At 34.2% G+C, this 72089-nt stretch overlaps 5 protein-coding genes across 7 annotated transcripts; 3 read left to right on the forward strand and 2 right to left on the reverse strand.

Annotated features, from left to right (window-relative positions):
* Positions 1 to 16030: 16030 nt before the first annotated feature.
* pit (pitchoune) lies at positions 16031 to 22647 on the forward strand. Its single transcript, XM_053749300.1, has 11 exons — positions 16031 to 16222; positions 16308 to 16370; positions 16549 to 16689; positions 16877 to 17137; positions 17536 to 17685; positions 18005 to 18169; positions 18814 to 18955; positions 19436 to 19595; positions 19963 to 20115; positions 20909 to 21079; positions 21328 to 22647. The coding sequence occupies exons 1-11, from the start codon at positions 16129 to 16131 to the stop codon at positions 21655 to 21657; spliced, it is 1830 nt and encodes a 609-aa protein (XP_053605275.1). The 5' UTR covers positions 16031 to 16128; the 3' UTR covers positions 21658 to 22647.
* Positions 22479 to 27265, reverse strand: LOC128672269 (ATP-dependent RNA helicase DDX18-like). Of its 3 annotated transcripts, none has more exons than XM_053749303.1 (10): positions 27119 to 27265; positions 26681 to 26954; positions 26352 to 26501; positions 25943 to 26107; positions 25480 to 25618; positions 24954 to 25116; positions 24206 to 24358; positions 23491 to 23658; positions 22929 to 23106; positions 22479 to 22647 (listed from the first exon to the last, which is right to left on the reverse strand). In XM_053749303.1, exons 2-10 carry the CDS (start codon positions 26928 to 26930, stop codon positions 22628 to 22630), a joined length of 1386 nt encoding a protein of 461 aa, XP_053605278.1. In that variant the 5' UTR covers positions 26931 to 26954; positions 27119 to 27265; the 3' UTR covers positions 22479 to 22627. The 3 variants fall into 3 exon arrangements, with proteins under 3 accessions (XP_053605278.1, XP_053605279.1, XP_053605280.1); XM_053749304.2 differs by having other exon boundaries at positions 26681 to 26884; positions 27119 to 27243; XM_053749305.2 differs by having other exon boundaries at positions 26681 to 26884; positions 27018 to 27220.
* Positions 27266 to 28076: 811 nt separating this feature from the next.
* On the reverse strand, positions 28077 to 30373 carry GCS2beta (Glucosidase 2 beta subunit). Its single transcript, XM_053749301.1, has one exon. The coding sequence runs from the start codon at positions 30229 to 30231 to the stop codon at positions 28633 to 28635; it is 1599 nt and encodes a 532-aa protein (XP_053605276.1). The 5' UTR covers positions 30232 to 30373; the 3' UTR covers positions 28077 to 28632.
* An 893-nt stretch (positions 30374 to 31266) lies between these two features.
* On the forward strand, positions 31267 to 37224 carry noi (noisette). Its single transcript, XM_053749302.2, has 11 exons — positions 31267 to 31589; positions 32096 to 32143; positions 32625 to 32783; positions 32932 to 33004; positions 33240 to 33331; positions 33836 to 34057; positions 34421 to 34581; positions 34994 to 35122; positions 35551 to 35743; positions 36567 to 36768; positions 37036 to 37224. Exons 1-11 carry the CDS (start codon positions 31494 to 31496, stop codon positions 37167 to 37169), a joined length of 1509 nt encoding a protein of 502 aa, XP_053605277.1. The 5' UTR covers positions 31267 to 31493; the 3' UTR covers positions 37170 to 37224.
* Positions 37225 to 38073: 849 nt separating this feature from the next.
* LOC128672511 (uncharacterized protein) lies at positions 38074 to 44869 on the forward strand. The gene is made up of 8 exons (XM_053749721.2): positions 38074 to 39183; positions 39295 to 39464; positions 39831 to 40067; positions 40219 to 40404; positions 41184 to 41379; positions 43337 to 43415; positions 43821 to 43980; positions 44151 to 44869. Exons 1-8 carry the CDS (start codon positions 38240 to 38242, stop codon positions 44843 to 44845), a joined length of 2667 nt encoding a protein of 888 aa, XP_053605696.1. The 5' UTR covers positions 38074 to 38239; the 3' UTR covers positions 44846 to 44869.
* Positions 44870 to 72089: the final 27220 nt, after the last annotated feature.

Genomic DNA, 72089 nt, shown 5'->3' on the forward strand with positions numbered 1-72089 from the left:
GGAGACAGCAATCTAAAGAGGGTTACCTAAGTCAAATTCGTTCAAATCAGCTGAATCTTCAAAATTTTTATATTTATTACGCAGACTACAGGACTTCACAACTGATAATACAAGCAAGAACACGCGAGGCTTCGAATAAAATATACTTAAGTATAGTATTTTACTATAGATTTATAATGTCGATTTACTTTTTGCTATAGTTTTAATCATCGATTAACAAACAAGGCTCTCTGAAGGCAATACTAAACGGCACTTAAGTTTCCGTCCGGAATTAGTTTGACAAAAGATCTATAGGATAGATATAGTGATGTGGCCAAACATTGCGCGACCACAAATACGTGTTTCGTGTTACGAGGGTATGCGCTATGACAGCAATATCCTAAGTTTACCAACTTGTAGTTGGTTCACTACTGTCTTTTCATGCTGATAACTATTACAAAAACATGTAATTTGTTTTATGCGTTATGAACCGAGGAGTATTTTATAAGAATTTTACTCCTTAAGTTTTCGTTGATGTTTACACTTTTTTTTACATAATTCAGTAATTTATTTCATAATTCTTCAAGAAAATACTTAAAAGGGCTCATATGATAAAATGATTTTTTTTTTACTCGGATGAAAAATAATTAAAAAGATAATAAATAAATTTGTCTTATCAAAACTTTCGCGGGCACTCATCGAGACACACAAAATAAGTTTTATTGTTATAACTGCTATACTGCTATAGCAGTTATAACAATAAAACTTATTTTGTGCACCCCCCGAAAGTGTTAATCAGAAATTACCGTTCTAATTGTCCACAAATTATAGCATGCATGCCACTGAGAAATTACAAATTCGTGCAGGCTGTGCCAACGAAAATCATTATTGAGCAATTTATCCCACTGGTGCATAATGCATTTATGCATTCACTGATTAATTTATTAAAAGACCGCACTGGGAAATTGATTGCTGCTTTCGATGAATCACATTTATGCTCGTGAAGCATCATTATGATCGTTATTTTAACTTACAAGTAAATACTTTTGTAACGAATGCTTAGGTTTCTCATGAGAAATTATAATTATTTTTTATCAGAAATTATAATATTTTTAATACAAAAAACCGGATTTTTAGTTCTTAATATAATATGAAATCTTGTCCACAAGCGATGCAGGGTGGCACACTAAATCAATTTGCCGCCATTATCAGGTGCACCCCGTGTCCCTAATTGATTTATTTTGCAACAGGATACCTACCTCAATTTAAAACTATACCCTTTAATTGTCTAGCTATGAACCCAAGCTGCTTTTAGAGCGACGGTTAATGGTGATTGAGTAGACTTCCATTAATACATTTTTAATTGAAACAGTAAAATCTCGCTTGGGGCGATGAAGCTTGAAATGTTATTCCATAGTTTTGTTTTTATTGGAGCAAAGTAGGTGAAAATGTAAATTTAAATCATTGATTTTATTTATATCCTAAGATTTACCAGTAAAACAGTATCTACTGTTTTACTTACTATTTATATCCTAAGATTTACCAGTAAAACAGTAAAACAATCTTAGGATATAAATAAAATCAATGATTTAATATTACATTTTCACCTACTTTGCTCCAATAAAAAAAAACTTTACCAACTATTAAATGTAAAAGTCCAAACAGTCCTATTATCATCGCTCATTTCAGACTTTTACCTTCATTCACTTGGTAATTCTTAGGATTTACCTTCCAGGTACGCTAAATGTTGAAAAAGACATATTACAAGCTGAAAAAATGTAAAGGAGAACGAGTTTTACCAACCGTTTTCCATTCCCAAAATCAACATTTACTGACTCATGTCAGTAAATCCTAGGATTTACTGGTAAAACCTAAGATTAACAAATATGCGGGCTTTTACAGTAACATACACATTGACTACAGCGTCAATTTTGGCGTGATTTATGCCCACTTTAATTATGATATAATGATATTACAAGTACTTACCGGAAAACAAAAAGGTTTTCCGTGAATATTTCTAAATCTCAGATATTTTCGTACCCAATAATGAGCCTGTCTATCACTTCAGCAAAATGAAAAGCTTTTTAAAGGAGGCTGAGGCCATTCCTACTTGAACATTTTCCTTATTGAATGGTGTCAGTAATGTAAAAGTGAAAATAAGAATGAAGTTCCACTTAGTTTCTTTTTTTATAAAAGTTGATCGGGCATTGGGTTTGATATATTTCCCCTCGATGCTTTTATGCCTAAAAATAATTTAAAGTCGGTAAAATTATGTCGCGATGTTAAAAAAAGAGTAGGTACTTTTTTTTTAAGGAATAATAGGTACTTATTTGTTTTGGAAATGAAATATAAAAAAACTTTCCAAGGTAATGCGGTAGACCTACACTCGATTTTACGTATTTTAGTTTCATATAAATTATCATCTCACAGATCCCAAACTTTTGCAATGCGACTTGCATTTGATTCTGAATCTGAAATCTTCGATCAAACGATAGTCTATCTTCTATCAGATACCCATCATTACGTTAGTAATCAAGAGTTCCAAGTTAAGTGGAACATACTATCTTAATTTAGCTCAGCTAAAGCTAACCGGAGCGAACCGCTTCTTTCTAGTTCAAACTAGTATTTGTTGGAATGGAAGGCGTTTTAAGTAAAATAAATTACCTGTTACAAGATGAGAGTTTGTGACCGAGCGGGGATCAGCTCGGGAACGCTACGGAAATGAGAAATGAATTGTGGCGAGATGGGGACGGCACGCTGCCTTAGTGGCTATAAAACTGTCTGATATCTATGGCTTAGCTCTTGGAACATGGTTTTTGTTAGATTTTTCTATTTGTAAACTGAGGTCTTGCCATCAAACTGTGGAACAAAACAACTAATTTAAAAATACGTACAATTACTACAAGCTGCTTAGGTACTTATTTACCGTCTAAGTAGATAAAGGCGAATAAACGAGACGAGTCTTACATAAAAAGAATATAATAAAAAGAAGTCCCCCTATCGCATCTGTCTATAAGAACGCGATAAACTACAAAACTACCGGACGGATTTTTTTACGATTTTCACCAATTTATACGCAAATTACAAATTTAAGATACAGTTTGTCAATTACAAATTATGTACATAAATTGATAAATGAATAAATACATACATACATACCAAACAATTTAGTTACACTTTAGTTAAAAACTTGCATTCCAAATAGATATATAACATACCCAAAAAACAATACCACCAAATAATGCTCCAACTTTTTTAAGAGACGCTAATAGCTTATGAGGGCTTTCTGAGAGTGGATGCATTATTTTTATTTCAAGTGGTATTGTGTGATAAAGAGTATGTTTGCATGTATTTAATACAAAGAAAGATTGAGCTGAATTTTACATGACATTAAATTGTTCTAATATAATACTAACTTTGCTCATGGCTTCATTGGCATTAATGTTTATTCTGATAAGAAAGAAAGGGGAAGAAGTTAAAGCGTGTTACATTTGTATATATGAAGGTGCATAAATTAATTTTTCATGACAAGAACATCTCTATTACAAAAACAATGGAAGAACTGATATAATTGCTAGAACCACTGGCAAGGCAAATAACGCATGGATCGGTGCAATATTGATGGTCCATGATTCGGAGCACGCTGGCTCGTATTTTTATTGAATTTGGGCTCGCTGGCATCAGCTCAAACACTACGTTAGCAGAATTAAATTATGGTAGCGCCAATTACAGCCATTTTTGAACCGCATGATGGCCGAACGCCAATTTATACTCATACAGGCAATTTCTGTTTTAAAATTAAGACCATATTTTGTAATGGTGCATGTATTAAATACCAAACAATATTCATCTTTCCCCTACCCTCATTCCGATTTATGCGTAGCAGTATTCTCCCTCCCCTATTGCCACTTTTATGTAATGCAGTAAACGCATTAAGTAAAATATCACTATCAATATATTCGACTATCTATGCTCTCACTATCCAGGCTAATTAGGCTAGCGCCTATGGTTCGAGTATCACGGGGAAGCTCAAATCGTACCTTTGCAAGCATTATTGATCTAGCATCATTATATTTATCCTACACATGCTAGTGCTAGGCTCCTGAATAATGGTCTGATCATCATAATTGGCCTTAGGCAGTTAGAACGATCAGTCGCTGCTAACGATTCTAATATTTTATTATTTCTTCACAGTGAAGTACATACATCAAAATGTAAAACGAGCTTTACCCGACATAGGATTTATTTCATCGAAAGCGCCAACAATTGGAGCCATCTGTTCAAAATTCTAGAAACAGCACGTCACAGGAATTCTCTGCTCGACGTGGAAACTTGTGTGTACTAAAGTTGGATTCAAATAAGACCTGAGGATTCGTTGAAAGGATACGTAAGTTTCCCGAAATTACATTTCGCAGCTTTTGGATGAGGTTCCTTCTATAATACGGTCTCCTTGATAACTTTAAGTTTATTTGTATCCTTTTCACTGGTAAGTGCTTAAGAAATGAAATCTGTTAATTTTATTCTGAAATATGAGAATATTTTTAATGGTAAATTTTGTCCATAATCAGTTATTTCACAAATCATTATATAATAATTATTATATTATATTATTTATTGGTATTGGCTTTCGTGTTCCATAATCCATACCATCTGAACTAAACTGAAATGAATATTTGTTGGGTAAACTTTGCTTGCACATACTTAGGTCACTAGATAAAGGTAAATAGATATAGTGAATTCAGAATATTATATTTAAACATGGCCTGATAAAAAAGTATTGCTCCACAAAGTCAATGCCAGCCTATCCTTTCATATCAGTTAGACACCCTATATTTGTGAATAATAAATTAAAATGGTTCCTTTAATGAACTCTATCGTTAATCAAATCTAATGTTAAATGATCCCTCGTCGTGGGAAGTCAGAGACCCCGGCTCGACAGTAAGATATGTCCTCTTTTAGCGACTTGATGATTTTCCCGTGCAATATTTATTTCTTTAGGAATCAATGGAGTCCGTAAAGGGGGCGATTTGTCACCGGCCTACTTTGTCTGTTTTGACACAAATCAATGAGGGTCTAGAAGAATAAAGAAGAATAGTGCTTTGCATTCGTGCTTCTAAAGTTTTATTATTTTATTTTGTGTCTCCTTTTATGGCATTCGCGGAAGACCAGCGTCGTGGCTCACACCATGACATCAGGCTGAGCGAAGATTGATAGTACAATGTTATACATGTCCAGTGTTATATATGTCGTGTTTTTTATTGTGCTAAATATTCTTTATACATTTTTTATATATTTTTCTTTCTTAAATAAAGCCTAAACATTTGCGACAAAACTAAAAATAATAATTTCAAAAACAGTGATGAATAACAACGTTAACAATTTTCCTTAATGTTAAATTCATGGAAATTGTTAACGTTTCTTGTTAACGCCGTTTTGGAAATTTTAAAAATAGACAATCTTATTGGGACAAATATATTAATATTTGTCCCAAGCACTGATCTTCCTTATGGATAGATATAACTTCTTCTAGAGTCTCATTGTTTACGAAAAAAAACATAATACCTGTGTGTTTGAATTAGATTTCTTTCCAATACAAAATATTTAAATTACTAACAGTCGGCCCTCATACGGCAGCCACATGTTGAAGCCATCATCAGCCGATGATGGTTTCAGCTGTAAGTAGCCTTAGATTTTCACCTTAAGCTGCCTTTAATACCTCAGAAATTTACTTACCCACATATATCATTCATATCATACCGTAGAGCGTGCCTTGGAAGTGATACAAGTTAGGTAGGTACTGAAAAAATATTATGATAGCTTAAATTAGTAAAATGGTTAAATTCTGTTCATTTTTTTATTTGCCCTTCAGATTTGCCTTGTTTATTGCCACGATTGGCCCCTGTTTGCTGCAATATTTCGACGCAAACTCTTTAATAATTCAGCATTATACGGTTCGTGTGGGATCCATCTGGTTTAGTCTCTTTTTGCGTACATTTACAGTAGTATACGAATATTAATCGTGCATTAAAATGCTTTCAACCCTCTACATTTTTTCTCCAAAACAGGGTTTTATTAATTTAACACATTATTTTTATTAGTATGTTAAAAAATTAAAACAAGCCGTCATGAAAACTGTCTTACTCAAAATGAAAAAATATATCTACAAAGATATGGATGTTTCGTTGTATCAGCAATAGATGAAGGCAATTTCCCTCTTAAGATTAAGTTATTACTTAATTCAGAAAGTTTCATTACAAACTATAAACAATCCAACTAATTCCGAATATACACAAAATTCAACTGTTAATAGAAGTGTTCCCAGCCAAGAAGGTTGAAATAGTTAGCTGCATAGCCCGGGGCGGATTCTGTACACGACCGCGGCGAGATGACAATGTTAGTCTTGCGTCGATATTCAGACAATGTGAAATATCCCTCGCCACGGTTATGGAGCGTAAATTATTGATACTGCATTATGAGAGGAATCTGCTAACCTAAGAGGGGGACTTAAAGAGGGTTTCACACTATCTGCAATGTGAACTAGTGTAGATGTCGATTTTGTGGACTGTAGGAACTTGTCGGATACCCATACTAATATTAAAAATGCGAAAGTCTATCTATCTGTCTGTTCCGCTTTCACGGCTACAATGCAGGACCAAATTCGATGAAATTTGGTATGCATGTAGCTAAGGAACAAAACATAGGCTATTTTTTTTTCTAATACCTATCCCATATTAGGAGGTTGAATAACGATACAATAGGGGGTGAAAGTTTGTATAAAAATCGTGTCTGTTTAGCTTTCGTACAGAAATTCACGCGCGCGAAACCGCGGGCAGAAGCTAGTAGGCTCATAGTTGAAAGTCGTGCTGAACAAGTTTTACATTTTAAATTGCGATACTTCACACAATTTCACAACCGGCCTCTGCTTCACGGCAACCCTCCTTAGGAATGCTATTATGTGTCCCTTAGTCGCCTCGTACGACATCCACCGGAGGATATGGAATGGTCCTATTCTAGGTCCACACGCCGCGATAATCTCGTGCGCTTATCTATTATCTATCGTATATATTTAAGACCGTTATGGCACGTAGGTGGACAAAATTTTATTGAAATCTCTCAATATATTTTGGCTTTGGCAGAAATTCGATGGTTGTTGAATTAAATAATGAAAAGCCCATTTCCCACAGGTTTAAACGCTCCTGGCATAGAGCCAAAGTTTTTGTGTCTACTCGTAATAATTTCTATCCACAAGCGGGCTTATAGATGTTCTCTGACTGTTTGTCAATATCTCCAATACAAAAATTAAAACAAAAACGTTACGATATAATGTAATTTATAATTATGACATAGACTGTTAAGTAAACAGACAATTGTAAATCATTACTTTTATAATAATATTTCTAAAAACTGCCTTTACAAAAATAAGATTTTTTTTGCGTTTTTGATAATGTTTTATACACGCGCGGTGCGGCGCGGCGCGGTGATGACCGACTTAATATTTAAAGCCATTCAGTATTTCTTACATTAATATACAAGTTGTAAACATACAGCTCTTATAGCATTGGTAGGTAATAATTTTAAGAACTGTGTCTTATGTTTTAGAAGCTAAAAAATACTTATAACATTTCACTTCTCGTTCAAGCACTTGATTAAATTCATAAAACTTTGCAGCGCCACATGATCCACTTCGCGCGAAATATTAATATCATCAATTTTCTTCGCGCGTTTCCTCATGCGGCGTTTTACAAAAACATCATATAATATCCATTACAGCAGAACAAACAGCTAGGCAGACCGTATCCAGCACATACTAAAGCCATTTATTAGCCATCATAAATTGCTTCTGTGGGTTTACTCAGTTTCAATTAACGGAGCAGACTATTGACACAAAATGAGGAAACTACAGAAATTATGTACAATCAATATGACATGGTGATGAGAAAAATTGGTGTTGAAATATCAATTCTGTGTAACAAGAAGTGGCAGCTTCTACGGATTGACTATTCTAGGTTTTATCCAGGGTTTTCAAGAATCGTGTTTATTTTTTTAGTTATAGTTATTATCATGATGGTCATTTGAACAGTTTCAAGTATTTCCCTTTTCTTATTATTTTAACTAATGTCAAAAGAAATGGAATGATTGTATGGGAAAGAAAATAAAGCTTTTGTCAGTTTACACATTTCCACTATCTTTAATTTGTTTAGCGCGTTATTCTGAGAACGACCCCGTCGGAACTAAAATGATTGTTATTGTCAAAGGAGACATAACTGGTGTTTATCTCACTAACCTAAGTACAATTCCCAACACTAGACGTGATAGTAGGTGATAGATCATTTCATTGATGTGACTTAGCGCGGCGGAACAATAACGGAATCGCCCACGGCCTCGTGGTTCTAGGGGCTTTTAGCTTAGTTTCATAGATTGTGATTGTAAATTCGTCCTCCTAATTTTTAATATATGTATAAGACCTATATTTGTTAATTGACGTCCTTGGAGAAAAGGCTGCGGTGAAGTTTGTTGCGCCGCTTCCTCTTCACCTGCGCTTTGGAAGTCGGCAGTAGACTTAGTTTAAGTAATTTTTTGACGTCAATAAGTGATATATATATCATACTAAATTGAATAAAGAATTTTTAATTTAAATTTGTCTTTGTTAACAGCTTACATTCTATTAACAACCTTTGCATGTGGTTCCGCACTAGAATAGTACTATTTCATTTCGCCTCATGGACATCGTATATTGCTTTGGCCGCTGATACGAAAAAACAATAGCATTCCCAAAGAGGCCAGGCGGTCGACCGGTTGTAAAATCAAAACGAAAATTTCCTATTCGTAACGTTTATTTTTTTCTCTGACTCTGGAGTACGCGACCTCACATCCTTTGTGCATCCGAGAACACGCGAGAACCAAAGACCTAGGTACTGTAGCCATGTTCGTCGTATGACCATAGCCGCAGTAGGTCTCTCGTAGCTCTGTAGTATATTACTTTTTGGCTGCTCTGCGCATCTGTATTGTAAGCATTTGAAGTTATATTCGAAAGTTTGTGTATTTGCTCAGGCGTGAGTGAGCTGAATTTATCACAGTCGTCGTTTCGCCACGACGCCGCTAATTCTGCTGTGCCGCCTGATAATCCAGATTAGTGAAGTTCTAATTTAAGTTTCGAGGGAATTCACAATGAACCACAGACACTGTTAATGTAGTTGAAATAGAGCGTAATTCGTGTTATTTTAATTAAGATACATGAAAGTAAAATATACACAAACTTTTTTATTGAAAATATAGGTCAGATGCGACTATACTTCAGATATAACATATATATATATAATCAGATATAACATCAGTATTCGAAGTATTAATAATATAAACGTTTTTGATATTAGTATAGATAGGATCATAGATAAAATAAATAAGGATGATCTTTTGTAGCAATATTGAAAAGGATAGCATATTCTGCTTATTTTTGACTCCGAAATACAAATGTTTCCTCTCTTTTTCTCTCTCTCATCTGAGCGTGATCCCGATTGCTTTCTCAGCCTTTGAGCGTCGGAGCTCAGTTTCTAATGAACTTAAAAAAAGAAAATTTGCCATTGCCCTAAATGTGTTCCTATATATGTAGCGCCTTAAGGAAATCCCGTTGCCATAACGAGTTATTGATGGGTGCAACTCGATATCGGCAAAGAAACTAAGTACGAATTAATAGCTCGGGGACCGGGACACTAAGAATTCACCCTTTTTGCCCTAGTTCTATTTTCAACATAAACTCTACTAAAAATACTTAACTGGCAACCTTGCAACGTGTCAATAGGACATTATTTTTTACAAATCTAAGTGAAAAAAACCTCAGCACTTGACCTTATTACACCTGAAACAAATATTTTATTTTTATTTTCAATTGTTTGTAATTCTCTACAACACAAATAATTTATTCAACAGATACTTACCTACATCCAAATAAAAAGTTGAAACATTACCAAAAGGGATGCAGTAATAAACAATACATTTTGAAACGAGAAATCATCTAAACTTGGCTGAAAATATTCGGATTATACTCTTATATTTTCTCGTAAAAACTTTTATTATGGAAGTAATTAATTTGAAAGAATGCTAATTTTTCTTTTAATCGCTTCTTTAGCGCCGCAACTTTTATCTACTTTGTTTGAATTACTTTCGCCCGAGCAGTTCGCGGCAAGTTCCGAAACATTTTTATACTAAGTTATATCACTTTCGTACTTTAAAACAAAGCCATTGTTACAATATATTAGAGTGGAATTTTAGGATAGGCATCCGTCAATTTAGAATTATTATATGATATTACACGTCTGCGTAAGATGGATAATAATTTTCGTATTTGTGTAATATAATGAAGGATCTATTTGCCTCTTTCTATTCAATCTATGCTCCATCAGTTTATGTATATTATTTTACGTGAAAAATATAGATTAAATTATGTAATTTTCCCTAATTCTGTGTTAGTTGATTATTAACTTGTATGTGAAATGGAGAAGTCAAAGGCAAACCATTACATTGAAAGTGCCAAGAAAGTTGTTGTGTGTATTTTGTGTTTCACGTAATGATCACGACCCTCAGTCATGAGGAAGAAGAATATGAAGAAGAGTTAATTAAAAAATAAATAGTTATTTATCTATAATAAATTAATTCAATCAAGTAGCCAATTGTGTTTCATTATATCTGTAGGTATCCTATTATGAATATAATTGGCACTCACATCTGACGGAGGCACTCATATGTACAATGATACGTTAGTCTAAGTACTCACATAAATACTCCACTGCCTTTTCGATTTTACGAAAAAATACCAATTTTCCTTTTACGTCTGAAACATTTCGTTTGAAACGGAATCAGTGATGTACCTCCGATGGAACCTGTGACTTCTCAATGCAGATCAAATATTAGACAAATTGGATCACTCCACAGCGACGGTGGGCCCAAAACGGTTTATAGGAGGGTTGCAAAAAACGAATATTTTCGGCCATTAAAAAAAGAAAGGGCGATTTTAGTAGACGAATTGTTATTTAATGTAATACCTATAGTTACGAAAATTTAAATTCAAAAATCTCTCCAACAACCACTTCGAAAAATGGGGATGCTTGTTGACTAAGAACTGATTTTCGTCTAAATGTTGGCAAACTTTTAATGGACTGCATTCGGTCTACTCTAGGCAAACTGCACTGGGAGCAGAATTATATTAATTTTACTTAACATAGGTAACTATGTTCGTTTATCCTAGGAATAGTAGGTCGTTTAATTAGGGTGCCGGGTTGTATCGTTGACAATCAAAAACTTTATTCATGGTACTCTACTCAGAGTAATAGAGTACTGGTAACTTGAATAGTGAATTAAATTACATTGTTAAATATATCATTCTCTTGTCAAGGTACCTATCTAAGTCAAATTCGGAGGTATTTCTCGAAGTACACAAATCACCAAAAGTGTAGTTAAGTATAAAGGCTTCGATATTTTTATAAGTTTACTGTAAGTGCGCTACCTCCAAATATCCTGTTTTCCACTCCGATCAACTAAACGGATTAACTTTTATCTTTAGTTGTTCCGACTCTGTACGTGGCTTTCTTCAATTATACCTATTAAGTATAACAAAATATTTTGTATTTCATTAAAATAAAGGTGAAGCAACAAGTTACTGTTTAGTCAAATCCATTGACAGTAGCGAAATAAGGAAAAACGTTTAATGGAATCCAATAAATAATGAACCAACCCTTTAATTAAATTCTCACCAGTATCCAGTTCTACGGCTATAAAAAAAACAACAGAAACAAAGAAAACCGTGGAATTAAAATTGCTTTTCTTAATCGGTGAGGTGAGAACAACTGGAGCAAGCTGGTCCAATTCTGTCGCTCGCTGCTTGTTTTCAATACACCTCCAAATTGCTCGATTAAAAGTTCCTTAACTGCCTTCAAGCCGAATTGTTAACGGCATCCAAGCATCGAGTATTGAACACTTCGGAAAAATTGGTTTGGCAATGAAATTTATTTTTATGGCATTTCATGGTGCTGCGCCAAAATTTTAATTTGTTGATAGCTTTTCATTCAATGTTTGAGAGCGATTGATTAATGAATATAGAAAACGGCCAACGCCTAAAAATAATATCAATTGGTCCCAGGTAAAAGGTTCTTTGGATTTGCTTCACAATAGTAGGTACCAACAAATATTGTAGGTACCTATGTACTTATGTAATAATATAGCAATATTTACAATTCATTATACAACTTTTGCAAATAAATAAACACCAACTTCATCAAAGATAAAAGTTTCGCTACTAGCCAAGCTCATTATAGACGTGGCTTCATATTTTCAACGGTTTCCAACTTAAGTTGTTTTTTTCGACACTTTGTAATCACTAGCGCTAGAAGCGCTAAACTTCAACATCTATTTGGCACACTTTCAAACTTTCCTATCTGCCAGGCCATGTCTACTTTTTCCGTTCTCTATAGCCCGATTAAACATGCAGTAGCTCTTACCTTTATTCATTCACAGCACTGAACGATTTTTTCAAAAGCAAATGGTGGCAGCTCGCCTGTATCTGACGAGTCCTCGCACTGCAAATAAAACGGCGACAGAATCCCTAACATCGCGATACAAAAGCAAAGATCGAAATTCGTTGCGACAAATTCTTTTATAGCAAAATGCACCTTTTTCGCTGCACACCGAATTAGGTACTTCAGATATGAAGCTTTGACTCCTCTGACCATTCGGAAGGCAGCATAAATATTTCAAGTTGGCTCTCGCATGAAAGGCCCCCCACTAATGCTTGTATAAATCGTACTTACCTGGAGCTCTCCATACTATACGTTAGATGTTTTGAATGCGAGGCCAAATTGACTCCATTAAAAGTTCTGAAAGCGCTCGTAGCTTAGATAATTTACGGAGCGAGTTATGCCGTCTATAAAAGCATGCATGGGTACTGAAAACTAATGAATTTATGTTTGTGTTTATCTTTTCGGCTTTCTCCGCAAAGTTTAGGTTTAATGGTAATAAGCCCGTTACCACATTGAGGAAATGTAGATATTAACACGAATCATTCATAAATGGTGAAGTTTGCAAAAAGTTCTTAGCTCCTGTTTGTATATAATCGTGATGAATAATGGGCAAAATAATAGAATACTATTAATATGTCACAATGTAAATACTTAGGTAGGTAGGTAGGTGCCAACGATACTGATACCTAAAATGGTTGAAAACACAGCGCTGGTATAACTACACCTACTTGTAATTGATTTTATTATTTACACTTAACAATGAAAATTAATTATCAAAATTGTGTCTTTGTGTTTCTTGAAACTTTTTGGTCAATAAGTATTCGATGTATTTTCGGTTTTTCACTAATTTGCTAATGAAAAGTACTTAGGTAGATATAGGATACAGGTACCTAAGGAATTCGGCTGTATTTTTTACCTCGTTGAAAAGGATTTCCTAAAACCCATCTAATTTAAGAACTCATTAGACTGGCTTGGTTTATTTTAAGTAACATGAGATCTTTGATTATATGAGATGTATCAATTCTAAGTATTTATCTCTCTCTCAGGCTCCGCTTTCCTACTCTTTCGTCTCCACTTCCCTTAAAATATTTATGTATGTTTATGATTGTGTATCTTTTTTTTATCCTTTTGATTATTTATATTATTCTATGTGGTACTGGTGAATTTTAGAGCGTTTTGACCGCCGTCATTACCCTTCTTCAAATTTCAACAAAGACAATAAACTTTTCACTACTCTAATTTAATAATCTGTGTTAGGGGTAGGAAAATGACGGCGGTCGAAACGCTCGAAAATTCACCCACCTAAACTTTATACATAAGTAGAGTTATCTTTTTAAAATCAGTGTGATAATTATTGATTTTGAGTCTAAAATATCAAAAAGTAGGTACCTATATCATTATACAGTTACTCTATGGGCGTAAAGCTTTGGTATGGAAATAGACTGGTCTCACAGGGACACACATCCCATAATTGATAAGAGAATAGCGGGACACGGGACGCAGTAATTAGGCCGCGCGAACCAATTACGAGTTTAATAGGACCCGCCATGCTGAGGTACATTTGCTTTCCTTAACAATGTTACTTTGTGTTCAAACTTGTTACAAAAACAAAAGGTAATGCTGTTATTGGCTGTACTTGTGTAGATATGGATTGAGATTAACTTTTTTGTTACATCATAGTACTATACTTACCTACCAGAATACCTATTATTAGACTCCGAAAAATATTTGTCGTATAATTTGATGTAGGTAGGTACTTGTACTGGCTCACTATGGATGACTTGGGCAACTGTAATAGCAGTGAGTACCTTTGTGAAATCGCAAAATACACTCATTTTGTATGGAATAAATTACAAATATAACTTTTTTCTGTGGTAAATTACCAATTTTGAGATTTTTTTTTTCAGTCTATATTTATCAGTACGGTATGCCCCAACTTTTTGCAAAATTTCATGACTCTTGGTCTACGGGAAGTACCCTATAGGTTTTGATTCCCTTGTTAAATAGCAAAATATCGCAAAATATGCGACATAATCGGTCATATTTTTTGATCCCGTTAACGTATAAGTTTAATTTTTCCCAGCTGAATAAACCGTAGACCTAGGTATTTGGTATAAATTTCAACTTGATACCTTTACGCGTTCCTGAGAAAGAGGGTCTTGTCAGACGGACAGACAGACGGACAACTAGTACAACAGTACGGAACCCTAAAAATTATGTAAGTAGAAATAAAAACATATTAGGCATGAAAATAATAAGTCGGAAGATATATATTCACGCAGCATTTACCTAAGTACTAAACAGGTAACAAAATTAGTCAGCAATAAATGAAGATTTGTTTGATTATGAGCCATATCACACGTATCACCTACTTATTTACTAAATTAAACTCGCATTTTATCTATTTTTGTAGCTCGTAACTTTTACAAAACATACAAAACCTATACCACCACCGCTCATTATTTCTCAACCACAACCACGCAAACTAGAAAATAAAGTTGTACCTATCCTGCTCCAAATAGAAGAATCGAAGCGATCACTGGCAGGCCCAATTAACTGCCTGCTGCCTGTGTAATTGACCCAAAGTCAAACTCTGTGATCAGCATCGAGATAATGGTATAGTAATAGCATCGATACTAATAGTTGTCAATATATACCTAGGTAATAAATGTATTTATTTACTTTGTGTTTATTTAATTATGGTGAGCTATCACCAGATTTCTTTTTTTTTACAGAGAGAAAATAAAGCATAAGCCGCCGCAGTGGTAGATATGTTTTTTTTTAAAACATTTCTATGGTATTTACAAACATACACGTATTAAATATTTAATCTTAGGTACAGGTAGGTAGACAGGTACCTACGTATACAATGTGTATTGGTTTATTTTATTACGTACCTACGTAACTTCATAGAGAACTAATTACATAATAGTTATCTATGTGGTAAGTAGGTAGGTACATCTTCTAACAAAAATGCAATACGCTGGATTTATAATGGTATTCACTTGTGTGCAGAGTGTGTGTTAAACACCGAAACAAGCACGCACCTATTCGATTCTAATTCATTATGTATGTTTTTATATTTATGATTTAAGTAGGTATATTTTTTTTATCGATAAATCCGCCGTCCCTTAATTTCGATTTGATAAAAAGTACATATCTATAACATTGACATCAACATATTTAATTAGTAACGTGGGTGGACCAGCAAACATGTACGAATAACTAAAAGTGCGCTTTAAAACAACTAGTATTAAACGCGGTGATGTCTGAAACCAAAGAACTTTTGAAAGCTGAACTTGCAAGACTCAAAATTCCCTTAACTTTGTAGCTAGCGGCTTATTACGTACTCGCACAAATTAAATTATTCTTCGGTACGTTTTTATACCTGTGTTCGGTCCACATAATAAGAATATAATAGATAATAAATGGTTAGGTCAAACTATACGTCACAATATGGCTGTATGGCTTTATAAGCCTTTGTCTGATAAACGCTACCAAAAAAATTATAATGTCATTATGACTACATGACATTTTGAGACATTTTTCATGTCATGTGGTGATTTGGTTTGGCAACGAAGTTTTGTTTTTGTGTGAACCACGTTTATTTTATTAATTTTTTCATAAATAGCTAATAAAAATGCCTACTCCAGACAAGATTTTGATGCGCAAGATTAAAAAAAGAGAAAAGAAGAAAGTGAAGCTCATGAGTCAGAAATCAAATGTAACTAAAGGTAACTTTCGCTGAACATAACCTCTGCATAGTAGAGATTTTTATTCCCAAAAAAAATTTCCATATAACTTAATTAAATTTTTCAGATTCTGAACCTCAGGAAGCAAATAAAAGACCACACGAAAACAATGAAGTAATAGTATCTAAGAGTAAGTAATTACTTATACTCATTTATAATTTATAATTTTTTACCATAAAGCATGGACCTCAAGTTATTAAGTGGTTTTTATGGGCCTATCTGGAACGATGTTTCGTCTCTCAATTGTTCAGTTCTTCTCTAACCTGCAGCTTGTGTTATATTATAGTGAAATTATATTAATTTTTTAGAAAAACGTAAAAAGCACAAGGCTGAAGTCAATGAAGAACCTATAGAAATAAAAGAGGAAGTTAAGGACAATGACTCTGAAAATGAAGACCAGGACGACTCTGACAATGAAATAGACAGCAAACCCAATGAGGAAAGCCAATGTAAGTGTGTGCTTTGTCTATCTAGCAGTTCCGAGAGACTAGCATATTCAAACAAACTAGGATGCCTACTAAGTTAGTTTAGTTCAGTGTGTCTACTCTCGGGAACTATGGTAGTTCTTTTTTTAGTAGTAGTTTTTTTTAGTGGTAGTTATTTTTTATAATAAGCAAGTTTATTTTTATATTTCAGTACCAGGTTCAAGTTTATGCCTTGGCATATTATCAGATCAGAAATTCTCAACTTCGGAAGGCAAAGTGTGTGAGCCCACTCTTATGGGCATCAAGGACATGGGCTTCACCACAATGACTGAAATCCAAGCTAAAGCTATACCACCTTTGTTAGAAGGCCGGGATCTTGTCGGAGCAGCAAGAACTGGGTCAGGAAAGACTCTGGCATTTCTGATACCTGCCATTGACCTTATTTATAAACTCAAATTCAAGCCAAGAAATGGTAATTTAAATTTTCTTATAATTTCTTTTTACTTATGATGTAGTAATAAGTCTTGTAATTTATTACTTTTGAAAATCAATCAATCAGAAATTTTTAATGTGAGCCAATACATTATGTTTTAATCTTTTTACCTACTAAACAAATGATGACAAAAAGGCGAATGTGAAGACTAGACTCCATACTTCCTAGGTGTTTGTTCATAATCATCAACAAATTGAGTCTCCATTTTTCAATGTTGAAGCTCTTTTGTTGCTGATTTATAACAACTGCTGGAGTGTGAGAAGTGTGTGTTTGAGCAGTTTTATGAACACAGAATGGATATCTGATCATTTACACTCTATTTTAACTTGACAAAAAAAAGAAATGTGTTTTTAATATTTTTTTAATTTTATCTAAAGGTACGGGAGTAATTATTCTGTCACCAACAAGAGAATTGTCAATGCAGACATTTGGAGTATTGATGGAATTGATGAAGTATCATCATCATACTTATGGACTGGTGATGGGTGGGGCTAACAGAACTACAGAAGCACAGAAATTATCTAAAGGTATGTTTTATTATGAAGAAGTATGATTCCAGTTATTTAAATGAATAAAAATGTGTTACCTATTCACTATTAAAACAAATATTTGTTTTCTGCACCTTTTCATATGACATGCAAAATCATCACTTTTTTAGTATTTTAAATCTCAATTTTTTATAGGTAAGCGTTGTAATTGATTTATCTCCTAACAAAAAAATATCATGTTTTTAGTATTCTTTTTCCTGGGTCGAACATCAAACCATGGCCGGTTTTTAAATTATAAATATATATATAAATAAGTTATTTTCATGTGTTTATCGAAAAATATTTTCTAAAATTTCAGGCATAAATATTTTGGTTGCAACACCTGGTCGACTGTTGGATCACCTGCAGAACACGCCCGACTTTTTGTACAAAAATCTCCAATGCCTTGTCATTGATGAGGCTGACAGAATACTGGAGATTGGTTTTGAAGAGGAAGTCAAACAGATCATCAAATTGTTGCCAAGTATGTTTAGTTTCCCTTGTTGCCGAGTAAAACAAAACTCTACTACCAAAGTGGTGACTTGTACATCCATAATATGAGTATCGTCTGTCAACAGGCTATATGTTATGAAATGTGATAGACAGCTGAAATTTTCACAGATGATGTATTTCTGTTGTCGCTATAACAACAGATACTAAAAAACAAACTAAAATAAACATTTGATTTGGCTCCCATACAACTAACCTGAATTGAATTTTGAGTTCAGTATAAAATGTATAGCTACTAGGATATATTCTTAATGTGTGCCAAATTTCATTGAAATCCACCCAATAGATTTATTTGTTTACTAGATGTTGCCCAAGGTTTCGCTCCCGTAGGAATTTTGAGATAAAATATAGCCTATAGCAATCTTGCATAATGTACCTTTCAAATGGTGAAAAAATTTTTTAAATCGGTCCAGTAGTTTCGGAGATTACCCGCCTCAAACACAAAACAACTCACAAACGCTTACCTCTTTATAATAATAGTATAGATTAACCGACTTCAAAAAAAGGAGATTCTCAATTTGTAATCTTTTATTTATTTAAAAATGTTAATGTTTTTTGGGCAACAAATATTATATTGTAAAATAAAGATGACAACTAAAAAAATACGTAATTTATCAGAACGTCGTCAAACCATGCTGTTCAGTGCCACTCAGACGAAGAAGACGGAAGCTCTGACGGCGCTCGCAGTCAAGCACGAACCTGTGTACGTCGGGGTCGATGACCACAGGGAACAGGCCACTGTCGACTCTCTGGAGCAAGGGTAATATCTACGTCCACTACAAATGTTAAGCTTTACCATTATTGCCATCGAAACAGCTGGACTAAGGATTTCGTTAGTGAGGTGGGACATCGTTTGAGAGTCCCGAGGTTTTGAATACCATTGGCAAAGTGCAAGTTTGCATTTCACTTCTCACCATCGAATCTATTCCTCGTCGTATTCTTCTATCACATTGCGCCATTGTGACGCAACGACAACCACACTGTAATGTGATTGGTTCGCTACATCTCACTTTGAATCGATTCGATGGTGAGAATTGAAATGCAAACCCGCATTTACCTCTCCGACCTGGAAGGATAAAGACGCTTCAGAGAGGATTGATGAATTTTGTTTTCTGCTCAACCGCTAGGTTGACAATACGCGAATATTGTCACATAACTTTTGTTAGATAAAAATAGCAATAACGCGTCTCTTTGTTCCTCTTCCTAGTATAGTCTAAAATACTTTAATACAATTTCTCAGGTACATAGTATGCCCGTCTGAGAAGCGTATGATGGTGCTTTTCACATTCCTGAAGAAAAATAGGAAGAAAAAAGTCATGGTGTTCTTTTCTACCTGTATGTCTGTGAAGTACCATCACGAGCTATTCAACTACATCGACCTGCCTGTCATGTCTATACATGTAAGAATTTTTAATTCAAGAATAATATAATAAAGAAGAATAGTATTTTCAATATATATTTATATCTTCATTTTTAAAAGCAACGGGAAATGAGAAAGCATATAATAAACGAATTCATCTTTTTCTCACACATATTACCCTTATATTAATAATAATCTCGGAAAATAGAGTTAAAAACTAATTAATTACAAGCACACAAAATTAATTCGACGCCGCTATATTACAAGGTCGCATAAACCAAACATAGATATGTAATAGAATATAGTAGTGGAGTTAGTATTTAAAACAAGTCTCGAACTTACTTTGGGGCTCACTCGATCTGTGTGATTTGTCCCTATATATTTATTTATATCTTTTATCTTCTCAGGGCAAACAACAACAAACGAAGCGGACCACAACATTCTTCCAGTTCTGTAATGCGGAGTCTGGTATACTTCTATGCACAGACGTGGCTGCCAGAGGGCTTGATATACCGGCAGTCGACTGGATTGTCCAATATGATCCGCCTGATGATCCTAAGGTAAATATATATTTCTGTAATTCCTTTTATACTGTAGCCCACCTGAAGTGATCACGAAGGGGTGTCATATACGCGCGTTGCCGACTCTAAAATAATCTTTTCACATTCTCTTTGAAGAACTCCTTGTCAAAATCAAATCATTTATACAGAAATTAGGCCTTCACAGGCACATTTTCACGTCATATTCTAAATTAAATTATGTTTACCAAAGCTACAAATTAGTAGCATTTCGGAACAACCACTGCTGAGAAGAAATGCCATATAATGTATGTTTCAGTATACCTTTTGACCATGTACTTTATTGTGTACTTACATTGTTATATTACTGATAAAAAATTATACATAAATTTATATTTAAAAAATGGTAAGCCCTTCTGGCATAATAGGGGCCAACACTGTTTGAATGAGTTTCTTTTATTGGCATATATATAGGTATAATTAACCAAACAAAAAAAACTTTTAATAAAAGATCGAGCTGACCAGTTCCCCCCGGCAGCACCCATTCACGAGTTGTAAGAGTCAGCCATCGCGAAGTTCAACCACAATAGAGGGAACCTCCCGACCCGATCCACGATTTTGTCTCGTTCTGTCAATACCAAATTTTTTAAAGTGCCATAGTGACAAAATATACTTTAGCAAAGATAAAGTATGCTTCATATTTTTATGAGTAACGGCTCGGTATTTACACCCTAGTTTGATCTACATCTATGCAGTAATAATAATAATAAATCATTGTACAACGACCAACAGCCCATTTACAATAAAATAAATGTAATATTACTTTTTATTTTAGGAATACATCCATAGAGTGGGCAGAACAGCGCGGGGTCTCGGCACCAGCGGCCACGCACTCCTGTTCTTGCGTCCCGAAGAGTTGGGGTTCCTGAGATACCTCAAGCAGTCCAAAGTGACGCTCAACGAGTTCGAGTTCTCGTGGAACAAGGTTGCTGATATTCAGTTGCAGGTTGGTTATTTTTATTACCAAACTAGTTGTTAGAAAATAGGTTCGGAACTTTGTTAACAATTTCATAATCAAAAATACATAATTATTACCACTGATTTCAATAATTTCACCACGCTATATCCACAGAAATAAAATCGTTGAATAATTACATCAAGTTTTATTGAGAAATAACGAAACGGCGCATCCTTATTATTTTCGTGAAATCCGTAAAACTATGAAGATGTAAATAACATTACCTTTTGTTACAGTTGGAGAAACTGATATCAAGAAACTATTTCCTGAACCAATCCGCCAAGGAGGCATTCAAGAGTTACCTCAGGGCTTACGACTCGCACCACCTCAAGACCATATTTGACATAGACACGATAGATTTGGCCAAAGTGTCCAAATCCTTTGGCTTCACAGTACCACCCGCGGTAGAACTAAAGGTAGCCAACAAAGGACCTCCGTCTAAGAGAAAAGGCGGTGGCGGCTACGGATATTTCAAGGCTCTAAACGCACCCGTGAACCACAAGAATAAGGCAGAGAAAACCAAAATATACAGACAGAAAGGTGGAAATAAAAGGTCGATAAGTTGATGAATGAATTACCTAGTGTTGTTCTAAATAAAACACTATCTTTTACAAAGTGGTCATTTTATTTTTAAATTCAGAAAGGAGCTGATTTGAAAGTACCCTAGATACATTCGCTATGATAAAGCATTCTTGATAAGCTGATGTTTTATCTAAAAAAAGGGTGTAGATTATGTTAACATCTACGCATTTATCATGCCGTGTGAATATGAACTATTATTGAGATTATATTGACTTAACGTTAGCAGAGTAAACATTATTACCTATTTATAAATCATTATCTATATGTCGATGAAACTGCGCTCCGTAACTAGAAGTGACGATAAATATTGGCATAACAAGATGTAGTAACCGTCATACATAGTAAATCTAGTAATCTGGTTCATAATGTCCATTCCATTGGCCTGGTCAAGGAACTTGTTTGTTATGCATTTAGAAACAAATCTTACTATATTAGTGACAAATCGATGATAAGTAGCGATAACATCCTTATTGATAACCTGTCATCTGTTGGAACACAAAACTATATTTACAGATTTAATCTACCCATAGTAATAGTAACAATATGTACTTCCACGATAACAAATATATGACCAATGATGACAAATATATGACCAGATAAGTTATGCATTGCACTTCAACAATGTAATAATCAATTGACGTCTTCTATTTGATTTATTTCTGAGTCAATTTCACTTTCGTATTGGAATTACAATATTGTACCTAAAGTGAAGATAACAGAAGCAATCATCTTCATAGATTTTGCATTTTGTAAAAATCTGAATAATCCAGGAGCGTGTCAAGGGAGAGTAAATAAAAAATAGAAATCATTAACATAAACATATATTATCCTTCTTCGCAAGCTTTGCACGGGAAATTCCAAGTAAACATTAATGAATAAGCTGACCCTGAGAAATTACTGCTACTTACGCCAACATCTTCTGTCGATCAAGTCACCAGCAACTAGTAATACTAGTCACGTCTTTTTAGATCGTACTGTATGAATAGTAGCAACAAGAAATTATTGATCAGAGAGTAAAAGGAAAGACGAGATTGGTTGTCGACAAAGCATTTATTCAGAAACTAGTGGCCCGTCCCGACTTCGTTTGGGTAATAATATACCTAAACCTTCCTCAGAAATCACACTATTTATCAATTGGTAAAAACCGCATGAATATCCGTACAGTCGTTTTAGAGTTTATCGCGAACAGACAGACGCGGCAGGCGACTTTGTTTTATAAATGTAAGGATGGTTATAAGAATCACGAAAAGGATACAAAAATCCACATCGGGCTGTTCCAAAAATCCAAATGCCTTTGCCGCCAATTTAAGATCCATAGTTTTTATGTTGAAGATTTTCTTCAAAGGGTGCGTTTTGTAACATCTTAAGAATGTCAGATACGCTTTTCTGGCCAGGGTTTTCACAAGACCATTCTTAATTATCAATTCTTCTAGCTGCAAATGCAAACAATAAAAAAATATATATTACAATAAATTATTTGCTATAATCTAAGTAGGTACCTATATATGTTATTATCACTAGGTACTTAATTCATTATAGGTAGTAGGTACTTTTCAATATGACAACCTTGACTTCTAGCCAAGGTTGTCATTGAAAAGTACCGACTAATCAATGGACGCCCTTGAATTAACGTGTTCAGTCATAAATCGATAAAATTAAAGAGTTGTACTAAGCATTTTCGATTTTTTATTTGTTTAGTTCAGGAGTTTTAGGTAATTCATACGACGGACCTACCTGCAGAAAAATACAAATGTTTTTATTTTTATCCATAGTTCCTTAGAGAATAGAATGAACGAACAATAATATTAAAATGTTACCATGTCTTGAACTTCACGGGGTGGTTCCCCAAAGCTGTATTTATCCAGAAATACTTTTTCTTTTCTCAGATAACTGACAAATTCCTCTTCCTCTGGTCTAAGAAGTATTACTGCACTACCTTTCTGATTCACACCTCGAGCCGTCCTCCCAACTCGATGGATATATTCCTGCGTAAATATAAAAATAAAATATAAAGAAAATTTGTAAAAACATTATATCTGCTTCTAAAGTGACTTGTTAACGATAAGAACAGAATCATGTTTATTTTTGTATACCGACCGATTTTTACTGTTTGTTAAAATGATTTTTATCGATAGCGCGGCAGTAGGTATGCGGGTATATTAAAATGAGTATAGTAATAGCTTAACGTTAACGAGAATAGGACCACCCATATACTACCGTGAATATTGCGATTATAGTCTATATAAACAGACAGCTCCGATGTTTTTTGGCTAAAGAGTTTAGATAATCACAATCATTTTTTCACATCAAATTTTGAATACACAAAAAGGTACAAACTACTGGGATGTCAACGCGGAAAAGTTCGCCAAACTTTGAAGCATTTGGTACATTGCTGATTTTTCGTTGCGGTGAATAAAAGCACTCATACAAATCGGTCGTTCAGTTCGGCATCTGTCCGAGTACGGCGATGGTGTGAAGCCTACATTATACCGAAACTACCGCGATAACGTTCAGATGAGAGAGGATACTAACCTTCGGATCAGTAGGAGGGTCATACTGCACAATCCAATCCACCGATGGTATATCGAGTCCTCTAGCAGCAACGTCGGTACAGAATAGCGCTCCGCTTTCCGCGTCAATAAAACTCTGATAGGCTTCTTTCCTCCTTGACTGACTTTGTTTTCCCTTGAAAATGAATTATTAAGGTTGACTTTGATGAGATTGCTTTAGCGATAAGTCGCTTTGTGCCTTTAATTGTTATTGCCTTTAAGTGTCGGCAACGCGCATGCGACTCCCTATATATTGTTGTAAACGTTAATAAGCCGCGGTGACCACTTACCATCTGGTGGGCGGCATTTGCAAGACTGTTGCTGTGCTTAGTATAAAAAGTATCTCTTTCATCTGAGCATTCTCATAGCTTCTCTTTCTTCTTCTTTCTTTTCATCTGAGCTTTTTTCCGGTTCTTCCGCAGCCATTGTTCATTGGAGCCAAGGGTCCACTTTGATAATAGTACCCATAATATTCTCTGTCTCCACCAAGCACAATCTTAACAACTAAATTAAGTTATTATCATAAAATAACCTTATTTATGATAATAACTTAATTTGGTTGGACACCCGCCCAACTGCAGTATTTTGGTGTAAATTTATTTGTAGACTACAAATTAACTTCGCCAATGTCTAACTTTTCTTATCACTAGAACATTCTGATGGAGATATACGAGTAAATTTGAAGCCAGTGCTACAAAGATAAATAAAATGACAAGTCGCAATTAACTTACATGAATGCACAAAACTGCAGCTCCACAATGGTTTTTGAAAAAATCGTAATGAAAATCCACAGATTTACAGGATGAAAAGAATACCATAACTTTGAATTTCTTTGTCTTTTTCAGCATTTTGAACAGCCATGGTATCCTATTTTGGACTGAGCATATGCAATACCTAAGAAAATAAAACGTAAAAGGAGTTTTTTTATATTATTCTTTAGATATTATCAAATTATAAAACTATGAATACATATTGGTACACATAAATATAAGAAAATAGGCAATAGATTGGTGAGGTTTGAAGGTATATAGCAAAGCATACACAAGCCGCCTAATTCGTTTTCGAACACACTGCGATTATGGCGCCAACCCTGGCGTCTGATCTCAGTTACACATGTTTCGTGCGTGTTCACCTGTAGAACGCGCAAGTATAACAACGCATTTGTTTCATATATTTTGTCGCGAGGATCGCACTTTTGATAGAAATTATATTGTAACAAGATTATATCAAGAAATAAATCAGTGATAAAATAAATACCCTTGTTGTAGGCCAGTTACGGTCGATTGTTTATCTTCATTCACTGATATTAGAACTGGGTTTGCTTTCAATGCCAATCTAGCTAGACTTTCCACTTTGTTATCTATTGTTGCACTGAACAGTAATGTTTGTCTTTTACCTAAAACAGTTGGTGATTACTTGATGCTGTTTGTTTAAAAAAATACATTCACTCTTATATTATTGAAAGGTCCTAACAACATTGAGCAAGCAACTGATTAAACTTATACTCTATTCAATTGGGTAAAACAGTAATGATAATATAATTGAATAAAAAAAGAAAGAAATATATTAAGTTCACTAGTACACATTTGAAACCAAATAAAATATTGAACATTTTCCATTGGTTTGAAATGTATATGAGGATAATATCTACAAATAAAAATACAAGTGTCATAACATTTCCTTATAAGTTTTTACTATATTAAGCAAAAATAAAACTTACTTGGCAATAAACTGATTATGCCAGTGATATGCTTTTCGAAACCAGCTTCCAAGAGTTTGTCGGCTTCATCTACTATTAGACATTTGAGGTTGTCACAATTGAATGATTCAGTATTTTCAAGGTGGTCTAATAAGCGACCTGGAGTACTGACTATGATATTTGAACCTGTGACATTCCAAAAAATAAGTTTATTTAAAATGAATGCAGGATGTTAATAATGCCAAAAGTGAACTTCAATAAAGCAATTTTTATGTAAGTTGTTCAAAGCATTTACTCAGAAATTAGACCTTCACGAGCATTTCTTTTCACAAATTAATTTTAGAATAGATATAAAAATTACTGGCATTTCAATTAACAAAAATAAGTAGATAAATCAACAACAAAAAGTTACATTGAATTCACAACTTACCTTTCCTTAAAGATAGTACATCTTTAGCCTTTTTCTCACCACCTACGATGAGACAATGTGATAAATGTATTCCTCTCAACAACTTTTTTAACACATTATTTGTTTGTAATGCTAGTTCCCGTGTTGGTGACAGTATTATACATCCAGTACCTAAAATTATATAACAACAACCTAATAAATATCAAGACTAGATGATGATCCAATAGATATTTCCATTGTTATATTAAATATGAAGATCTGCAAAAAGGGTATGTAATTTATGTAAGGTAATTTATGTAATTAATGTAAGGTATGTAATTTATGTTTAGCTTTAATATAACATTACTAACCATGTTTCTTAGTGAAACCCATTTTAAGTAACTTATCCACAACAGGAATAAGAAACGCCAATGTTTTGCCGCTTCCAGTCTTTGCTGCTCCTATTAAATCTTTTCCTAGCATTATATGAGGCAAAGCTTCAGCCTGAATTCTTGTTGGCTTATTGAATCCCAAACACTTCAATGTTTCCAAAATTCGAGTGTCCACTTTTCCATCTAACATAGAAAATGTACAATTTGACAACAATTCACGGACGCTCATCGTTTTGCCTTTTTTGAAAGGATACTAAAATCACCAACAAATACAACTAAACAAAGATTTATTGTTAAACACAGATAAACACCTCACCTATACATGTATCTATGTATGCATTGGATTAGCATGATTAATATTATTTTTAATTTTCTATAATGACTGAAGCTGGGAATTCATAGGGAAACTGTATTTACCTGCTATATTTTATTTAAGATTTATTTTATTTACTAGGTAGAATCTTTATGTAAAAAATAGGTTAATTTATTTACACGATAGGAATACACGATCCACATGAATTTGACATTAGGTAACCGACATAATTTTTATGACAGTGACATTTAATGTTTTTTTTAAATTTCACATAACGATCTAATTCGCATACATAAACAAACACAACTAAATAACACGAAAACGGTGTAACCACGTGGAAACGTAAAAGTAAACCACGTAGGTAAACGCTGTCGGAAACATCTATATCAAGCGTTAAGGGTACACCTTTCTGTTTTAATTTCTCAGTATTTTTCGTTCAACAATCAGATGTTAGGTTCGACACAATAATTAAAAGTTGACGATGGTAAACATTACCTAGGCATGGCTTTAGAAAGGTGCCCCGCAATCGGTACCTAGGTATTTTCCAAGTGTATTTATGGAATTATAATTTCTATAAAATTTCCGAAAAATCCTTTACCAGCCAGAACAAAGCTGTAAGAATATGATCAACATGATTACTTACCCAGTCCATCCTCTACCTAGTGTCTTCTCAGATGCGCCTTGTTTGGGAGAATCAATCAATATTGGACGAATTTTGATAACATTTGATAAATAAATAGAAAATAATGTGGAACTTTACAGTTAAAAAGTATGTGCAGTAACATTTATTTGGGAATTTTCCATTGGAGCGAAGCCCGTTGACCCAGTAGATCCGACCCAGATTGTTTCAAAAGCAAGCTTTTCAGACTGTTAGTTTCTTGGACATAAACCGGCCCAAAAAATTTCCAAAATGCCAAAAAAAAATTTTTTTTAATACCTTTAGGTATTCAAAAATTTTTTTTTTGTCTAAATGATTGTTAAGCACAACAGTGGTGGTGGATTTTGAAAATTGGTGAATAAAATAAAATTATTCTTATATAACAAGTAATTTTAAACAAAATATTAATTTAAAACAAACTTTAATCTCTAACAATGTTTTGTTCATTTTCTATTCTTTATTGGAACTTAAAACAGCCTTCATTACAGGGAATGTTTGAAAATAAAGTTGCATTGCTCTTGGTTTTCAGTCTTAACTACAAAACATTGATGGATACAAAAAATAAAGCAAAATGTAACATCATAAATTAATAGGAAAATATTTGCACCCCATTTAATTAATAATACAGACAATTTCTACTTACACTACAAAGGGATCCTCAAAAAGAAAAAAATACAAAAATTACACATGATGTATGTTTGCCTGTCGGTCACAGCAAGTGCCTACTATAATCTGATAAATTAAACTTCAAATCCCCCCACCAAGGCAACTTGGGTTTTATTTAAAATTACTGTGAAATATGACAAGTACAAAAGTTTATTTTTTATACTTAAATATTATTTTTAAATAATGATGGTACATAGGTGTTGTGACTATTAACATCAAAAACTCTAATCTCCTGTTATACTTATAACTTATATGATAACACATCACATGTAGGTGTAAAAATGGTTCTGGCCTTCACAGTTCATCGTGAGAGGAATGCTCTTGGTTAACATTTGAACCATCACATGCGGCAGGTGTGCTCAGTTCTATTTTGTATTCACAACGGTATGGTTCTGAAACCGATAACAGTTTGGTTTCCAACCCACAATTAATGTTGACTGTGGTCATCCTACTGGGTCCATTCCAGCAGGCGATGCCATTAGTATATCTCATAACAGCGTATTTGTTCTCCCTATCCTCTCCAGCCCATTCTCCCCAGTTACCAAGTCCAACCTCAGAACCACTATTCTTTGATTTCTGTGTCACTTTTTGGAACATACATAGTTTGTATACATATTCTTTGTCCTCATATTCGAAGCATTGGCCATCTAATGTGGCAAATTCTTGCTGCAAGCCATAATCTTTCTCAAGATTTTGTTGAATATTTTTAATGTTTGACTCTATTTCTCGTACTGTTCTCTCAGCTTCAGTGAAATGTTTACGAGCATCTGTGGCTTCATTGACTAATCTCTGGGTTTCATCATCATACACATTAGTAGCATCACGCGAAGCTATGTCACTGTCATCAAATTCTCTAGGTGAGACCGGCTCTATGTCAGAATGATCCTCATCTAAATCTGCTCCTACATCCTCTGTATCAAGATCCTGTGGTTCATCATCCAGTTCTCCTTCAACATCTGGATCAATGTGCTCTTCACTTTGGGCAGGACGAAACATTCCCTGTTCCATCATCAAAAGAGGTTTTACCAATGGCCAGGTAACAGTAACAAATGTGTCCTTATCTACAGTTTCATTTTCACCAAAGAAATATTTTATTTCTTCTTCATCAACTTGACTATTCTTATCTTTATCAAAAACATTTACTACTTTTATTTCATCAATAGACAACACATCATCCTTATTAGAATCAAACCTATCAAAATGCTCCAGTGCTTCCTTCATATTCTTCTGCTTTTCTTCTTCAGCCTGCCTTTGTTTTTCTTGTTCTTCTGCTTCTCTATAAACTTTAAGAGCCTCATTTTCTTTGGCTTCTATTTCATCTTTAAGAGCTTGCTTTTCAGCCCTGATTTTTTCGGCTTCTTCTTTATCTTTTTGTAGCTGAGACAACTGTTCTGCCATTTCATGTCTTTTTTTATTGCCTCTTTCAATTAGTTCTACTCGTAAATGACTCCCAGCTTTGTGTAGGTCAGCTAGCCTTTGGGCTTCAGCTCGAGCTTCTTTGCCCAATTCATCACAAATGTTAGTACAAGTGTCAGGTACAGCATATTCGTCAGTACCATCGCAGCAGTCACACACCCCATCGTTGACTCTCGAACTAGGAATATTTTGAGGCCGATGACCGGCGTTTGTACAGTGAAATATACCATTTAAACAGGCAGACGTACCTGGTTCATCGCTGCCATCGAAGCAGTCGCAATAATCGTCATTCACGTAACTAAATGGTATTGTGACCGTTCCATCAAAACATGTGAAATCCTTTGTCGGCGAATATAGTGATGCTTTACTTAGAGATACACCGCGGGGTCTCGGCACATCAGATTGGGCATATATCACAAAGGAACTAATAACAATAAACGATGAATGAAATCGATTTAACCACGTAGATATAATCATTATGCGCAGCTTTATTTAAAAATTCACAAATGTATAGAATCAGTAAAATAGTTTGTCGGCGAGAAGACAATAAATAGCAGACGTGTAGAAAATGACAAAACGAAAAGTGACCACCAAGTGAGTGACAGATAAAAATATTTGTTAGTCAAAGGAAGAATGAATGAATAAAAACTATATTCAGTGACGTGGACTGAACAAACATTATTCCTGTCATGACATGAAATGAAATCCCAACACACAACACAATCAACAATACAGAAAAGCTGCTCCAACCTGTGGCTCTAGCAAAGCAACGAGTAAAAGGCTCTTTCATCATTGTGTTTTTTCCTTTCTATTTTTTATTTCTGTTTGAAATATTGCTATCGTGTAACTCATCAAGCAATTTTCGACCTTCCATGTCCCATGGAATTAGTAGGTAGTCAGTATAACAGTACAATTCCATGGCATGACCTTATTAAGTAGTTCACATTGTCTTTGGTTTGTTTGCCTTACCCCTTTAAATATAAACCATTAGTATTAGGCACTCTCCATATCTAATAGATAAATCATTAGTAGTAGGTAATAATTAGTAGGTACCGGGGCAGTATTTCGTTCATGTTCATTGAGATACCCATTGATTTAGAAATGGCCTCGCGCGCATCTCCATATATAATACCTACCATGGTACAGCCTACATAGGTACAGCCTGCTGCCAGGCGAAATGCGTGCGGAGCGCGGGGCCCTTCGAAATCTATCTGCACAGCGGGGCCTTCTAAATCTTTGGGTAGGTTAGGCCCATGGAGTTAGGAAGTTCTTACTAAATCCATGTTTAGGCACTAAAGCCATGAACATGAACGAACCATGGAATTAGTAGGTCCATAAATAATATGAAATAAATTATTTCATGGAAAGAACCAAAAAAATTGTCTTGTTTGACAGACTTTTGCGTTGATGTGACTTTGACGTTTATATTTAGTTCATACATTTGATCTTTTTTTTTTGCTTTTCCGCTTTGCTTGCTTACGTTCGCTCCCTAGTTCGCTCATTTGCTGATTTGCTCGTTCGTTCGTTCGTTGTCTATACCGTCATGATACCGTCAGGCTCCGTGCTCCGTTTCCGTTTGTGATTGTGATATTACCTATTATTTTTATTATATGTATTCATGACAAAGGAGTATTCAAGTTTAGTTTGTGTATCAATCGATTAGTTCGCGATCTTCTGATCAGGTCAAGTAACGAGACGAACACTATTTAATTATATTATATGCAGAAGTAAAGACCACTATGGATACAATTTTAGAACAACAACGAAGTTATCATGAAGAGAGAGAGCGTACCATGGACGCTATGGTCAAAGAAATACTACATAAGAAAACAGGTGTAAGTTGATTTTTAATCATATTATTGTGATACAATGTTTGATGTATAAAGTACTAGGCACATTACACACTAGGTACCTATAAGTAGTACGGTAACCTATTCGTCACTATTGTCACTTGAGTTGTATCATCGCATGAATATTTATTAATATTTACATTAAGGCAAGCGGCCGGCTGGCCAGTCTAATTTTCGAAATTTTGAAGGTTTCTTTACGCTAACCACTGGTGGCTCACCAGGCTTCACGTCGTTTTAGCCCTGAGCAGTACAGCATAGATGAGATATTTTTAACGAATGGTCAAATAAACGTTACATTTACATAACTCATATACATTTAATCAAAAATATACAAGTTAACACTTATTTACTTAACCCTGGTATATAAATAATATAATGTTGTTTCAAACTGAAAATAATGTTAGTAATTATTTTAATATATTAAAAATATTAGTAGTAACAAGTAGAATAAATGAAATTAGAGTTGAAATATTTTGCATTTTCTATTTCAGCATCGTGAAACAATCAATGCTGACCATCGTTTGAAAAATCTGCATGACGTAAGTGTTACACTTTGGTAATTATATTGGTTGAGACTTAAGTAACTAGCTTATTATGTTTTAAAATAATAAAATTTGTCAATAAAACATTCAGTTATCACATAAATCCATTAATAGATTAAAGTTTTTACTTGGGCTAGTAACCCATTAACACCTTTATTTCTTCTTTTCAAGTTGTTATGGCTGAAAGCTAGATAAGTTTATATTAGAGATCCCCCATGAGGCTGAGGATCATCACACAAAGTGCACTGAAGCCTTGTCAGAAATTTAGAAGAAAAAAAAAAGTTGTTATTTCTATTTATATTGTTTGAGACCAATATGTGGCACTTTTATTTCTCATTTTGTTAGTCTGTACTATGGAGGTAACAACACGGTAGATGAGCCCTGGACTTTTATTTTGTACAATATAACGAAAATTAGAAGGAAATTTCTGAAAAAACATGTGCATTTTTGAAATATAGTTATATTAATATAATTCCAGAGATATATTGAAGCTACTATACAATTGAAGGATCTATATGAAGATAAAGATGGTCTCAGAAAAGAAGAAATTGCGGCTCTGTCGGGTCCAAATGAGTTCCAGGAATTTTATGCCAGGTTGAAGCAAATTAAAGAGTTTCATAGGAAACATCCCAATGAGGTATTTATTTTTTAAATACATATAGATTATGCATTTTACTGCACTATTCTGATAATTTGCTGTAAATCATTTTGATGTTAAATTTGAAACATACCTTTTTTATGATATTTTAAGAATTTGTAATGTTATGTATTATTTTTCTTTATAGATATGTGTGCCAATGTCTGTTGAATTTGAAGAATTGGCAAATCTGCGAGAAAATCCGGCTGAGGATTACACAAGTGAGTATTTTATGACAATATCCATATTGTACTGAAAAAAATATTTTGAAATGTAGTATTGTATGTAGTACTTTAGACTTAGTTTAATTTATTTTATTTTATATATACACTATATCATGGTCATAATTAATAAAGAATAACCTTGAATGATGACATAGTAACTTTCAATCAGTACTATTATAACATTGAATTTCAATAAAAGATGAGTTATAACATATTTTTGGCTTCATTACAGCTCCAGTTGAGTTTACTGATGAGGAAGGCTACGGAAAATACTTGGATTTGCATGAATGCTATGAAAAATATATAAATTTAAAAGGCATAGAGGTGAGTTCATCATTGTGGCTTGTAGTTCTGCCCTAGAACAGGACCCTTTATATCGCACGAAGTGACTACGGGACACATAGTATTGCCAGTTGTCATGCAACAATAGCATTCCCAAGGACGTCACTTGATTCGATTGACGTCAGGCAGGCGGCCCGTAAATCACCGGATCTTCAAAATTTTAAGATTTTATACACTGAACTCTAGTAAATAAAAAAAAGCTGAACTCTAGTAAATAAATAAAAAATCAGCTTCGGGTGTCCTGGAACGTGTGAAGATAAGACAGAGATGCATATCATTATATTTAGTCCTTAGTTTCAAGAAATCCAATTTACTAGCCCCTGTAGTAATAATAACCAAAAGAAAAATGAGAAAAAGTGGTTAAATTCAATATTTCAATCGCAATTTAAGAAAAATAGCTATTTAAGAAAAATTGCTATTTTTCTAAACAATTGGCATTTTTGACAACATTTTTAACAATCCAAATCATTTCCCTTTTTTTTACAGAAAGTAGACTACATAACCTACCTCAGTATTTTTGACCACCTGTTTGACATTCCAAGGGAACGTAAGAACGGCGAGTACAGAAACTACATCCGGGCCTTGCTCACGTATCTGAAGGACTTTGTCAGTCGAGTGAAGCCGTTGCAGGATCAGGCCCAAGAAATGGCTCTCGCTCATCAAGAGTTTCTGAAGCAATGGGAAGCGGGCACTTTCCCGGGTTGGCCAGTAAGTGCTATGAAACACATTTTGTCTTATTTATTTACCTTTTCTGTACAAAATACAAATAGTAAGAGCATGTTAAATGACCTTTGTGCTTATTATTGTTAGCTGTGGTGACCACTTACTATCAAGAGCCTCATGCCATTTGCCTGCGTGTTAGTATATAAAAGATAAAATATTATCTGGCATCCTGATTATTGGGATTTACATATAGATATACATACAGACGAAACTGCGGCATAGAAATTTGGTATGTAGATTTTTTGAAGAGTACTAGGAGAGCATTTCCTGAAATTCCTACGGGAAAAAACGAAATTTTCAGCAAAAGCTAATTTTTAAAATATTCACACAAATATTTTTTATTTACAGAAAGAAACGGGAGGCGCTTTGACAAATGTTGGCGCCCACTTGGATCTGTCAGCTTTCTCGTCCTGGGAAGAGTTGGCCTCTTTGGGTCTGGACAGATTGAAGTCTGCCCTCATGGCTCTTGGTCTAAAGTGTGGCGGGACCTTAGAAGAGAGAGCACAAAGGTACATTTTTATTTTTGTCCTAGTAACAAAATCCGTCTACAGAGGAGAGGATCTAGGTTTTGTACCTTTGGTAACCCTTAGTGTTGTGTGTTTTTCGTCTTTAATATACACTGTGCTTTAAATATTAGATGCTTTAATAATATTATATTACCATAAGATCGACGAAATGAACAGATTGTTGATATGTCTATTATGTTAATTACAGCCTGTAGAAAAGAGTAGAAGATATAATGGTGGTGCTGTGTGCACTTGGCTGGCAACACAAAGCTTATCAACCTTGACTTTTTGATTTGGTATTGCCATGGCATTAAAAATATGTAGAAATCAGTTTTCTACTCTTTCTAGAGAGACTGCTATAATAAAAGGAAAAAAGAATCTGCATCATTAAATAAATTTAAATTGCATGTTTCAGGTTATTCATTACAAAAGGCAGAACTGCTTTGGATAAGTCGCTGGTGGCAAAGAAAGGTGGCAACAAGGCTAAGGCATCCACTCAGCAAAGGCATAAGGACATTGCTGCCATTGAAGCACAAGTTTACAGGTAATCTTGATATTTCTTTTTTTAGAAATATTCACTCTAAAATTAAACATCTTTGCTAATTAATTCTTTTATCATATCAATGTCAGCAGGTCGTCTTAGAAACAAGGATTTGTTAAATTATAAATCCAAGATCCGTCAAACAGGATTGTTTTTTACGTACCTAAGTTATCGAGGTCTTATTTCGAAAACGGTATATTACTGTCAAGGTAGATTTCGCATGAAAGAGTAACATACATCTTAACTTTCGCATTTATAATATTAATAAGGTAAGTAATAAGAGATATGTTAAAAAAGCTCACATTGACTTGCATGGAATGCATTTATTTATTTATATAGTCGATACACAAACAGATCACAATGAAAGAGTTAGCCACTAGATCGCATTGTAGTTACATGTGTATACAGTATACATAATGAACATATAACAGATTCGCGCACATAGTGAGCGGCAGCCGGTCCAGCACGATAGAGAACGTGACGCGGCGCGCGGCGCGCGCAGCCGGCGAGCGCCGCGACGACAGCGACGGCGACAGCGACGCCAGCGCCGCGCCCGACCCCGACTCCGACGACGACGACGTGCCCTACAACCCCAAGAATCTGCCGCTCGGCTGGGACGGCAAGGTCATATTTCTTTATTATCCTTTAGACCAGAAAAAATATATATCTTACCTAATATTAGATAATGTGTGTGTGTACTATTAGAAAAGCTCTACATAATAAGGCATATACCAAACAAAATACAAGTCGAGATGTGACGACTTCAGTGGCACAGTGGTAAAGTGCTTGCCTCTGAACCGAGAGGTCCCAGATTCGATGAAGATGGAAAATGATCTTTTTCCGATTGATCCGGGTTTTGGATATTTATCTATATGTATTTGTTATAATTCATAACACAAGTCTCGAACTTACTTTTGGGCTAACTTAATCTGTGTGATTTGTCCTAATATATTATCATTACAAATATTAAAAACTATATGTTGCCCAGGGCTTCATTCCCGTGGGAATTTTGAGATAAAATATAGCAATCTTGGATAATGTACCTTTCTAATGGTGAAACAATTTTTGAAATCGGTTCTGTAGTTTCGGTGATTACCCACCTCAAACATACAAACTCACAAACGCTTACCTCTTTATAATAAAAGTATAGATATATGTACTATTAGAAAACCTCTAGATAATAAGGGATATACCAAACAAAATACACGTCGAGATTAAAAAATAATAAATGAGGGTGTTGTGTCCTCTTGGCTGTGGCAACATTGGGTGTTTATCGATCTTCTCCTTTCAGTATTTCAATAGCACTACTTTACTCTTTATAGATACACTGGTGACGTCAGCAGCCCCACAGATATATTACAATACATCTGAAACATATATTTGTATATTCCTTTAAATCTTACAATTTTTCGTGGCTTAATTTAAATATATATTAATTGAATTCCAGCCAATCCCATACTGGCTGTACAAGCTGCACGGGCTGAACATAAGCTACACCTGCGAGATCTGCGGCAACTACACGTACAAGGGCCCGAAGGCGTTCCAGCGGCACTTCGCCGAGTGGCGCCACGCGCACGGCATGCGGTGTCTGGGCATCCCCAACACGGCGCACTTCGCCAACGTCACGCAGATCGAAGATGCTCTTGCTTGTAAGTGGAACGGATTTCTTACTAGTCAAATCTGATCGTAGACAGCGAACGCTATAGATTTCGTTATTCGTTTGTTTCGTTCATATATGAAAGAAACTAGTCAATTTTAATCTAGTCGATATTATTTGCAGGCTGATTGCATAAATCTCTTTGTTTCTGTAAATAGCGGTTTTTATTTTGTTTTGAGACGCCATTTGTTATGCCACAAAGCATGCTAGGCATTGAATTTTTTTTTGGAAAATATTGATTTATGTGATTGTTTTTCAGTATGGGAGAAAATTAAACACCAGAAAGAAAGCGAGAGGTTTGTCGCCGAAAATGATGAAGAATTTGAAGATTCTCAAGGCAATGTGGTGAACCGTAAGACTTATGAAGATTTGAAACGTCAAGGGCTTCTGTAATACAAATTATAAGAAAATAAATGTATGTTCTTTAAAATAAATTAAGTGTGACATACTGTGTTATTTTGTTAGAGGTATGTTACCTACTTATTTGTACCCATACTTTTTGTAGGTAATGCATTGCTGTACGCGTGCATGGCTTGCGTTCTTCAGCCTAACCGAACCCCTAGTTTTTTTTAAATATCTAAAAACCAAGGAATGTCCTCGCATGGAATAGGAAGTATTACTGCGTGATTTATCTCGTCAGAGTGCAGCACTCTATGGTAGGTAAACAAAAGCATTGCCGCCTTTTGCTAATTTGATGAAAAGGTTTATTTTACAGTACTTTATTAATCCTTTCATTATGTAAGCATCGTTTGTGAAAATGTACAATAATGTAGCATATCCGGGTGCCGATATATTGGGAAAATTCCTTTTCCATAGGATAAAAATCTTCGAAAACTATGGGATACGCCTCACGCTGTAAAATTTTCGAGCCAGTAAACGTTTGAAAAGAAGCTCGGAACACTTCACACGTGAAGACTTATTAAAATATTGACTTCATACAGGTAAGATCTTCAGTCAAAATAGAGTTTATATCAGTTTATGACCACAGTTGACCAAATAATGCAGAACATAACCTAAAATAGTTATTATTTTTAGGATAATACACTAAATCCTTCCTTTTTCCTTTAAACTCGCACTACGATTGCGTAGAAGGTCGCAACAATATTGAAAATTTTAGGCGCTTTTTGCCTCCATTGGCAATGTTGTGTACCTTAATTGTACCAGTAGCGCCATCTGTGCCGAGCTTTGCGTAATATGCCCTATTAGTATGCCCTATTTTTTTCTTGGAAGACTAATGTCTTCAAAGAAGAAAAAAGTATGAAATGTTAAAAAATTAAACGTCAACGTCATTTTAAACAAACGTGAATATGACAGTCGGGCTTTTGTTGTGGTTTTCTCAATGGTTTTCTGAAATGAAATATATTTCATTTTCCATCTAATCGTGTTGGCGACAAATAACCGAATGGTTTATTTTGTTTTAATTTAAATACATTTTTTTGCGCTGAAAATTGAACACCATTAACATGCCTGAACAATCGAGTAGTCGAATATTTAGCGGATCAAGAGTTTTAGGTTATGTTAGTACACATGTGCCTTTCGTAGCAAGATATATTAGAAGAAGAGGTGAAACTCTGCTATGCACTAGTGTAGGGAAGTGGTTTCACACTTATGGATGTGATAAGTTTCGTCTGCTCAGTGTGAGTGGTGAACATCCAGGTCCCATAACATGTATGGCCGGCGACAACTACCACGTATACACAGCCAGTGAAAACAATATTTACGCTTGGAGACGAGGATGTGAGCTTAAGCATATATATAAGGGCCACGAAGCATCTGTTCATATACTATTTCCTTTCGCCGCCCACCTTATTTCGATAGACGAAGGCAACATATTAAAAATCTTCGATATCAAAGATGAGACAGAGTTTCTAGAGCTAAATTTTGACGAAAGTCAATTTAAAATTACTACATTGTGTCATCCACCCACGTATTTAAATAAAATACTGCTAGGAAGTCAACAAGGTCAGTTGCAGCTATGGAATATCCGTACATCGAAATTGGTCCATACTTTTGACAAATGGAAATCTCCAGTCACTATCATAGAACCTGCTCCAGCTGTAGATGTTGTGGCTGTAGCATTTAGAAACAACAAGATTGTCCTTCACAATTTGCGGTATGATGAAACTATTATTGAATTTGTACATGATTGGGGAAAAGTGACTTGTTTGTCATTCAGAATGGATGGCGTCCCAGTCATGGTAACGGGAAGTACAACTGGACACATTGTGATGTGGGATCTGGAAGAGAAGAGAGTGATGTCTCAAGTGCAGTCAGCCCATTCATCTAGGATAGCTGGCATGCAGTGCTTGATGTCGGAGCCACTCATGGTGACCAACTCCAGGGATAATTCTTTAAAACTATGGATATTTGATATGCCAGATGGGGGTGCTAGGTTGTTAAGAAAAAGGTAATTAAATTAAGTTTTTTTATTTTGTATCATTTATTTATCATAATCTGGATTTGAATATCTGATATTGTGTAAATTAATTATTTAGTAATGAATACATTTGCTTTAAAGAGAAGGCCACTCTTTGCCACCAACCCTGGTGAGGCACTGTGAACCAACGGGAGAGAACATCTTAGCCGCTGGTGCAGACAGGAGTCTTCATATCATGAATACAGTCACTGAAACATTTAACAAAAGCATGGGCAAGGGATCTTACAACAGGAAAAAATCTAAGAAGAAAAGTAAGTATGAATTATGAAAAGACAATTTGTCAATTTTAAATGTAGAATTAGCTTCTTCATCAGGTACCTATCAAATCACAAAAATCAATTTTCTACTCAAATAATATATCTGAAATCTTAATAGATGTCTTTGAAGAAAAGGCGGATGTGAAGTTTGTTACAACGCTTCTTCACCCGAAGTTCAGAAGGTTTAGTTTTAATTACATTTTTGACACTAATAAGTGATCATCATCCAAGTTTAATTCCAAAAGTTTAGATGTATGTTTAAATGTTGCTAGTTTGGTACACAGATAAAATAAAATCTGAAATAGTATCTTTATCACAGCTCCACTGTGTCAGTCCTAATTGAAATGTTTTTTTTTTTAGAGAGACTTGAACAAGACCGTCTAGCATTGCCACCAATTGTGAACCTCAGCTCATGCATGCAACGAGACAAGCAATGGGACAGCATTGCAGCATTACATGATGGAATGTATTTGGCAACAACATGGTCTTACAACAGGATATGTATGGGAGAGCACAAACTCAAACCGGACAGGTTTGAAAAAGGAACAGAGGCAACTTGTTTAACAGTGACACATTGCGGAAATTTTGTCATAATTGGTTAGTCTTTTGGTCTAGAATCCATGATTTAAATTATTTATTTTAATAATATATTATAACAAACAATGATAAAGACACACTTTTTCGACACTTAATGCCTATTAAATGCCAATTATATCTTATATACAGGTTTTAATGATATTTGTTTCAGGCTATAGTAACGGACAAGTACACAAATTCAACATGCAGTCAGGACTACACAGAGGATTCTATGGTAAACAAGATAAGAGGTTGGCTCATAAGGGTGCAGTGAGGGGTGTTGAAACAGACATGTGTAATCAGAGAGTAATAACAGCAGGAGGAGATGACACTCTTAAATTCTGGCACTTCAAAGCGGGTTAGTGAGATTATATTTTACATAACTACCCACCCTCGCCCTTGGCTCTTGTTTTGTATTAGTAGTGAAAATGTTCACAAAAAGGCCCCCAATTTTGTATTATTTGTTTTTTTTTACTGTATTATTAATTTAGTCCGAGTAGGGTTGCAAGGATGAGTAGGGTTGCAAGGATATATCGGCAAACCGATAATGTCGAAGCTAAAATATCGATTTTCAATCGATACTTGCGCTATAACGGTATGATAATATCGATATCATATCTTAAGAAAAAAAAAATGGATAATTCAGGACCGTAAGAAGAACATTAGCCTTTCCTTATAATATAAGTAAATAAAAAAACATCCTTGTTTCTCTATTCATTCGTTTTTCTTCTTGTGGCGTAGTCTTGTGGACTATCACAAATTAGACGTACTTTATTATATTTTTTGTCACTGCATATTATTTTCTTTAAATTAAGATAAAAAGAAGTAAGAAGCTATAGAGTTATTTCTAAAAAGAAGGAAGTATTGCTGTGTGTACGTTATGTAAAAATCGAGTGTTCACTTATTCAGTGAACTGCATATTTTTTATTTAAATTTAAATAAATTCGATATTATTTACCAAAATCATCGATAATTTCATTGCCTCGATATGATTATCGATATTTTTATCGATATTACAACAACCTCGCATCCCTACTTATGAGCAATGTTGTATTCTAAAATATTATTTTAAATCCTATAGAACAGGTAATGAGTACACATTTTTCGTTCTTTTGAATCATGGCTAATTGTTTTTAGCAACAACTCCCTATCATGTCATTAGGCTAGAGGAATCTGTAGCCAGTACAAAGTGCCACAGGGAAAGTGGACTACTAGCCTTAGCTAATGAAGATTTCTCAATAACACTTGTTGATATTGATACAATGAAGATTGTGAGGAAATTCGAAGGACACTCCAACAGAATCAATGATATCGCTTTTGATGCACAGAGCAGGTAAGTGTAATATTATCCTTACGTATTATAAAACAGGCCTCTACCGCGTCTGTCTGACTGTCTGTTCGCGATAAACTCAAAAAACTACTGCACGCATTTTCATGCGGTTATCAACAATAGATACGAGTGATTCCTGAGGAAGTTTTAGGGGTATAATTTATTATGTTTTTAGCTAGTTGTTCATAATTCATGACATTTTTAGATTTTGTAACAGAATTTTTCACATATAAATGGAATACTAACTTTAAGTTTTTGATTGTTATTAACAGAAATTGATCTCCTGATTTTGAAACAAATTATTTGAACAAATATTTACTTGATTTAAAACCGTATGATAAACCTAAATATTTTACCTGTTACGGATATTGCAAATTTAACATTTCAATACCTAATTTAGTAAAATATGATTGCAAATGGGAGTAATGAAAAATTTTGGTCTTATACACATACAAAGTCCAGGAGTCCAGGAGACCGTATGCGCTAGTTACCTTAACTACCTTACTAATAATTTCGTTGGGAACAATTGTCTCGCTGTGTCGTACTCTTTGCCAATGGTCGAACAACTAAGTTGTTGGTATAAAAAAAGCTTAACAACACACGATATATGTAATTATTATAGCGGAACCTAACACCTCGGTAATCGTGCCCGGAGTAACGTGCTTAGTCGTGCGTATGGCTCGTGTCCATGTTGGAACGTGCGGAAACATCGGACAGAATAATTATGATATATATCATAACTAAATCCACATACGAATATAATATAAAAATGGCGGACTGGCCGAGCAACGGAAACAAAGAAACTCAAACTGTCGATTTTACAAAATAGTTTTCATGTGTTGCTGTGACGAGTTTTAAATTTTCAACTTTTGGTAAATGGAAAAGTTCCGAATTCCGTCAAAGTTTGTTATAGGTACAGCTCGTAATGCAGCAGTCTTAAAGAAATGCAGAAGTTAAAGAAATGTTGTATACTGTTTTTAAATTTAGTCGTGAGCTTATCTAAGTAGAATAGTTATTAAACTATAACAAGTCTTCCAACAAAAAATATCCCGTGCTATCCCGGGATTCAGTATTACAATCCGGATAAAAAAAAAACGTAAACTAAAACACATATCATAAAATACCTAATTAGCATCCGTTTCGAAATCCCATTACAATTGAATCAATATAAGAAATGTTCTACCCCACTTAACTTTACGAACAGTACGGATGTCCCTTTTTCCTGTATTTTCTTTTTCGTATTACGGACTGGGGCATCATTCACACAAGTGTTTCACAATGAAGAGCTCATTGAATAGGCGCGGGGAAATTGATAAAGGCGCGAGACGCCCGCCGTCAACGCGTAGAATATGACGAATTCGTAGCGAAGAAAAACCCAGAGGGTTAGACAGAATACTTCCAATAAATAAATATCGTTTTATTGTATTTGTAATCTATAAGATGGTTGGACTATTTGTTATTTGTTACCGACTGCATTAGGGTTATATTATGCATAGGTTTTGAGATAATATGTCTGGGGCTAGTAATAGGAGCTTTTAAATGCTTTTACTGTCTCCTAAGAAAAAAACAGAAGAAGTTTCATTAAATAAATATATGTATATGGATAAATCACACAGAACGAGTTAGCCCCAAAGTAAGTTCATGACTTGTGTTATGGGTACTAATTCAACGGTCAACCAAGTCAATCTGAAAAAAAACACTTTCCATCTTGAACTAAGCGGGAATCAAACCAGGGACCTCCAGTGTAGCAGTCTGGCATGAAGAGGTCGTCATTTCTTATAATATTGTGTACGTTAAGCGCAAAGTAATAAGTATATATAATATACTAGTTAGATTATGAGGAATGATACCTAGAGACCTTTTAATTACCGTTTGAAATCCAATCAATTAATCTATGTAATTTATGTGCATGGTCGACTTAATTGTTAGTTTGATTGGTTTATTACCTATTTATTTGCAGGTGGTTAATTAGCACTTCAATGGACTGCACTATTTGCACCTGGGATATTCCTAGCGCGCAGCTTGTTGATATATTTTCGGTAAGTTTTTTTCATGGTTTTTTTTTGGAGATAAGATTTTAAAACGTGAAAGATTTTTTATATTTTTACTCATGCTAATTGTATATGGGGGCTAGTGTACAATTAGCGCCTGTAGTGCTAATAACTTCAGTTGGATCGCAGTCGAACCGGCGAATAGCGACCGTACTCGATAGGCATTTTTGCATTTTCTTTACCGTTTCGGTTTTAACTTTCTTTTCGATGTTTGACTTTGACCACGGCAACTTTGGTTTACGGTTCAGTTTTGATCCATGAATCTGTCGCGAAAATAGTTATATTTTCAAAAATATAGAATAAATAAGTATAGAACAAAATAATGATTTTTGATGACCTTTTCCTTCCTTTCTTTCCTTCTCAGTGACTTATCAAGCATATTATTTCCATCAGGTGGAACGCCCATGTACGTCATTGAGCATGTCTCCAACGGGAGATTTCCTAGCGACGACTCACGTGGGCGAACTGGGAGTGTTCCTGTGGGCGAACCGGCTTTTGTATGAACGCGTGTTCCTCAAGCCCATTGACAAGGCTGACTCCGTGCCCACATTACGTAAGTCTTATCTATCTAAAACTGTTGACAAACGACTTTGTTGAGCACAATACTATACATGTACGAAAGGATATAATATTCTAACATAATGTTTATTTTGTATTATTAAGAATAATAAATAGTATTTAACTAAACTTTGGTTGATAGTTATGACTCGTTATTATCCACAGGTCTACCAGCAACAGTTCCAGAGAAACCTCACATCGAAGACATTGCCATGATAGACCTAGGCGAAGAGCCAGAGTACATATCTCGTGAACAAATAAGCAAAGAGCTCATCACTCTATCAGACCAACCCACGTCGAGATGGCTCAATTTATTGCATCTAGATATTGTGAAAAAGAGAAATAAACCGAAAACGCCTCTAACAGTTCCGAAATCAGCGCCATTTTTCCTGCCAACCATACCAAGTCTTGAATTGGAATTTGATTTAGGAAAAGATAAAGATGGCGACACTAAATTGTTAATGCCCGATGCGCTATCTACTTTGACAGTATTTGCTAAGAAATTAATAACAAGTGAAGATGATGATTATTTGCAATGTATAGAAAAGTTGAAAACGTTATCCCCTGCAGCGATAGAAGCTGAAGTAACAAGCATGTCGCCTGAATCAGGCGGTTCTACAGAAGTTATGCGGCATTTCCTAGAAATGATCAATGTTATGATGACTAGTAATAGAGATTTCGAACTGGCTCAGTCCTATTTGAGCTTGTTCATAAAGATGCACACGAAATTTATAGCGGAGGATGAGAAATTAAGAAATACTCTCTTGTCGGTGGAGGAGAAGGCCGCGCAATCGTGGGCTAAGTTGCAGAGTGAACTGTTGTATGATATTTGTGTTGTTAAAGCCTTAAAAGATATGTAATAAAGTTAAGTTTTTCTTAAGGAATTAGGGTATTTCAATTTATTTTTAGCCCAGTTAACTGACTGAACTGGTCGGTTTTAGATGACTGTTTTAGCCCTGTAAAAACCTTGAAAATATCTGATTATATTTAAGACGTATCGATCAACTTGCCAATATACATTAGGGTTGAAAAGAACACCTGTGCTTTTCTAAAATCTGAGTAAAAATAAAGGTATATTTTTCAGACTGAAACACGTCTCACAAAGAATAAATTTAAGCGTAGGCATAATGGAGTGAATATAATAGAATATTTCTCCTTTATTGTGAAGTACATACATTGAAGTGGGTTTTAATAAAGTCAAAGCATAATATTATCACTTCCTTGGAGTCGTATTCCTCATGGCTGAGGATCGTAATCATTACGTGGAATGAAACACACACGACTGTCTTATTGGAGTTGTTTGCCATTGCATTCTTCTTTACCTATATATAACTAATGCCTTCCGACGTTATAAGAATTCTGCCAATATAATAAAAAAATCTGTTCTGCATTTTTCTAAGCTCATAAAGAGATAAAAATATCTTATTTCTTAAAACTCAATAACGAATGGCACTACCTTTCATTTAATATCGAAGTTGAAATCCCTAGTGGACACGGCCGACCGCGAAAGGTCGCTGCGATCAACTTTACACTGAAAAAGTTAAATGGCTTGGAATAAAGTGCTGGTAATAGAAAATGGCCGACACTCTTCATTTCCCTATTCGATATTCTTGCCAATAACTTATCGATATCTATTTCAGAATGTCATTTAAGTAGATTTAATGGAACTCTGGATTTTAAATGGTTACTTTATTTAGAAGTTACATACGAGTAGTCTTGCTAAGTTTTTAGTACGTTGATATTAGGACTACGATTCACAATTTGTTCAAAATTTGGTATTTTAACTTTTACTGTAATAGCAAAAAATAACAAATTATTATATAAAACTTGTCAAAAATTTTACCTATTTTCCATTTGAAATTATTATATATAAAATCTTCAAAAAATATAGGTACTGACTATTCTCCATTTGAATGTGTGTTATCATTACTGTAGTTTATAAATTATAGCACCTAGTAGGTACATACCTATTTCAACAAAAAGACATGTCAAGATTGTTTGCCTTTATTAAAGAAGGTACATAAGCATACAAATGGGGTGTAGATATAGTAATGTAAAAGTACGAAATAGGCTTACATACTACCGGAGTTCTATTCTTACGTCCACCGGCTCATTTATAATAGTCAATACTTCAAGGCGGGTGAACGGTTTACCGCCAATACCACTTGCCTGGTAACGTTCCGATCTGTTCGAGATAAGACCGGCAGCACTCGTGCAAGCTATGAGAGTAATTTCAAAATGGCGGGAAGCAATATCAGTATTTAGTTTGTAAGTAATACTGGTAAAAATCGTATGTATGTACTTTTCCGCATATCAATGAAACGAATGCAAATATTATATGAAATTGATTTTAAAAAAATTTAGTTCGATTTAAAGTTTCACGTTAACATGCTGCACTTGTATATCTACTAAATAAATTAATTACTGTAAGTATATTAAATCATCAGGCATTATATTTATTTTAATGCCAACTAACGATATTAATAATACCTATAGGTAACCAGTTTTTAGAGAACTACTCATGTACTTTTTTTACCACTGGAAATTATAAAAGTTCATTCGTAAGAGCTAATTATACTGTTCAAACGTATATTGTCGACAATTAGTAAAATATGCACAAGAGTAAAATACTCAAGTAGCTAAGTAAATTAAAATTGATTAGGCAACTTCGTTGCCGTACGTTTCCAACTAAACACACTGGTTTAAAAAGGCAGCGGTCAGGCTTTTATGGAAGTTTTCTCAGGGTTGCGGAAGCCTTACAAACTTAGCGAGGGTAAAAGTAGCTCTTAATTGTTGTTATATTGTCGTCAAGTACGAAATATTGAGATAAATAGTATATTACCATGACAAGTAAATGGCTTCGAAGTGCATTACTTACTAGCAATTACACATACTTACAAGTTATAAAAGAAAATTGGACAATAGGTAGTTCTGGTAATTACAGCACATGGCGCCCTCGGCAGTTACTGCCGCACTTGCCGCCCCCCGGAAATTAACATTTTCTAAAGCTTCGCAAATGAAGTCGAGGAATACATCCAAATGAGTTTTCAAAGGCCTTTGTTACTGCCACACAACTCACTTTGCGAATTCGACGGAAAAAAGATACACATTAATAAAACGTTTTCGCTTAAGTATTTGCTTAACACTCGATCTGAGTTCAATAAAGGATCGCTCAAGATACGGTGGAATTTGATAGATATTCATAATGCAAAGGAAGCACAATCAGATTTCATTGGCGGCTGCCGACGACCGGCGAGGGTGGGGGAGAAATGAATACTTATTGCGAAAATGAAGCGCCATTAATGAACCGGCTCCGTCCGGTGTCGTAGCTATCATTGGTCTCAGATTAGACGGTGCTATGCACTAGTGCTCCCTAGCTTAGGGGGCTCTCCGGCCCTAACCAGCGATCTTCTATTCATCGCACAATCTAAAGTCACTACAAAAAATGTATATTTTTGCACCGATTTTCATTTATTTGTTGTACTCGGAAAACATACAGCCTTAAATAACAATGGTGGTATTTATGAGCCTATTGATCTATATATTCTATTAATGTATCTACGTATACGTAATTGATAATTTCATATATCTAACCAACTTAAACAGCTTAAGTAGGTTGGGGCCCGTATTATTTTAGCACCATGGGCAATAAATAGTACTAGATATGCCTTTGGCTCTTTCGAGCCGATCCGCCACGATTTAATTCCTTTCGAAAAATATTCAATAAGCGAGACTCGGATCATAGACAAACAGCCGGGGGCCAATGGAGAAGAAAAATTGCATTGAAATAAAGATTTAGCAAACGATGCTCGATGGACTCGTTAATGAAGAATAGTTCGCATTGTAAAAGGAAATAAAGCGCATTATTTTATAGACTGTGATGAGAATGATTGAAAAAAATAAACGGAATCTGGTCATTAGCATAGATTTAATTTACTGCAACATATGTATACCCTATAGTTGCCTGTAAGACCTCTAAACAAAGAAATACTGCAAATTTAGCCAAAGTAATAATTAATAAGAATGCATTTCGCGAGCTACGGAAAAGATTTAGCTACTATGTACCTACTGTCGGCTGCAAAAGTGTAGTAATAATTTTGAATTTTGTATCCTAGGAATTACAGGCGACCGCACGTACGTAAATTTATTTGATGGTCGAAATAAAATTCTTTTTAATTAATATATTCTCTAATATTGTAATTGGCAACGTGTGTTTTTCTTTGTTCTAAGCAGATCTTAAACAAATTCAAGTTAAAGATATTTTCCGAGTAACAAACATTGGTATAATAAATTGTTTTCATTCAAAGAACTGAAACTTAATTAACAGTAACATATGAAGCCTGACTGACACAGCTGTTTATCAGTTTTAAATTGCTTATAACTTAGCATGATTAAATGTCTTGAAGGATGATATAAATTACAAAGAGTTCGACACAAAGACGCATTAGTGTCAATTACATTAGTGAGCCAAAAATATTTTTTTTTCTGCAAATCGATTTATCATTTTATGAATTGATTGACGCAGCTATTTATCCATCAAAATATTTTCTTCGTTTAGATTTCTTGATTGCGATACAGGAAAATTACTTTATTGTATGAGTCATAGGTACTGAATTGATTTTAAAATAGTGGTGAATTAACAAATAATATAAAGCGACATTTTAGCTATTTATCGCAATTTGAAATGTAGATATATGTATTGATTATTAACTATAATAATAATAATCATTAATTTCAGATTTCAATCCATATGCGAGTTAAAAGCTTTGCTATGTAGCAAACCTTGTAGGTAGTTTCATAGCAAAGCTACAGCGTAGCTCTTCTACAAGCTTTGCTACGTAGTTACAGTGTAGCTCTTCTACAAGCTTTGCTACGTAGTTACAGTGTAGCTCTTCTACAAGCTTTGCTACGTAGTTACAGTGTAGCTCTTCTACAAGCTTTGCTACGTAGTTACAGTGTAGCTCTTCCACAAGCTTTGCTACGTAGTTACAGTGTAGCTCTTCCACAAGCTTTGCTACGTAGTTACAGTGTAGCTCTTCTACAAGCTTTGCTACGTAGTTACAGTGTAGCTCTTCCACAAGCTTTGCTACGTATTTACAGTGTAGCTCTTCTACAAGCTTTGCTACGTAGTTACAGTGTAGCTTTTCTACAAGCTTTGCTACGTAGTTACAGTGTAGCTCTTCTACAAGCTTTGCTACGTAGTTACAGTGTAGCTCTTCTACAAGCTTTGCTACGTAGTTACAGTGTAGCTCTTCTACAAGCTTTGCTACGTAGTTACAGTGTAGCTCTTCTACAAGCTTTGCTACGTAGTTACAGTGTAGCTCTTCCACAAGCTTTGCTACGTAGTTACAGTGTAGCTCTTCCACAAGCTTTGCTACGTAGTTACAGTGTAGCTCTTCCACAAGCTTTGCTACGTAGTTACAGTGTAGCTCTTCCACAAGCTTTGCTACGTAGTTACAGTGTAGCTCTTCTACAAGCTTTGCTACGTAGTTACAGTGTAGCTCTTCCACAAGCTTTGCTACGTAGTTACAGTGTAGCTCTTCTACAAGCTTTGCTACGTAGTTACAGTGTAGCTCTTCTACAAGCTTTGCTACGTAGTTACAGTGTAGCTCTTCTACAAGCTTTGCTACGTAGTTACAGTGTAGCTCTTCCACAAGCTTTGCTACGTAGTTACAGTGTAGCTCTTCCACAAGCTTTGCTACGTAGTTACAGTGTAGCTCTTCTACAAGCTTTGCTACGTAGTTACAGTGTAGCTTTTCTACAAGCTTTGCTACGTAGTTACAGTGTAGCTCTTCTACAAGCTTTGCTACGTAGTTACAGTGTAGCTCTTCTACAAGCTTTGCTACGTAGTTACAGTGTAGCTCTTCTACAAGCTTTGCTACGTAGTTACAGTGTAGCTCTTCTACAAGCTTTGCTACGTAGTTACAGTGTAGCTCTTCTACAAGCTTTGCTACGGAGTTACAGCGTAACTCTTCTACAAGCTTTGCTACGGAGTTACAGCGTAACTCTTCTACAAGCTTTGCTACGGAGTTACAGCGTAACTCTTCTACAAGCTTTGCTACGGAGTTACACAGCGTAGCTCTTAATCTACAACCTTTGCTACGAAGCTATTCTTTTACCTTTGCTACTAATCTATTGAAACAATACCTTTAGTAAGTTTACTCGCAGTTGACAAGAATATCTACTAAGCTTAAATGTCGCTTTATATATTATGTTTACATATTATACCTGGTATTAAAGTCACATATCTGCAACTGAAAACAAACAGAAGGTAATTTCCCATTCAACATGTTTCAGCCATCATCCAGTCAGCATCCAATCTAGTTTTCGTTACAAGTGAATTAATATTTAGTGCACTCGAATTGTTTAATGAAAAGTGTATGGACAAGCAGTTTGTTGACTGTGGGTTAATTAAAAGCAAACAGTCGCGTTTACCTTGTCCATCGGGGAATGGTTGTCCAGGCCCGGATCCAGCTTTCAAAGGCCACAGAAAACTAAGTTTAGTGAAACCAATATCAGACGTGGTCGAAATTCGTAGCGAATAATACTTATGCAATAGTACTTACCATTATAGTTATACAATGTTATGCATTATAGTTATACAATGTTATGCATTATAGTTATACAATGTTACGCATTATAGTTATACAATGTTATGCATTATAGTTATACAATGTTATTCATTATAGTTATACAATGTTATACATTATAGTTATACAATATTATGCATTATAGTTATACAATATTATATTATAGTTATACAATGTTATGCATTATTGTTATGCATTAGAGTTATACAATGGTAAGTACCATTGCATAACTCAGATAGGAAAACAGCTATACAGAATGTAAGTACTTGCATAATTACTTATTCATAACTACTTATTTTAATAGCATTTTAGGTAAAGTTTATTTTTATTAAAAACGTTGGAAATTTCATCGACATCCAGGTAAGGATTAATGTGTTTGTTTAAAATAGCTAACATGGGTTATATTTTCTGTGCTATTGAGGTAGGCGCAAGTTTTCGTCGGATATATTATTTTGGATATCTGACGGCCAAAAAAGTGACAAAAATTACGATTTAAAAAGTTGATGTAAATTCTGTGCTAATTTGATGACATACAAAGTCGATTAAGTTTGTGGGCGAGCATGCCCTTTGTGACCACGACGGTGGATCCGCGCTGAGATGTTCGCTTTGCAGGATGTATTCGTTGTAACAAAGAGATGATTTCAAAAAAGATTCGCTTCTTTGAAAAATCTTTGAACATTTTGTATACAATGAGTTATCGCGATAGCTTTGAAAATAAACGAGAATAGCAATTTTAGGTTGATTTTTTAAAATATTTTCGAAATATTAGCGAGTGCAAAATATTATCTTTATAACATATCCCAGTACGCGATATTAAATACTAAATTTAAAATGTCTAACCAAACTATCTGATCGAACAATGACCTACTAAATCCACCAAAATTGTAATTCAGTACGTAATTTCTGGGCGTTTTTGGATAAATAACAAAGCCATTTTAGCTGAGAAAACTGTATATGATAGTGAAATATTTTGGAACGGGAAACATTCAGATGAGAGAGACGTTGCTATAATCCGCGTATTGCTGGAAATACAAAGGACGAAGTATACAACAAGTAAATTACAACTTTAAATTGACTTTACAACTGTATCTTGAGCACACAATTATAGAAACTAACTCTCTTTACTCAGTATTTAATTTAAATAAACACTTCGCTTTAAGCCGGTCTGAATAAATATGACACCAGCGAATTGTCGCTGGCTACAGTATCTTCATAAAATATAAAAAGTAAGACCAAGAAATCTAAGTATCAAATAGTGAGAGACCTTACTTTTAAGTCTATTAAGAAGGAAATTCCCCGTATTAGTAATACTTATTTGTATTACTGAGAACAAAAATAGTAAATTAATTTACATTTGTTTTCTCTTTCTCGCTTAGCTTTTTGTAAACAACAATTTTTTTTTAATTTACACATCATTAAGCAATAACATTGTACTAATATAATATAATATTGTCCTAATTATAAAATGTGAAAGTAAGTTTTTTATCTTCTTGAAATATCGCACAAATACAGATAGTTAGAAGAACCATTCATCCTGGAAAAAATACTATCACGACAGAAATTAAAGCTGGAGGAGCCGTGGGCAAGAACTAGTATATAATTAGTGCACTTTTTACAGTCTTCGTATTTTTGCAGATTTAACAATTTCGGCACTAGTTCATAATATAATTTTATTCCATCCCTCAGTAATGGGAAAACGTAACATCTGCGAACTAACGTCCTCAGTGTCCAATAATGATTATGGTAATACGATCTTACGAGACGCAATCTTCTACGTTCACATTGTACCCACTGTGATGGGAAGCCGTGTTCTGAGTAACATATTAACAGTTCTTTTATTTAGTTAAATCTTATTTACAAAATCGGTTGCATTCCTAGCATTACTCGAAGTCCAAATTAAGATTTGCCTGTGATTTTTACGACCGATTGCTTGTCCAAGTCATCTCTCTTTGGAATACTGTTATCGCAAATCAACTGTCAAGGCTTCTCCTTTAGTCGCTTCGTACGACATCCACGGCAGGATATGCAATGGTCCTTTTACACTGTCAGGTCAACAGCACGTTTCACTCAATGTACCTAAAAGACCAATTCTGATTCTGAGTAATGCTTTGTCATTGACTAAAATTTGACTATAACCTTAACATAACCATAATATTTATGCGTTACATTCTAAGAGTGAGTTGCATAGTCAAACTTTTTAAATAATAAAAAAAATTGACAAAAAACTTTTATTTTAACCGGCGCGCCTATGACGTTTAGACAAAATGGCGTACTTCACCCTAAGAATTAATTCAGGCTTTTCCAAACTATGCGCCACGGTCTCGTTGCGGTGTGGTTTCATGATTTGCGGCTAGTAGTGAAAAGGTACAGTGTGATAGCGTCACCATTCCAAGTCGGTCCCCGATAATATTCAAATGAAGCATCGCCGCTCAGATAACCGAGGGATACTCCGCTCGCTTTTTTGCTTTTATTCCAAGATTTATAAGGAAAAGCGATTCCAAGCGTCTTGTTTATATGAATGACAATTAGTTGATTTTAAAAGGAAACGCTTGGTAATATTTATGGTTGTTATAATGGACTGTGCTCAAGATTGTTTACATATTTGTGTCTTATTATTGTTGATAACTCCCAATGTTTTTGCATAGATTTGATATGACACAACAATTATTTAAGTTGCATTTATTTTTACCCAAATTATTTTTCTTTATTTTAAATTATATTTAATTACATTTTAAATTCTAGTAGCTAATTCTAACTAAGAAACTTCCGTCAAATTTCAAAACAAGTATAGTATTTAATTATAATTATTTAAGATACAAACCACTATCATCAATCAAGTGGAACTTCAATTAGGGTTTACAAAACCTTTTACAAAGTTTCCGATTAATCCCATCCTGGCAAATCGAAAAAGAAAGGGTTCGTACGCGTATGTTAATTATAAAGACCTGTAAAACCCTTTTAGCGCTCGTCCATTTCCCCTCTCTCTTTTATTTATTCTTTAGATGCAAATCAGTTTACCTGAAAATAATAAATAACAATGGCTCGTAAGAATAAATACGAAAATATAAAATTATAAACGGCCTTTTATGAATAAAATTTTTAATATTTTACAATATTATTATTTAAGATTAGGTATTTCAAATGTTGTTACTAACAGATCACAGATCAGATCACGGCACGGGGTTCATAGAACCTACCTATGCTACCTACTTATCAATATTTTTTCGAGTGTGTTAATTGCTAACACTAGTGTTCAAGTGGATGTTACGCATGTGACATGATCTTTACATCTACCTACTGTGTCTAGTGGCAAGAAAAGTGTGCAGGTTTCCTCATGATGTTTTCCTTTACTGGAAGCAAGTGGTGTTCTATGAGAGCTGTACAAACTCTTGAGGCATGAGTAGGATTCGAACCTGGCTCCTTTAAATTACAGGCTTATTAACCACTTGATCACCGCCACTCAGCTATAAAAAATAATCTGACTAGATTTTGTTTGTAGAGAGCGCGCTAATTTCTATAGAACGATTCGATTGGAAATATACTTTCTGTAATAATAGCTGTAAAAGGCTACAGAACTACTCCCTATCGAATTTCCTACTGCAGCGGGAACAACTAGTTTACAGACAGATAACCATAAAACATACTTTCGAACATTTTAAAGTAATTAACATAAAATCTAGTTGACGAGGCGGGTGCTTCGTAGATTGTAAGGGTCTACAGTATCAATTTTCGTTTACCGATCACACTGGAGTAAGAAAAGTGTAGCCTGACACTTAATAAATAAATTTAAATAATTAATTCTCTCGAAGGCTCTTCTTCCTTATAATTAATATGATGTTATTGTTATTGATTCACCGCGATGATGGCTTGTTTGAATATATTTCCAATAATTATAAAGTTTGTGCTCAGCCATGGAGATTTACCTAGCAATTTTTAAATACCTATGAATAATTCATCAATATGATAATTAAATGCGTCGTACCATTATCCAACAGCTCCATAATCAGTTTAAATAAAAATATTACTCAACTTAATTGTAGAGAAAACAGCTTCTCGCAAATACCAATGGACTTCTATGCTGGGATAATAGTGTTGAATTTGCTAAATTGTGTAGGTTCATATGCTGACTGTACTTTTTTTTAATTTGCCACAAAAATTTTATATTTTCAGGGAGAAGTTCTTTACATGTAAGAATATTTTAGATACACGCTGTTCTTCTGCTATTGTATATAGAAACAGCGTAGTGGACTGTATTTAGAAGTCACATCATACACATACATTTCAGAAAGCGCTAATTTTAAATACGTGTCTCTCAAGTAATGTTTGTGTGATATGTCAACCAATAACTTTTTTTTCGCACTTGGCTATGGTCCGTGCTAATTCTCTCTTGACAGTATAAGAGAGATAATATACATAAAGTACGAAATAATAATAACTGTATATTCAGCTAACTCAGATCCAAAATGTTACTAACAATTTCACTAAGCCTAGACTAGAATTTGAGAAGAATGTTATTTACATCGTTAGGTAGGTGAATGCAAGTCTTGTGCATATTACCTCGCCAAGGCATGTCGAGACCGTGCCTAATGAACCCGGGCCCGGTGAAGGCACGGTGTTATATGAATAACTGTATGTAACGTTCAAAACCCAAACCCCGATGGCACTCCACGCTACGGCCCGATGTGGGCACGATGTTACATAATATCCATTACATAATACGAAGTGGTGTTTAGATTTTGGCGTCTAAGTACATTATTGCAAGGTATAATGTCGAGTACACGTAGGTTCCTACACTAGATGCAGTATTTGCATCATATGCGCGCCGGACGGAACCCGATTTGCATAGTCCCGTGCAATAAATTATTAAGATGACCAAACGCTTCCCCGAACTCCCGGTCGGCGACAGATTATGTGTGAACTAGGTCAGTTAGTACAGTGCATTAGTAGTAAAGTTTAGATGTCAAATCAGCGCTAAAAAGAAAATAGGTCGAAGACATCCACAAAAATAGCATTCATAAATTTCGTTATTTTTAATTACTGTTTATTTTCTTGTTCTGAGTTTAGCACGTGCTTATGTACATTTATCCACATTTCCACTATACTTTCATTGCTTCAATACTCTCCTACTGGAGTTTAGGAATTTTTCAATTTATATAAAATTATGAAAATTTTACATTTCTGACTCGAACAAATATCTATGTCAAAGAAATAATTCTAGCTGCATTATTTATTAGAATTACTAAATACCGGAAACCACCAAGTAACTCACAAAGATAAAGGGGAAATCTCGATTCACCCCAAACTGTGGCCGCCACTAACTTATATATTTATTTATGTATTTACAAAACAAAGGCAGTGACTTATCAAACCACTACAAAGCCGATCTTGGCGAAGGCCGAAGAAAGCGGGCGGAGTGACAAACTTAGACGAATACAGATTTGGAGTTGCCACTAATTAAAAGTTGGGTCTTCCTTCGTAATGTCTGAAATGGTAATATTAATTATTAATTTGAAGAACACGTGTATTAACTGTACACTTTGTAATTGCTCAGGATTTATATTCGTAATTTAGAGTAAATCAACTGCACTGGCCATCAAGATTGCATTATAGACAAGGATGTTGGAAATGTAGTTCCAATTTTGAATGTTTCTTTCTCAAGAAAATTGCCGACGATTGCATTGTTGTGAACAGGTATTTTTGGTTCCATTAAAATGTTTACATTTTAATTGCCACTACACAAGTTTTATTTATTACGACCACAGGCTTATATATAGAAATTGGTCAGTAATATAATGTTTAAATTAATATTTCCTTTAAATGTTCAGCAGATAGCAATTTAATTTCATTGATGTGAATTTAAATTTTATTTTAAAGCGAATATTTAAAGTGTACGTGCCAGTGACATCGAATAATAAATCGACGAAAAGGAAATCGTCCTCTTATCGAAGTACCTCTTCCCCAGGGTCTGTGTCCCTCGCAGATGTGGTTGGTTAGTATTGTATCAATTGAGAAAGTTTAATATGTAAGTCGAAAATATCAATTCAATAGTAGGTACTCTAAATTATATTGATTCGGTGCCGAAATGTTAATAACGAACATTAGAAACAATATTGGATTATAAATTGTGTATATTGGGCCACAAATACAATTGCACACATTATGCGTGATCGTAATTAACGTTAATATTTTTATAGCGAAACTGAATGTGAATAGCAAAGAGCAGAGTAGTAGTCAACAAAAAATTAAGCCTTGCCGAGTTGAGCTGTTCTTTGTTCCCCTAATGCCGGCTTTCCTTTCAGATAGCGTTCAGTCAGCTCTTAAATTAAGAATTTATTTCTGAACTTCATACTTTCCTGTTCCCTTTGTGTTGCACCACAATGGAAATTATTATCAATTGGAAAACTTTTCACGGATTCTGTAAAGCTTGAATCTTTGTTTTTTTTTTTAGATTTCGGCTCTCTTGTTTAAAAGGGTTTGCGAAAGTCGCACGAATTCGTGTTGGTACTGCAAATAGATATGGCTGCAAATTTAAATGTCATTATGAATACATAATGATTTCACGATGAGAATTTTAGAGCAATTGTAAAACAGTTGCCACTAGATAGCGGTGTAGTCGTAAAAATAATGTCGGATGCCTTCAGGCTATTGGAAGGAAATCTGACACCAGTGTTAGCAATAACACATTCGATAAAAATTACTGAATTCAGCAGTTTGGTATGTCGACAGCACATCAAGCTACCTGAATTCAAAGCAAATTCACTGATGCATCATAGGAAGGTAACTTCTTCGACTGTAGGTACGTTGTATTTAAATGTTCATTAACTTGATGCCCACGAGAAATGATCACTTATGTAGGAAAGTAGTTTACGACGACGTAAGCGCATCTATAATAAAAATGAGTAAGTGAAACGTCACTGCATAAAGTACCTTTTCTCGTGGAACGTCACATATCGATAACATAACTGTCAAAATAAGCGATGCCGAGAAAACTGTACCGCACCGAATAATTATGTATAATATGTATTTTTAAAAGCATTTTGAGAATGTGGTCTCCTAAAAGGGTTTCCAGTGGAATATTCATGTCCACCCGGAGTAAAATTAATGCTTGATTTGAATTATCTCGTGTGGAAATGTGTATGATGACGGTGATATAGAGAAAATATATGCACATTCATTGGGATTTATAATAAAATAAAATATATAATAAAAATATATTAATAAATGTATTGCTTCAGTACCTACTCGAAAATAGATTATGATGCGTGTTAATATTTCGTACAAAATGGAGAAGAAAAAGTATTGTAGTAAGTATATTTACCAGATCTTATTCGAGCTGGCAATTTTTCAGAGTACATATAGTACGTAAAGTTATGCACAGGTACAAAGTACTTGGTAAAAAGATACAATTGGATCAGCATGGAGTTGAAATATTTAGCTCATTGGGCAGGCCCAGTTGATTTATTGTTGACAGAATCAATATAAAATAAGCATCGATTCACGCGAATTCATTTTTTATGCATAAAGCTTCACAAAGCTAAAATGGGAACAGGTGTTCCAACGGATTGAAACGCGGTATTATTTTCTAACAACAGTCAGATTGTCCAAATCATGAAGCTAAACCTAGTACCTAGATAAAAGATGGAGAGAACACTCCATACATATGTACTGCTATCTCTTTTATCGGTGGCCGACCCTTTTTCTTGCACGATGCAACATACATCCCATATGTTATAACCTGCAATACATATGAAAATGTGCTACAGAAGAAAGAGTTACAAATACCTACCTTGCTTATAAAGTTTAAGAGTGTTCAGTTGTATAGTTTTATCTACAACTTCATGGTCTGAAACGATGCATGTCGGATCCCCTTCGAACAGTTTTAATCTGTGCCGGTTAAAGTTCCTTTCAGAAACAATAACAATTCGTTCAACGATATAATGCGGTATAGTTTTCCCCGCGGAAAGTTTTAAGTGCAAAAGGCCTCGCGAGTAGGGTCACCAGATGTTAAATAAAATGTCCCAAAAGTACGCCTGAAATCCAAAAAACAACTGCTCGGATAAGGATTATAAAAACAAAACGAATTTGATATTCTTGCGCGAATGAAAGACACTTGCGCGAATCCACTTGCGCGAAAAGACACTTATGCGAAAGTCAAAATATGTAAAAAATATGCAAATTTTACAACGAATGTACTATTAAAAAACAATCTACGCCTTGCGTTCAGCAACATATTTTGACCTTTCGCGCATATGCAAAATTCCCATTATTCGCACGAGATATTTCGATATCTCGTGTGAATAATGGGAAATTTTGTATTTTCCAGTAACAACATTTATCAAGAAATCCTAATGCGTGGTAACCCTACACGCAAGTTTATGTGTTGAATGAATCTGAGAACCCGTGTAATGTAAAAGTTGTAATTTGATTTGTAGCGGCCATCACTAGTCACTATTGTTTTAATTTACTGAAACGCCTTTTGTTTTGTCGGTGTATAAACTGGTTCAAATCAGTTAGCTCCTTCTTACTTGTGAATATAAATGAAAGGATTTTGTTTTTATAAGTCAAAGCAGATTCCTCCACTGAGATTATTATTTTATTCATTAAAATTTCAAGCTATAGGTATTTTGTGAAATTCAGCAGACTAAAGGGGATTTCAAACGGAAAATAATTTAAGTATTAAATCTGCTTGTTTGTTATTTTTTGGGTTTAAATGATTTATTTTCATGGTTCTCAGTTTGTTTCCTTGAAAATTATGTATAACACAACATAAATATTTTGACCCACTCCAAAAACAACAATGATATATTTTTTTAATTTCTTGATAATGTACTGTTGTTCAATAAACATGACAGGTCAAGAAATCTCAATGTTATTATATATTATTTCAGGAAGTATTTATTATTTTATGTGATGTGATGTGGGTCATACGTCAGTCGCCACATTGGGGCCGCTGGTCGGAAACATAGATCATTGAAATAAAAGCATATTTTCTCAACTATTATAATGGCTACGAATGCGTGCCATGTAACTAGTGTCTTGCCTTAAAAAAATCTGCCTTAGTCCTAATATTATAAATGCGAACGTAAGTTTGTTTGTTTCTTACCGCTTCACGCTCTATATATTCAACCAATCTTCTTGAAATTTTGGATACATTTTCATCTCGGAAAAAATATATTATGTTATATGTTCACGTGAGAAACTCACGCTGGCGAAGACGCGGGTCCAAGTTAGTTTCTTATAAATTCATATTTTTAGAAATTATGTAATTGAATTATGTTATTCGGTCTGCAATGGGTTAAAAAAATGGTAACGGATTAACGTCTCCACATAAAAGCCGCCGTAACACTGCCCATATCATGGCGGTGCAGTAGTAATAATCATCATAATCAAATATAATCTCCTTGTTTCCCTCATCAAAGGTCGGAAACATCAGACCGGTCGCCTGTATTATGTCGGCGCGCTAGTGGAGTACATGATATGGTTCCATTGCAAATTATTTAAATTTTACTATCGCAAATTGAAAGTTTGCGGCGTGGCGGCCGTGAATAAAACATGTATAGCACATTACTTACTTTTATGACACGACAACTATTTGTTATGTAGGTATACTGACTTCCAGAGATTTTAAAATGGTACAACATTTTATGTCAGATAAACGTCTAGGTTCAAAGCTTACAGTAAAACTAAATGATATGTCGCTGGCTAATTCTCTGGCTAATTTCTAAATTCTAATTGCCAATTTAAATTTATTTAATATCTGTCTTGTCTTATGCACAGACTTATATATATGTGGTCTAGAGAATATAGGACAGAGTAAGCAAAGAGGCTTTCGGCCCACCTGGTTCGGAATCACATCATCGGGACTCCTGCGATAAATGTTTTTCCGCCGTACGCCTGTCGCATTTATTTCATATTAACTATTTCATCGTAATAGATTTATTTAAGTGGGAAAAGTGAAGCAAGCCAAGACTGATTACTAAGACTAGACCGTCCTGTCCGAAACCTGTAATCGAAATCCCAGGTTCGAATCCTACTTGTGCCATATATCAAGTGTGTATACCAGTCTGACTTATGTACGGATTAAGTTTAGTGATATGATTATAGGTACAAATCTACCATAAATACATACATAGTTATATAGCCGCGACATCGTTGATTGGATATCATGATTGTGTGCTCGCCGTGCTAGCGGAACTGCATTGTTCACTGACTTTCGTTCCCTCAAATATTAGTTCCAATTATAACAGAATTTTACGTGGGTTTTAAGCTATTTCTGTATGAAAAAAACTACATGTAATTCTTTTAATATATTGTTGATAAACTTTTACAATAGCAAAAAAGGTTATGTAAGAAGTTATATTATATAATTTCTATAATAATTTCTGTTAAATATTTATTGTCTATATTTTTTTATATATGAAATAAGAAATGGACTAGACAGAATAGGGTCCTTCGCGCAGCTACAATTGTATTTTCTAATTGAAAAATTAAGTGCTTTACCAAAAAATGATATAAGTGTTCGATAAATCTTTTGAGAAATATACTTAGGTATTTTTATCTGGGACAACATGGATTACTTTAGAATAATTCCCCAATTTATACCGAAAAGTAATTTTGGAATTGAGAGTTTGTTCCAATGTTATGCGAAAGGTAAATGATTAATAATTCATGGGAACACTGAAAGATTATAAATTCATTTTATGGACACACAGCTATTTCGTTGGGAGGGTTCTTTTAAATTGAATCAACTGCGAATTATGTCAGGTCGTGAAATGTTTCCGTTGAAGGTGTCGTAACATGAAGAATGGCGAGGGGATCTGCTGCTAACAATCAAGTTGCTGTATTAATGACATCCTTATGCTTACATATTATAAAAAGAAATCCCGTCGCGTCTGAACGCGAGAAACTCAAAACTACCGGACTGATTTTTGTATTGATTCACTAATATATTGTGTGATTCCTGAGGAAGGTCTAGGCACAGATTAGACAATATTTCCAGTAGTTTCGGTGTTTAATTTATTATAGTTTTACGCGATCGAAACTGGGACGGGCCGCTTGTTCTTAATATAACAATAAACCTGAATTTGAAATGATGAACATAAACATTACCTATTAAACTTGAAAACAGTTGACTATAATTGTACGAAGCTCACGTTTCATATATATCGTAACATAATTACAAAGGGAGTACCTACAATCCATTAGCGCAGTGTCGGAGTGTCGGACACAACACAGACATCTGCTCTCGCGGTTACGCCTGCCACAATCACGCTAAAAAGCGCCCTGGTGCCCTTTTTATCCCGGCCTAGTGTGTCGAAAAATAAACGCACATGTATCAGATATACCCACTGAACGACTTTTCATAATATGATGGAGTTAGTCAGGTTTTAAATACTATAAATATACAAATAAAGTAAATTTTTAATATGTTATTTTAAATTCAAATAATTCAAAATCATAATAAAATCATCTTAAAGCTATATAATATATGATTGATACAGGTGATTATTTTTCCTATATTTTCTTCCTCACTTAGCATGGTATTCGTTATACACAGGCTTAGTTGTCAGATAATTGGCTAGCTCAATCCAGCACTTTTTGAGTACCTAATTTGTTTATTAACTCTGTATTTTATAACTCGAACTTTTAATGGTCTAGCTAGAGATTTGATTCTGCACAAAAAATCATTCAAATGTAAATTGTTTCGAATTGTATTTACTTTTAAGTGTATGTCATTCAAACAAAGTTTTCTTCCAAACCTAATCGATTAATTAGCTATACAATAGTACTTTATCTATACAATAATACTGTTAGTACATGCTTTGTGTCATATTTTGTTATAATATTAAATTATAAAACATATATAAAAGTGCAGCGTAACATACATCTAATCATAAGTTAACCACCAGTCGCTAGTCGTGTTGCAGAAGCGCTTGTATAGTATGTATCGTCTGCAGATAATTTCATTAACAACACACGTGGCTCATTGAAACTAGATATTTGCTTTATTTTTAAACGGATATCTCTCATATATAATATACAAAAATAAACGAAGTGGCCTTTAAATATACTAATACCTACCAATTGCACAAATATTATTTGAACAGATTTGTATGATTAAACCGAGTTGGTTTTCAAAGAAAATCTCAAAAAGTTTTTACTTTGTTTTCTATACAAACTGGTTGATTGGATTAGTATGAAAAATCGTCATATTAAGTTCGTCTTCCACTATACATTTCTTTTGGAACTTGTTGTGTTTCATGTGTTAGATTGTGACTGTTAAAAAATACCTACCCTACCCTGTGAAAGAAAAGGCCTTCGAATGTATACTGAAAATTGTGGCGTATCAACACTATTACAAGTTTTGAATTTAGTTTCACCTGTGTCAAAAATGAATTTTTTGTAATAATCTTATTTTATTACGAATTTTAACCAAATAAAAATGTGACATCTCTACTAAGAAGAAAAGAATAGTTGATATTACTAGAATTCAACTAAATAAAAGGTCGAACAATGAATTGTAATAGGATAATACTAAATCAAAACGTATTGCCACGAGTATTTCCACAACATCAAGTAGGTATTTGATCTACCAAATAGTTATGAAGGTTCTACATGTGTACTAACACGTACTGTACTTACATTGGTGAAATGGTTGTCTAAATCCATTAGGATATTAATGCGAAGTATAAACAAACTAATTTGGTTCTACCTGCATTCGCTGATTGCAAACAACTTGCAAGCTCAGCTTCCTTATCTAAAGGTCACTACGCACAGGGTTGTAATTTTCGCTTTTATTCTGATAACTATAGAACTATAGTATAATAAAGAGAATTCTCACAGGAGCCGGTATATATATATATATATATATATATATATATATATATATATATATATATATATATATATACTAGCTGCGCCTCTGCTCCTGTGAGAATTTCGGGATAAAATAGTTGTTAATGAAATTTCGTAGTACCCTATGCGTTTTTCCTGGATATATTCTATCCGTACCAGATTTAACAAACATACAGACATTCATCCTCACAAACTTTCGCATTTACAATATTATTATAATATGACTAAACGCAATATATAACATATTTTTACAAACTCTTTCTTCATAATACGTGTATTATCTTTATAACAACAGTAGCTAATTACTTTATTGTGGCTGAACGACGGACGCGGAGGATTTTGTTTTATAATAAGTATGTAAGGATAAAGAAGGTTGTAAGGAAGTGAAAATGACTTACATATGAAATGAGTCTCAGAAATATTATGTTGGATTTCAATCAGGACTCCAATCTTACATGTACTTACTACTTACCGTACTATGTGTGTGTCGACCTCAAAATCTCGGTGCAGTTGCAATCTGCAGTGCAGCTGGTTGCAAATACTTAAGATTCCACGGATTACCACAAACTCCAGCGTATTCTACTCGTAATGTAGTTTGTTATTAGTAGATTTAATTTTTGTAGATCACATTATTATGGCTTCTGTGTAGACTTTTTTTGGGATATTTTTACGATTACTTTTATTAACTTGGTCTAACAAAAACTATCAATGACCAAAAGGTAGTACAGCTATGACATTTCTTTATCATTGGATTTATAATCATTACGAGAAGTTAAAACCATGTTTTTTTTAATAAACACACTAATCACTAATTCGAGCATTTCAATTTGTAGTGCTATTTTACAGGAATGATTGATGTCGTGGTCAAACGCCACCAGCCCTTATTTGAATTTAATGAACTAAATGTTTGCAGCTAACTACTTGAATTTGACGTAAGGACAACTATCAAAGTAAGATACACGAACTATTATTATCTTCATCATTTATTTTAACATGTTAACATGTTTCTAAACTAAATCGTCATGTAACATTAAACTAAAAAGTTTGCTTGGTTATAACAATTGTTGCACGGTTATACATATTATCAACATGTTCATCTTTCATATTATTATATTTACAAACTCAATTAGCTTCTAGGTATGTCGTCATATATGCGGAAATAAATGAATTCATTTCTTAGCTAGTTTATTCAAGAGAAAAATATATTAAATTTTTCTATGTCATAACATAGCTCTTGGCCAGGTGTTTTCTCGACTGTCGAGAAAATTGAATTCTCATATAAAATGATATGACAGATACGAATATAATTTGTCATTTTCCGCATAGCTATCAGGAGAAAACAATAGATGTCAAATACACGATCTGTTTAAACAGATCGTTTCTTTGTTTTTGTGCGTCACATTAAAATTGGATTGATTATTAGTCGATTTGCATATTTTGTTAAGAAAATTAAGCTTAAGATTTTTGTTGAATTTTCTTTGCGCGCTCTCGCTGTAGGTAAATAGAATCCCTATAAATTTTTCAATTTCCAAAAGATACACGTGACATTTTATAATGTCAAAATCTAATTAAAGCAAGTCCCTTATCAAAATTTTCAATTAAATCAGGTTTCCCGATGAAACGATTCACAAGAAGTTGACTGAGAGCACAATACAGCGGTGACAAAGAGGCTCTAACGACGTTGAATTTATCGCGAACTTTCCACTAATACCGTCATTAAACAACCCTTTGTTTCGGTCTTTGATAAAAACCTCCGCAGCACCTCGCACTTCGTAATTTTTATCTTTCGCTGCTTGAATAGCCGGCGCGCGGACAAAAGCAAATATTGTTGTCAGTCTTTTCTAGGGCTACCACATTTTCATGTGACACGTCATGTCTTTTACTATTCATATAAATATGTATTTATGAGAAAAATAACTCGATCACTTAATGATTTTGTAATTTTTCTCTTGCATTTTCACAATTTTGATCCCCTTTTTCATATTTCATTCCATTTTTCTAATGGTGTGTACATCGGCTTACATTTAGTCAAATTAAATTGCTTCAAAACCTTTTGTATATAACTTTTCCGAACTAGTATAATTTTATTATAAGTAGAGGTTGGTAAATAAATGATTTGATTTTTATCTGAAAATAATGAAATTTAAAAATTTCATTATTTTCAGATAATTTTATATTATAGATTATCTATTTTCTTTTATTTTTTCTTGATTTGATTGTGTTTGATTGTGTTTGATTGTGTCAAAATTATTGTGGTAACCCTGCTTTCCACGTCAGGCTCACTCGCTTGTTTTTTAAATAAAATCTCAAGGTATTTTCTCTCTTTTCGCTGTTAAAGTCCGACATTATTTCGCTATTTGCTTGTGTTAACTAGCCAGTTGAACCGCAACATAAATTACATTGTCATATTTGGAAAGTACATATATATTTCAAAAGTTATGATAATATAATAATAGATAGAATTTCAGAATTCAATTTCGTAAATATCCTTATAAATTTTAGATAACGAATTCCGGAAGAGAAAAAATTTACAACGATTATGTGAAAGATAGACATATAAATGGATGAAACCTTAGGTTAACATAGGTTTTTGTAAAATGAACGAATTGTGAGCACAATCAGCGACGTCAGATGTTGTTCAGTTGGTCCGTCGGATTTCTCAGAACGACAGAAGCAGATCCTTACTTCGCAAACAACTAATTCGAACTAACTAGCTTAATGGTTGAGGAAACTTATTATACAATAATAAATTATTAACGTCCTTTCCGGAAATTTTGTGAGAGTACCTACTTTCTTGTAAAGAAACGGAAGTCGGTAATTTGGTGTGATGTAAAACATAATAATATGCCATTTTTTGTTCTTTTTTTTTTGTTTAAGACAATGTTGTCGTGGTTTCTGTCCCTAACCACAATAGAAAAAAATATGTCATTTTGAAATAGACATATTTAAAATATGTGAAGGTGGCGCAACCGATTTCTTATTAAGTAATTGCTTCAGTACCCTGTATGCAATTACATTGCCTCTCTAACAACACCAATGCAAGCACTGCTATTTGCTGTTTAGCGACAGACCCATGCAGACGACCTTTATGCCGAGTTTGTGTTTGTGAGTTGTTGGTCATATTTTTTCAATTATTATTTGTGTGTCGTCTCTTTCTTCTCATGTTTGACAAAACCACTAATCAGACCTTTTAACATATTACAGCATTTACAAGCCTCCGTCAGCATAGCGGCGCGTAGAGCTACAAAAAATACATATTTCATTGCCGTGTAAGTATGTGTTTATTTGGGTATACATTAAACTTTTATACATCTGCGCAATGAATACTTGATGCAACCATTACCTTTCACTCGACGAGTTGTATTCACGAAAAATGTTTAATACGTACACATTAAAACATGTAAAAGCGTTTAAGTTACATGATCAAAATAATTAAAATAAAAATGTCGTGGAATTTGAGTAAAAAGTTCAATTAAGAAATAAATATGTAACAAATAATTGAGGTTTCAATCAATAAATGAATAGAGAAATACCGAGTACTAACTCGGTAATGCTTTTAAAACTTAAGCAATGTATGAAAACGTCTAGGAAACCCTCAGAGAGCATGGAAAAACAAAATTGATCTTATTGGCAGAACAGTGGATACTATACGTTTTAGTCTAGGTTCATTGGCTTAGAAACTAGATGATATTCAGTAATTGTTCTACTACTAAGTAATTGTCTCAGGAGGATTTATTAAGCGATTAAAACTGACTTGATTTGTACAGCATGCACTAGCTTCCTGCACGTAGCTTCGAGGGTTGGAATGGATTTCCATTTTAATACCTATTATTTCGCTCTTGAAATAGAGAAATCAAAATTGTATTAATTTCTATAAGACGAAAATAATTTATTAGACTGGCGGTACCTACAGTCAGGTTTACTAAAGAATATTTATTGCTAAACTTGGCTAGTCCTTATTCATCATCCAAATTTAATAAGTTGACATGTTTTTAACAATTCATTAATATATGAATTAATACCCAGTAGATAAACTGACTACTACTTTACCTGAAAAAATGTTAATAAATTGAACTGAATTCAGAATAAAAGCTATGCAGTGGACGCGCGTGAATGAAGGAAAACAGTCCCTAAATGCACGATTATTGATCTGTAAAAGTTAATTTTGTCACAAGGCAATTATAGAGGGAAAATTATAATTTGTATGAAGCAGCTACTTATGAGCAGAATTTGTTGGCTTACGCTGGCGGGATATATGCAGCTGAATAATTTACAGGATTATGAACGAAATGGTCGTCCGGAGAGAATTGTGGAACCGTTTAACCAATCCGGGTACACCCGGCCTGTCGAGGATTAATTGTTTGAATTGTTTTATGTGTATACGACGACATTTGTGATATTATACTTAATTTCATGCAATACAAACATGATGTCTTTTGTAATAAATACACACATTAAAAAATATATTGGTATGTGCTAACAGGAATCGCGGCTACCTTTAGGTAAAGGTACCGGAAACTCTATCTGCTATCAAGTAATGTATATTCAAAGGATCGTCAGAATTTTTAAACATTATTCACAAAATAATTTGGTATTACTTTGGGATTAATTTATCACAGTCATATCACACACAATGACAGCTAAAAATGCTAAGTACACTACATCATTATAGTGATCCTTCTCTAAACAGAAATAATTTAAACAAAATATGCACAGCACACCCATCTAAAAACTAGCCCAAAGGCCACCTACAAAACGGTTTCTAGTGGGAGATTTTACATTTATTACACATCATGGTATTGATGCCTCGCGTTTAGGTATTTCAGCTTTCGTGTTAGTAAATCCGACTGAAATGTGTCTCAAACATCTCTCAATCCACTTGTCATTTTAGTTCAGCAGCGAATAAACCGGGTCGCCGGTTCATATCGTCCATTTTTCATAGGATGCAGTATAGTCCGGGAGTTTATACCACGCTTATCTACGTCATATGACATCACTTTAAAATGCATGGTGCCCGCTCCAAAAATTATGCTAAACGAGGGTCTATTAAATTATGCACGCCAAATTGGTCGGAAGTACGCATAACTCCTCAACTTTCGGTACAAAATTTATATTAGGTATATTACTTACTCATTTTAATTTTTGTGCAGCATGTTGGTAATAAATCCCTGATTTTATAACATATTTGATGCCGTCGCGCGAAGGCGACTTTACTTAACCATTAAATCGAAAATAACATAAAATTATAAATAATATCATAAGTATTTACTTTTATTGGTTACATTCATGACGTTTCTTGTCATTTTTACTTTTGTATAGATACATTACAATTTAAAAGTGATGATAAATCTAACAGCTAGTTTTGCAGTAGGCTAACGGACTACAGCTGCAACAAACATTGGCTGATCAATAAGGAAACCTATCCGGAGGGCAGTAAAATACTTTTACGTCTTTCATTCTGTAGTACGTGTTAAAAGTTGGAAGATAATACGAGGCACTTTCGATTTTTTGTTACTTAATGTTTATGACAAGTTTGTAAAAACAAAATTGACCTGTAATGCATTTGGTTGATTATTCTATATTCATAAGTTATTTTAGACAGCATAAAACATAGCTCCTTGGCTTACACAAACAAATCAAGAACGACAGAGAAAAGTATAGACTTCGTTATATCTTTCGTTTCTTTTATACATGAAAGAGAAATGCGTTTTAGAAAAACGAGACAGAGGGATAATATCTTTTGCTTCTGACAACGTGTCCAGTTTTCTAAGATCCAAACTGCCGCTTGTATGGGATGCGACAGGAAGTTGTAATGGAAATCTTTTATCTCATGCGGATACGCTAGCCTTTCTTATTCAGTTTTCTTTGCGTTTGATCAAGATAAAGGTAGAAAAAAATACATGTCAATGGAATCCCCACGAGAGGTTTGTTTAAAATTAGTTTTGAATATTCAGGCGTAAAGTAAAAGTTACTTAAAGTTCAGCTAAAGGTTAATTAAGTTTACTCTTAACATTAGAAAAGTGCTGACAGTCTGATCGGTGAATTAGTTATCTGTGACACTAACGCATCGTCATTCGTAAGTATATTGCAAACATTTATTTAACTTTTATTGTATGTAAGGTTATTCGGTTGTAATTTTGCATTTGAACTAAGCTATCTTCTGGAGATTGATCTGATTTTATATAAATCTTTCTACACGTTTAGTTCACCAAAAAAATAAGAGGTTGATCAAAAAATATTTATTTTGGTAAAAAAAATATGTGTCATTTAAAGCCTCAGGGCTTTTTCTACCAGTCAACCAACAGAGTGATGTGGAGAAAGTTGCGGGAAGTGTAAAATTAAATACGTATTAAAAATTAACTACAAAGTAATAAATTACAATTATAATGTGCATCTAACTATGTAATAATATACATAATATTAATATAACTACTACTTTATATAAAAAATATCATCTTTGTGAAAACGCCAACACCGAGAAAGGACAGTCTCCCAGGTACTATTTAATTAAATCATGTTACTGTCACATAAATTATGTGAGAAAGCACTTTGAGACACCTGTTTGGTTGCTTTGTGGTAAAATTTTGGCCAAAGTTGTAACTTGTAAGACCATGTGTCTCAGTATTCCTTACCCACCCGACGACGTGTTTGTGTGGATATGTTTCTCAACTTTCCGTCAAAACTATACTGTTTCCATTTATCTTCAAAACAGTTCACAATCGCTATCGCAATCGTGGGGTGTTATAAGTTTTAATTGTGTCGATAGGGTGTCTTATAAAGTTACTAGCTTTTACCGCGGCTTCGCCCGCGTGAATTCCTCTGCGAAAGGGGAACAGACATGATATTTTTTCTTTAATAAGATAATAATCGTGGAGCGGTGCAGCAGGAAAAAAACTGAATAGAACTAAACCGTACTTAAGACGGGTAAGACTGAGCAAACACGACAAAGACAAAGGAATAGTTTCATTTAATACGAGATTTAAAATACGTTGATGTAGACGTGAATCCAATTTCTTTTCTCTGTCTCTCTCTTAATGGTAGACTAGGAGATGATGCCTTTAGCATTAACACGTCAATAGTTAATTAGTAGCAAAAAGTCAATTGTTTATTTAACTCCAAAAATTTTTAGAAATCATGACCGAATCAAAATCACCTTGACTTTGGAATCTTATGAATGTGTAAATTAAAAAGAATTTTGTAATAAAAAAAACCAAACTGACTTGTACTTAAATTTTTGTATAAAAATATAGGCAACAAAGAGGCCTATTTTAATTTGTAACAAACCCTTGGTAATCTTTTAAGTGAATTTGGTCTTCGATCACCGTCGCCATCCGCACCCAGTATCGATAAGGTATAAATAGGCTTTTATTGATAAATTTAAACCTATCAAGGCGGTTTTCGGGAAAGAATCCATTTTGATGGAAACTCTTTGCTTGTTATTTGATACGTATCTTTTTAGGCGGTATTTTGTGTGAATTAGAAAATTATTAATTATAACCTTTTTTGTTAAATGTGCTATAATCTGTTGTTTTTTTATTAAAAGATAAATGTTTTTATCTTCTAATGTATTTAAAATCAGAAAATTCAATGTTATTAATTTTCTATTTATTTTATGGAAATACTTAAATAACTTTACGACATTACATAAGTTTGAATTACTTTTTAAATTGCTTTAATAAGGATATACATATGTATTATGAATTAAAATATATACACAGAAAAACGGAGAAATTGCCAATTTTGTAAATTATGAGATTAATAGTTTATGAGATTCGACGATTAATAAAGCGAGCACCGGAAACTTGCAGAGATTCTAAACGTGTATATGTTTTTCTTTCAAGTCCAAACAGAGCATTTTATTGTGGATATAGATACGGCGGGTGGAGACACGGGCAACAACTAGTTATTTTATATGACAAACTTCGTAAACCTGCTCTACGTTGAAAATTAGGATGTTACAAACTTACAAACGTAAGTTAACATAATTTGTGTCGCGGTGTAACATAACGACACTTGAGAGATATCGTCGCTCATTTTGAAAATATTAGCTTCAGCTAATTGCTTAACTTCGCAACTTATCTCGTCTAAATAGCTATTACTTCTCTGATTTGTAGTAAATAAGGCGGTGGTGGTGTAATGGTTAAGACGCTCGCCTTGGATGGAAATGTCCCATGTTCGAATCCTACTTGTGACACATGAGTTTGTATACCAATCTGACTCATGTATAGTAGTTTCCATCGACCACCAGTTGCTTCCGATGAAGGAAAACATCGCGAGGAAACCTGCACAGTTCTTGATTATTAACTTGTGTGTGCCATGCAAACCACTCCATTACTAATACTAAGAAAGTTGTTATGTATGTTTCATTCCACGTAATGACCACGACCCCTCAGCCGTGGAATACGATTATGAATAAGTAAATAATTGAGTATATTTTTTAATATACGTATATTGTCAATTAATATCTTACTTTATGATGTGTACTTATTGTGTAGTGTATATAGATATAATATATACTCGTGAGAAGCAAGGGCGGGTCGCTAGTCATACTATATCATACGTAAATATATATTCTCAAATAATATAAACAAACGTTCATGTAATATGAATTAAGATACATTGATTTTAAACCGCTATATTTAGAACGTTATGTGCACAA

This window comes from Plodia interpunctella, chromosome 9, assembly GCF_027563975.2.
Source record: "Plodia interpunctella isolate USDA-ARS_2022_Savannah chromosome 9, ilPloInte3.2, whole genome shotgun sequence".
NCBI classification, from domain to species: domain Eukaryota; kingdom Metazoa; phylum Arthropoda; class Insecta; order Lepidoptera; family Pyralidae; genus Plodia; species Plodia interpunctella.

What these genes read in the sequence shown, in the direction of transcription:
- pit (XM_053749300.1), top strand. Translation starts at nt 16,129, where the DNA reads ATGCCTACTCCAGACAAGATTTTGATGCGCAAGATTAAAAAAAGAGAA. An exon ending in ACCCAATGAGGAAAGCCAAT is followed by an intron (nt 16,690 to 16,876) that starts GTAAGTGTGTGC and finishes TTTATATTTCAG; the next exon opens with TACCAGGTTCAAGTTTATGC. An exon ending in GTCGACTCTCTGGAGCAAGG is followed by an intron (nt 18,956 to 19,435) that starts GTAATATCTACG and finishes ACAATTTCTCAG; the next exon opens with GTACATAGTATGCCCGTCTG.
- LOC128672269 (XM_053749303.1), bottom strand. Translation starts at nt 26,930, where the DNA reads ATGAGCGTCCGTGAATTGTTGTCAAATTGTACATTTTCTATGTTAGAT. An exon ending in GTAACTGGCCTACAACAAGG is followed by an intron (nt 25,117 to 25,479) that starts GTATTTATTTTA and finishes TTATTTTCTTAG; the next exon opens with GTATTGCATATGCTCAGTCC. An exon ending in ACCCTCCTACTGATCCGAAG is followed by an intron (nt 23,659 to 24,205) that starts GTTAGTATCCTC and finishes ATATTTACGCAG; the next exon opens with GAATATATCCATCGAGTTGG.
- GCS2beta (XM_053749301.1), bottom strand. Translation starts at nt 30,231, where the DNA reads ATGATTATATCTACGTGGTTAAATCGATTTCATTCATCGTTTATTGTT.
- noi (XM_053749302.2), top strand. Translation starts at nt 31,494, where the DNA reads ATGGATACAATTTTAGAACAACAACGAAGTTATCATGAAGAGAGAGAG. An exon ending in GTTTGAAAAATCTGCATGAC is followed by an intron (nt 32,144 to 32,624) that starts GTAAGTGTTACA and finishes ATATAATTCCAG; the next exon opens with AGATATATTGAAGCTACTAT. An exon ending in CGCTCGGCTGGGACGGCAAG is followed by an intron (nt 35,744 to 36,566) that starts GTCATATTTCTT and finishes ATTGAATTCCAG; the next exon opens with CCAATCCCATACTGGCTGTA.
- LOC128672511 (XM_053749721.2), top strand. Translation starts at nt 38,240, where the DNA reads ATGCCTGAACAATCGAGTAGTCGAATATTTAGCGGATCAAGAGTTTTA. An exon ending in GCTAGGTTGTTAAGAAAAAG is followed by an intron (nt 39,184 to 39,294) that starts GTAATTAAATTA and finishes TTTGCTTTAAAG; the next exon opens with AGAAGGCCACTCTTTGCCAC. An exon ending in CGGAAATTTTGTCATAATTG is followed by an intron (nt 40,068 to 40,218) that starts GTTAGTCTTTTG and finishes TATTTGTTTCAG; the next exon opens with GCTATAGTAACGGACAAGTA.